This window comes from Salmo salar, chromosome ssa09 (genome assembly GCF_905237065.1).
Source record: "Salmo salar chromosome ssa09, Ssal_v3.1, whole genome shotgun sequence".
NCBI classification, from domain to species: domain Eukaryota; kingdom Metazoa; phylum Chordata; class Actinopteri; order Salmoniformes; family Salmonidae; genus Salmo; species Salmo salar.
In genome coordinates this window covers 66944209-67015223 of record NC_059450.1, presented here as the reverse complement: position 1 = coordinate 67015223, position 71015 = coordinate 66944209, and the positions used below count along the sequence as shown (strand labels likewise).

Sequence of the window (71015 nt, the reverse complement as noted above, 5' to 3'; positions counted from 1 at the left end):
GGGGGTAGGGGATGTGTTCTTACCCATAGGTGTAGCCCTCAGGGAGGGGGTAGGGGATGTGTTCTTACCCATAGGTGTAGCCCTCAGGGAGGGGGTAGGGGATGTGTTCTTACCCATAGGTGTAGCCCTCAGGGAGGGGGTAGGGGATGTGTTCTTACCCATAGGTGTAGCCCTCAGGGAGGGGGTAGGGGATGTGTTCTTACCCATAGGTGTAGCCCTCAGGGAGGGGTAGGGGATGTGTTCTTACCTGTAGGTGTAGCCCTCAGGGAGGGGGTAGGGGATGTGTTCTTACCCGTAGGTGTAGCCCTCAGGGAGGGGGTAGGGGATGTGTTCTTACCCATAGGTGTAGCCCTCAGGGAGGGGGTAGGGGATGTGTTCTTACCCGTAGGTGTAGCCCTCAGGGAGGGGGTAGGGGATGTGTTCTTACCCGTAGGTGTAGCCCTCAGGGAGGGGGTAGGGGATGTGTGTTCTGGGTAGCAGGAGGAAGGTCCTGACCAGGTGGATGACGCCACACGCAGCCAGGAAGAGGAAAGAGGCACGTAGAGAGATCCCAGCCTCAAATAGCAGCTAGAGAGAGACACGAGGGATGGAATCACCATCATCTTAATTAACTCATGGACAGCTACCAACTGATAGTCTGTGGACGGGTGTGTTTAACAATGTTACCTTGATGATGAGGAAGAGGGCGGAGGAGGAGTCGAAGGCACCATTGTAAAGGGTGATGACGGTGGAGCGAGTGGAACCAAACAGGTTGCCTATCTACAGGGGGTCACAGAGAGGGGAAACATAACTCGCTGGGCCTGAGTGTCTGAGTGTCTGATTTTTCTCATCAGTACACACCACAGACTGACAAAACCCCCAGGTCAAATGGAAGCAAATGTATGGCCCAAGGCAAGGTTGTCCATGGTTACATCAAGGGTATGTTCTCAGTCACGGTCCTCTTTGTTTACTGAGAGAACCCTGAGGACTGCTGTGTACATGACTGATGTTTATTCAGGAGGTCATAAATATGAGAGGATGGACCTGCGTGTTGGTGACCAGAAACAAGATGCCTCCCACAGCGATGAAGGAAAGCGCCGGGAAGAGGAGAGAGGACAGAGCTGAGAGAAGAAAAAAACAACAGACTTATCCCTCTTGAGATCTTGCGAATTGCTGATGAAAGTGTAACGATCTTTTCAACTGTTGATAAAAAATATATCAAACTCCATGGTGTTGGAGTAAGCTGTGCCATCAAACCTGTTTTTCTCAAATAGTATTACACTATAGAAAAGTCAAGGATTTTACCTGAACTTGAAAAGGCCACAAACAAGGCACCAGTGGTGTACAGTGATCTGGAGAATAAGAATAAGTGACCACAACCATCATGTGAATTCAACCAGGCGTGCGTGCACACACACACACACACACACACACACACAGAGGCAGGGGTTAATGATAAAACAGACTCAGGTTTAACTCTAATTCTTTCCCCTGGTTCTCCCTCCTACTGTCCTAGCCCTGTTCTGAGAGCCTTTAGCCTATTCTACTGTGTGTTTCCTGGCCCTTACTAGGAGGTGCAGTTCCCATCTTCACCTCTCTCTCCAGTCTCCTCTCTCTATTCTACTTTGTTTTCCTGGCCCTCGCTAGGAGGTGCAGTTCCCATCTCTACCTCTCTCTCTAGTCTCCACTCTATTTGCATTGCTTCTCTTTTCATTTCCCCTCTACCCATAGCAAAAACATCTGGAATGGCTTCTGATTGGCTCAGCCAATGTTGTTGCGGATTTGTAATCTGTGGCTATGAAATGTTGTTCAGTAACTGGGTCTGTGCCACATTAACCCTGGTTGGCCCATTCCAACCCCATCAGCCCCAAGCTCAACCACACTCTGAACAATCACAGTCAACATAACTCCCAGCCCTCGCTCCTTTCAACTATAGCTCTAAATCTCTTCCACCCTATAACTCTTCCACCTTGTCCAACTTCATTCATCTTTCTTAGTTACTACACAACTTCTCCATTTATTTCACATTCCCTCTTTCTGTCTCTGTTTGGCACCTCCACTCTCTGTCCATTCCTAACCTCTGGCACTCGTTCTCTGGCTGTCACATAGACACCACCCCCTGGCTCTGTCTTGCACCGTCTCTTGGCACTAAGCGCTGAGTCCGATCTACTCAAACAAGAAACTAGAAGCTAGAAGCCCAGACAACTCACCCCCTGTCCCACCACTTTCCCTTGGGCTCGCTTTTCAGTCACTATATCTCTCATGTCCTTCTGCCTACTCTCTCTCTCTCTCTTTCACTAACACACACACACACACACACACACACACACACACACACACACACACACACACTTTGCCTTTCCCTTGCTCTTCCCAGAGCTCACTCCACATAATGTGAACAGACACCAAGGGAAATAACAGGATGTGACAGCCAGAGAACGAGTGACTTAGCACTGGAGAGTACACACACATGCTTTATACAGTCACTTAGATACCAAAACTAGGGAGAACGATAGACAGGGACAGAGAGAGAAATTGTTGGAGAGAGTGGTAAAGAGAGAGACAGACAGAGGGTTCTCTGTCATGGCTAAGGCAATAACAGCAGATGGGGTGCTTCATAGATCTGTGTCTTTCTTTGACGGTCTCTGTCTAACAGCCATGAAATCAGCCACATTAGGTAACACAGACGAGACACAAAGAAGTCTCAACTTCCATGAGATTAGGCACTTATTAAAGCCTCATTAACTTTGAACAGATTCCTTAACATTTAACAAGACTTCATTGTATACCGTCTTCACGTAAGGCCAAATCCTTGAGGGCAACTCAAGGCTGAGCGCAAATTAGTGGCTGAGATCAACGGAAGACTTGCGTGAAAGGTCAAGTTACAGTCCCAAGTTAAGATAAGACAAGAGTCATGTAGCTGGATTCAGTACCTTGTTTTAGTGACAACACTGCATTTGACTGTTTTACATTCTCTCTGCCAATTGTCTCCTGCCAGATTGTTATCGTTACTACAATTGACATCTAACCATCAATCATGGTTGAATATAGGTTATGAACCCTGTGCAGCTTAGTGATGCTTTATAATATGTTTATTTTAAAAAATACTTACATTCCCAGCAGCCTGGCTACCATGGTGCCGAAACGGTCGAACAGGAAGCCATTGGGCAGAAGTAGAAAGTTGGTCATGAAGGAAGCGATGGTGAAGATGAGGGAGAACTGTTCATCCTGACCACTGCAGTCTGAAACACACGCGCACACACACACACAGGCAGTCAGAAAGCTGTCAGTATGGACAGGTTTGTGTGTGTGCGCATGAGATATGTATTTGTATTGTAAGCTCTACTGTGAATTCCCCCCAAAAAATGCTACATTTGAGAATGTGCTCCAAACCGAACGTTGAGGCATCTCAGACACTGACCTAGGAATTGCATTCCATTGACCCCGGGGATGTTGACACACAGGTAGCTGAAGTAGCCTTCTGTCTTCAGGACGAACACCAGGGAGGCCCAGCCGAACACGACCCCTGCAAAACAAAGGCACTCCAGCAGCCCTGTGACCAGGGTCAGCCACCTCCGCAGCCCTGCCCCTCCCTCACACCCGAGCATGGTCTCGTAACGCGCACACACACACACACACAGCACCCGCTATTTCACCCTCTCTCTTTTTAAGCTTCCCTGGTGGTCACTTCACTGAAGAGAGAAAACAAGAAAAAGAGAAAATCAGGACTGAGAAAATAAAAAATAAAAAGACCCTCTCTCTCCTCTGAAAGTGCTTTCAAATGTCAATGACTCTCTTGAATGCCTTTTTTGAATAGAATATAACCTAAATAATGCTTTCCTGTGTCGTTGTGACGCCTGGCCATTGCATTTTGCTGCAGTCGTATTGAATGCAAACATAGTAATACTCCAACACCGCCAAAGAAACAAGACACATAAAAAAAACTGCCCCACTGCAGCATTCATTATTTCATTTATGTGGAAAAATGAACCCTCACTACATTACTCACGGTTCAGAACAATTCCCCCAGCCACTCATATGAACTCCTTCTCTCTCTTCTCTTAACTCTCTTTTTCATACTTTATTATAAGCCTTCCTTCCACCCAGTCTCCCCTCCCTTCAGTTCAACCCCTCCTCTCCCACAAATCCCTCGCGCTCTCTTCACAGGAAGTAATATTGTCAGGGTCTTGTCTGAATGCGTACACATTAAATGTGAACCCTGGTGTACCGGATAGCCCCGCGGATGCCGTGGTCAAGGCTAGGATGGCTCCAGTGTAATGAGTGGCGCTTACTCAGGTGTTAAGAAGTGCGTATCAGAGCGAGAGCCTAATGTTTCTCAGGTACTTCTTTCGGAATTTTAGTTTAATCTCTCCGCAGAAGCGAGTTACAGGGATGGTAAAAACAGCTTGATTGCCATAGCAACATCAGGGAAACTTGGTAGAAGGGAGATGTATAGCAGTTCTGCAGCATCTTTAATTGAGCCTCTCATTCTCCTGAATTGCCAGGTTAACTGTACAGGAAGCTCTGGGGACAGGTCGTCTGGATACCGGAAAGCCAATCATTTAGCAGACAACAGTTCTTGAGGGCTTGAACAAAAAAAGCGGTTTGCGATTTCATTCATATTGTGAACCGCCGTTTGAGTTGTATGGTTGTAATATCAACAGTCCCTTATCTCTGATATATTTAAGCAATAAGGCACCTCGGGGTTTGTGGTATATGGCCAATATACCACGGCTAAGGGTTGTTCTTATGCACGATCCATCGCGGAGTGCCTGGATACAGTCATTAGCCGTGGTATATTGGCCATATACCACAAACCCCCGAGGTGCCTTATTGCTATTATAAACTGGTTAAGAAAGTAATTAGAGCAGTAAAAATAGATGTTTTGTTATAGCCATGGCATAGTCTCATAATCCACGGCTGTCAGCCAATCAGCATTCAGGGCTGAAACCACCCAGTTTATATTTAAGCAGTAAGGGGGTGGTATATGGCCAATACACCACGGCTAAGGGCTGTTCTTATGCACAACGCAACACAAGAGTCCCTGGATACAGCCCTTAGTCGTGGTATATTGGCCATATATCACAAACCCCCGAGGTGCCTAATTACTATTATAAACTGGTTACCAATGTAATTAGAATAGTAAAAACAATATTTTCTGGGGTCATAACAGTGGTATACGGTCTGATATACCACAGCTTTCAGCCGAACAGCATTCAGGGCTCAAACCACCGGTCTACGTTTAAATTGTGTGTAGCACAATGGACATATAATGCCCAATGTCTCAGGAAAGACTGTCTGGGCTGGTAATACTCACTATAGAAAACAGTCAGGCCCCCAACCTGGACCTACAGGCCGTGGTGAAAACATTTGTACACAAAAAAGGAGGACTTCAGGACACCAGGGGAGTCTCTTAAGTTGGATTCCATTTAATTTACCTTGAATATTGCAGCCCATTTGTGTAGGCTACTAGCCAGACAAAATCTGCTGAGTTCAACAAAAAAATTGTGGCTGAATTTATCCTCAAGCCCACTATTTTTTCCTCATTGTTAGGCTATTTGATGTGTAATTTGTATTTTTAAAACATTTATAAAAAGTTACTAAATAGCAGGTATATACATTAGCTATAGATCGTACACTGCATAAAACAGTCCCTAGTAAGCTCGTGTTTTGAGGGTGGACTGACTGTATTATTTGGCATTAATAGACTGGTTTTACGCACAACTTTAGACCTTGCGGGGTGTCCAGAGAAACTACGTTACACTAGTGAATGTGAAGGAAACTACACAACAAAAGAAAGATAATATGTGCCATATAAGCAATTAAGTGTCATATGGGAGAGATACTTCCAATATTGCCAATCTGTAATAAAGACTGTTATTTTGGCTGTACTGTTTTGCCTGTCTCAGCTGTTGCTATTTACATTGCTAGTTAATTACTGTAACAGTGTCGTGCAATCTGTATCAAGGGCACTAGTCTTTGACATCCATATGCTCCTTCTTTCACTCATTCAACCCCTACCAGTAAAGTCAAAGGAGGAAGGGCTGGACAACTACAAATAGGCAAGTAAACAATGAACAACAAGCACAAGATCTCAAAATCATAATCAAGTTTTTACACCTCGGATCACAAGATCTCGTTGCCAGAACTCAGCGCAACTTCCTCAAATCCGTGACCGCACACGTCAAAGGCTGGCATCATACGCACACCCAGAGAGACAGAGAGAATGTATGATACTTTTTTTTTTACGTCACATTAGCACTCGCATAAAGAAACAGTTTTGAAACATATATTACTGTCAGGTGCGTCGTAAAAGGTGGACCAAGGCGCAGCGGGTCTCGTGCTCATCTTCCTTTTTTATTTGGATAAACGTGAACACTTAAAAATAACAAACAACGACAAAAACCAGTCCTGTAAGGCTACACAGCTATACATGGAACAACCACCCACAAAACACAAGACAAAAACCCCTACTTAAATATGGCCTCTAATCAGAGGCAACGAGATACAGCTGCCTCCAATTAGAAACCAATCCCAAACAATACCACATAGAAATAGAAATACTAGAAAATCAAACATAGAAATACATAACATAGAACTAACCCAAAAAACACAACAACACAAAACAAACACACCCCTGCCACGTCCTGACCAACTACAATAACAAAATGACCCCTTTAATGGTCAGGACGTGACAATTACCGAGTCAGAGAAATCATACAAAATAATCCGATCCATGACTTCTCATATGTGATCGGATATGTCTTATGCATAAATGCCAGATATGTATTGGGACTTGAAAAATATATACAGTACCAGTCAAAAGTTTGGAAAATGCCAAGAGTGTGCAAAGCTGTCATCAAGGCAAAGGCTGGCTAATTTGAAGAATCTCAAATATAAAATATATTGTGATTTGTTTAATACTTTTTTGGTTGCTACATGATTCCATGTGTTATTTCATAGTTTTGATGTCTTCACTATTATTCTACAATGCATAGAAAATAGTAAAAATAAAGAAAAACCCTTGAATGAGTAGGTGTGTCCAAACTTTTGACTTGTACTGTATAAATATATATACAGTTGAAGTCGGAAGTTTACATACACCTTAGCCAAATACATTTAAACTCAGTTTTTCACAATTCCTGACATTTAATCCTAGTAAAAATTCCCTGTCTTAGGTCAGTTAGGATCACCACTTTATTTTAAGAATGTGAAATGTCAGAATAATATTTGAGAGAATGATTTATTTCAGCTTTTATTTATTTCGTCACATTCCCAATGAGTCAGAAGTTTACATTCACTCAATTAGTATTTGGTAGCATTGCCTTTAAATTGTTTAATTTGGGTCAAACGTTCCGGGTAGCCTTCCACAAGCTTCCCACAATAAATTGGTTGAATTTTGGCCCATTCCTCCTGACAGAGCTGGTGTAACTGAGTCAGGTTTGTAGGCCTCCTTGCTCGCACACGCTTTTTCAGTTCTGCCCACAAATGTTCTATAGAATTGAGGTCAGGGCTTTGTGATGGCCACTCCAATACCTTGACTTTGTTGTCCTTAAGCCATTTTGCCATAACTTTGGAAATATGCTTGGGGTCATTGTTCATTTGGAAGACCCATTTGTGACCAAGCTTTAACTTCCTGACTGATGTCTTGAGATTTTGTTTCAATATATCCACATAATTTTCCATCTTCATGATACCATACATTTTGTGAAGTGCACCAGTGTTATGAGAATTATGTTCTCAATGTTACTTCAATTAAAATACTCAGTCTACCACCCAGAATGTGAAAGATTCTGGTTGAATTAAACAGACGGAGGCCCAGTTTACAAGAATCAGAAGTGTTTATTCACGAGAACGTTCTGAAGTCCATTGTAAGTCGAAGTCCATTGTAAGTCCATTGTAATAAGGAGTGATTATATACCACTCCTTATTTACGCACACACATACACACAAACAAACATTAAGGCCCCAGATCTCTTAACACTGTAGATCATTACCCAGCCGACAATTTCATTCCTCTGAGATTAGGGAAACCTTGAGGGGGACTCCCTCTCATATCTTAAACCCTCAGTTCAAGCTAGGGCAGGTCAACCAGTTTAACAGTTCTTGGTGTTTACTTAAACACACAGACACACATTCTTCTCTTATCCTAGTCCAACCTCGTTAGACTTAGGCTTAACCCTTTAGTTACTCATTCTACATGCTATATAGACCATATCCCTAATAGTTAAGTCTCAGGGTAGAATTATTTAATTGGAGGTGTACCTGTGGATGTATTTCAAGGCCTACCGTCAAACTCAGTGCCTCGTTGCTTGACATCATGGGAAAATCAAAAGAAATCAGCCAAGACCTCAGAAAAAAATTGTAGACCTCCACAAGTCTGGTTCATCCTTGGTTCATCCAAACATATAAATCCCTTTACAACCAGTCCCTCCTGCAGCAAAGCACCCCGACAACATGATGCTGCCACCCCCATGCTTCACGGTTGGGATGGTGTTCTTCGGCTTGCAAGTCTCCCCCTTTTCCTCCAAACATAACGATGGTCATTATGGCCAAACAGTTCTATTTTTGTTTCATCAGACCAGAGGACATTTCTCCAAAAAGTACGATCTTTGTCCCTGTGTGCAGTTGCAAACCATAGTCTGGCTTTTTAATGGAGGTTTTGGAGCAGTGTCTTCTTTCTTGCTGAGCGGCCTTTCAGGTTAGGTTGATATAGGACTCGTTTTACTGTGGATATAGATACTTTTGTACCTGTTTCCTCCAGCATCTCCACAAGGTCCTTTGCTGTTGTTCTGGGATTGATTTGCACTTTTCGCACCAAAGTACATTCTTCTCTAGGAGACAGAACGCGTATCCTTCCTGAGCGGTATGACGGCTGCGTGGTCCCATGGTGTTTATACATGCGCACTATTATTTGTACAGATGAACATGGTACATTCAGGAATTTGGAAATTGCTCCCAAGGATGAACCAGACTTGTGGAGGTCTACAATTTTTTTCTGAGGTCTTGGCTGATTTCTTTTGATTTTCCCATGATGTCAAGCAACGAGGCACTGAGTTTGACGGTAGGCCTTGAAATACATCCACAGGTACACCTCCAATTGACTCAAATGATGTCAATTAGCCTATCAGAAGCTTCTAAAGCCGTTACATCATTTTCTGGAATTTACCAAGCTGTTTAAAGGCATAGTCAACTTAGTGTATGTAAACTTCTGACCCACTGGAATTGTGATACAGTGAATTTTAAGTGAAATAATCTGTCTGTAAACAATTGTTGGAAAAATTACTTGTGTCATGCACAAAGTAGATGTCCTAACCGACTTGCCAAAACTATAGTTTGTTAACAAGAAATGTGTGGAGTGGTTGAAAAACAAGTTTTAATGACTCCAACCTAAGTGTATGTAAACTTCCGACTTCAACTGTATATATATGTATGTACATGTCTAGCACTATTAGTGTAGCTCCCTGTGCATACAGTAGCCTACATAGCCTATGCCACATCACGGTTGAAGATATGGCTTGCGCCAGCCCAGGCCCTAGCAGCAATGAAAGCACGGAACAACGATTAACAGGACCGTTGTGCAAGCCTTTGCTTTTGTATCTCTTCATCTGTTAAACTTGAGCCAAATCAGTCTGGTAATGCGGTTGTTTAGCAACTGTGTGAAACATGGTACTAACCTTGCGCTCAACGAAAGCACTAACTTTATATTGTCACTTGGGAGACTTGTTACAACAGCGCATTTGGAAAGTATTCAGACCCCTTGACCTTTTCCCACATTTTGTTACGTTACAGCCTTATCCTAAAATTGATGAGGATTTTTTTTATCCATCTACACACAATACCCCATAATAACAAAGCGAAAACAGGTTTTTAGAAATAACATATTTACATAAGTATTCAGACCCTCTACTCAGTACTTTGTTGAAGGACCTTTGGCAGTGATTAAAGCCCCGAGTCTTCTTGGGTATGACGCTACAAGCTTGGCACACCTGTATTTGGGGAGCTTTTCCCATTCTTCTCTGCAGATCCTGTTCTGAGAGTCCTTTAGGTGCCTTTTGGCAAACTCCAAGCGGACTGTCATGTGCCTTTTACTGAGGAGTGGCTTCCGTCTGGCCACTCTACCATAAAGGCCTGATTGTTGGAGTGCTGCAGAGATAGTTGTCCTTCTGGAAGGTTCTCCCATCTCCACAGAGGAACTCTGGAGCTCTGTCAGAGTGACCATCGGGTTCCCTGACCAAGGCCCTCTGGAGCTCTGTCAGAGTGACCATCAGTTTCCCTGACCAAGGCACTTCTCCCCTGATTGCTCAGTTTGGCCAGGCAGCCAGCTTTAGGAAGAGTCTTGGTGGTTCCAAACTTCTTCCATTTAATAATGATGGAGGCCACTGTGTTCTTGGGGACCTTCAATGCTGCAGACATTCTTTGGTACCCTTCACCAGATCTGTGTCTCGACACAATCCTGTCTCGGAGCTGTACGGACAATTCCTTCGACCTCATGGCTTGGTTAAGACAAAAATGTCTAAAAACCTGTTTTCGCTTTGTCATTATGTGGTATTATGTGTAGATTGATGAGGAAAATTAAATTCAAATATAAAACATTTTAGAATAAGTCTGTAATGTAACAAAATGTGGAAAAGGGCAAGGGGTCTGAATACTCTCCCGAATGCACTGTAGCTAGCCCCCCCAAACATATACCAACCAATTGCGACATTATCTGTATTGTTGCCTATGCGCTGTAGTGTTCTTTTAAACCAGCTAACGTTACAAAAGTGTTGCCTGCTAGGGTACCAGTCTGTTTGTGCCATCATGCCACTCCTTGTAATGCCAAACAATTATTGTGCAAGGAGAGGAGTTGGAATGATAGCACACAGATATGGGACCAGGCTAACAGAAGTAATCCTTCCTACCATGTTCATTGTAAATGTTTCACCATGCGTTTTTACTAGCAAAAACTAGGTTGTTGTCTGTTGATATTATCAGCATTGGTCTGTTATTGTTAAAGGGGAGAAAAATAGGCCTCACCCAATCCGAGGGGTACATTACAAACTTCTGTGGCTTGCACAATTAAATATGCAACTGGAGTGGCTTGACAGATAAGATCATAAAGGACGAAGACTAACAAACGTTAATGAGCCTAGAAACATATTTCAATAAACACCAAAAAATATTGAGAACGTTAATTATTACTAGCTACCCAGCTAGCCAACGTTAGTTCATAATAACATTTGCGTGTTGCATGCTGGTTAGACACCAGTCAGACCCTATACATCTTTCTTGCCTCTTGGCAAGCTTTTTCACTCATCATGTAATTTAGCTAGTTATGGACTTTTAGCTAAAGTTGACTCGCTGCCAATAACGACAATTATGAGTGATATCTAAATTTTTTCATAAAGGTTCACAACTGGTTCTATTCCTAAACATGTCAAACATAATTTGTGGAAATAGACCTGGGTTGCTAGCTACTGGGCTAATTTACCTAGCTACCACAACTCACCTGATTTTATTTTTAAATTAACGTCTCAGATTTTAGCTAGCTAGTGGAACATTCTAGCTCAGGCATTCCATTGGTTTTGCGGGATTTTTGACATGTGGGTAGATAGATGTTCAAAATGTGTTTGGCCAGAGATATTTTAGAAATACCGCCTTTGGTTTTAACTTTGATGTTGGATATACAGTTTAAACTTTTTGAGGTGAACCGTTTAGGCAGGGAAAGACCAAAGACGTTCCTCCATAACCTAAGGCATGACATTTGGTTGTGAGAGAAACAGTCAACGGCAGTCTCCAAATCTGACAGCGCCCTCCAGTGGTCTTTCACTCCTGGTTTTATGGAGATGTGAGATTATTATCTGATTATGATTGATTATTCCTGGATGTAAACTGGCTATATAATGTGGTGGTCAACAAGGATACTATATTCACTTATGTTACTTAGGAGGCAATATGGCAATGTGCATTGAGATAAACAAAGGGCAACTACTGAATATGTGGACAATGACTAGTGGTCTAAAGTACTCAAGTAAAAATACTTTAAAGTACTACTTAAGTTGTTTTTTGGGGTATCTGTACTTTACTTTATTATTTATATTTTTGACAACTTTTACTTTTACTTCACTACATTAATAAAGAAAATATTGTACTTTTTACTCCATACATTTTCCCTGACAACCCAAACTACGTGTTACATTTTGAATGCTTAGCAGGACAGGAACATTGTGAAATTCACGCACTTATCAAGAGAACACGTGGTCATCCCTACTGCCTATGGTCTGGTGGACTCACTAAACACAATTGCATATTTTGTAAATAATTGGAGTGTTGGAGTTTGCCCCTGGCTATACATACATTTTAAAAACAAGAAAATGGTGCCGTCTGCTTTGCTTAATATGAGGAATTTGAAATGATTTATACTTTTACTTTTAATACTTAAGTATATTTTAAACCAAATACTTTTAGGCTTTTACTCAAGTAGTATTTTACTGGGTGACTTTCACTTTTACTTGAGTCATTTTCTATTTACGTATCTATACTTTTACTCAAGTATGACGATTGGGTACTTTTTCCACCACTGACAATGACCACCGTCACTGAAGACAAACCTCTCAATCCTGTTCAGATGAGGAGGTGATGAAAACATGACACTCAAAATCAGGTGCAGAGTGTGTGTAATAATCCCACAACAGTGACAGAGATAACACTGGAGCTCACTAATTTCTCTGTCTCTCTCACGCACATTCACACTGACACACACAGACACATACACAAACACACACAAACAAACTCTTAGTTGCTAACACACTCAACATACTTTTTTGAATCAGCTCTGTCAACTGTAAAAAGAAAAATCAAAACAATAATTTCCCTCTTAAGTAAGGTCATTACAGTTTTACTACCACATTCACATTGTATGTTTTTCCATGCGGTAATACAGTCTTTAATTTCAGTGACAGCGGGCTGAACACACTGATAGATGTCCACCAGAGAATGAATCGGAGAGAGGGAGATACTCCAGAAGGTGTTGATTTATTTTTAGCCACTGAAATGTGGAGAAGAGAAGAGAGGGATGGGGAGGCATCAGGGGAAGATAATGACAGGGAGAGTAAAGAGAAGAAAGAAAGATAGAGGTTTATTTTTAAAAGCCAACTGTTTTGCGTTGAATGAAAAGATACACTGTTAAGTGGGCAGGGAGTTGGAGAGTGGAGAAAGGCACAGGGGACGTACATTTGATGGGACATCAGGGGTATATATATATATATATATATATAGAGTCGCTTAGATTGTCATTGGCTGATGTCATAAAACTGAAGAACAGAGTTATGAACATTATGTTTGGTCTTTGGGATTCTGTGTTATTCCATATATTGATGACTGTTTTCCATATTACTGTCAGGTGCACAAAGTTTGAGAGAAATACGCTTTTTGTGCGTGTGGAACATTTCTGGGATCTTTTATTTCAGTTCACAAATCATGGGACTAACACTTTACATGTTGCGTTTATATTTTTGTACAGTATATACAGTTGAAGTCGGAAGTTTACATACACCTTAGTCAAATACATTTAAACTCAGTTTTTCACAATTCCTGACATTTAATCTTAGTACAAATTCCCTGTCTTAGGTCAGTTAGGATCACCACTTTATATTAAGAATGTGAAATGTCAGAATAATAGTAGAGAGAATGATTTATTTCAGCTTTTATTTCTTTCATCACATACCCAGTGGGTCAGAAGTTTACATACACTCAATTAGTATTTGGTAGCATTGCCTTTAAATTGTTTAACTTGGGTCAAACGTTTCGGGTAGCCTTCCACAAGCTTCCCACAATAAGTTGGGTGAATTTGGGCCCATTCCTCCTGACAGAGCTGGTGTAACTGAGTCAGGTTTGTATGCCTCCTTGCTCGCACACACTTTTTCAGTTCTGCCCACAAATTTTCGATGGGATTGAGGTCAGGGCTTTGTGATGACCACTCCAATACCTTGACTTTGTTGTCCTTATGCCATTTTGCCTCAACTTTGGAAGTATGTTTGGTCATTGTCCATATGGAAGACCCATTTGCGACCAAGCTTTAACTTCCTGACTGATGTCTTAAGATGTTGCTTCAATATATCCACATAACTTCCTCATGGTGCCATCTATTTTGTGAAGTGCACCAGTCCCTCCTGCATCAAGCACCCCCACAACATGATGCTGCCACCCCCGTGCTTCACGGTTGGGATGGTGTTCTTCGGCTTGCAAATCTCCCCCTTTTTCTCCAAACATAATGATGGTCATTATGGCCAAACAGTTCTATTTTTGTTTCATCAGACCAGAGGACATTTCTCCAAAAAATATGATCTTTGTCCCCATGTGCAGTTGCAAACCGTAGTCTGGCTTTTTTATGGCGGTTTTGGAGCAGTGGCTTCTTTCTTGCTGAGCGGCCTTTCAGGTTATGTCAATATAGGACTCATTTTACTGTGGATATATATACTTTTGTACCTGTTTCCTCCAGCATCTCCACAAGGTCCTTTGCTGTTGTTCTGGGATTGATTTGCACTTTTCGCACCAAAGTACGTTCATCTCTAGGAGACAGAATGCGTCTCCTTCGTGAGCGGTATGACGGCTGCGTCATCCCGTGGTGTTTATACTTGCGTACCATTATTTGTACAGATGAACGTGGTTCCTTCAGGAATTTGGAAATTGCTCCCAAGGATGAACCAGACTTGTGGAGGTCAACAATTATTTTTCTGAGTCCTTGGCTGATTTCTTTTGATTTTCCCATGATGTCAAGCAAAGAGGCACTGAGTTTGAAGGTAGGCCTTGAAATACATCCACAGGTACACCTCCAATTGACTCAAATGATGTCAATTAGCCTATCAGAAGCTTCTAAAGCCATTACATAATTTTCTGGAATTTTCTAAGCTGTTTAAAGGCATAGTCAACTTAGTGTATGTAAACTTCTGGCCCACTGGAATTGTGATACAGTGAATTATAAGTGAAATAATCTGTCTGTAAACAATTGTTGAAAAATTCCTTGTGTCATGCACAAAGTAGATATCCTAACCGACTTGCCAAAACTATAGTTTGTTAACAAGACATTTTTGGAGTGGTTGAAAAAAGAGTTTTAATGACTCCAACCTAAATATAGTGAACATTTTATATATAGTGAGCCTTTGTCAAGATAATCCATCCACCTGACAGGTGTGGCATATCAAGAAGCTGATTAAACAACATGATCATTACACAGGTGCAGCTTGTGCTGGGGACAATAAAAGGCCACTCTAAAATGTACAATTTTGTCACAGAACACAATGCCACAAATGTCTCAAGTTTTGAGGAAGCATGCAATTGTCAAGATGACTGCAGGAATGTCCATCAGAGCTGTTGCCAGAGAATTCAATGTTCATTTCTCTACCATAAGTCATTTTAGAGAATTTGGAAGTACGTCCAACTGGCCTCACAACCGCAGACCACGCATAACCACGCCAGCCCAGGACCTCCACATCCGGCTTCTTCTCCCGCGGGATCGTCTGAGGGTAGGGTGCTGATGAGTATTTATGTATGTAATGAAGCCCTCTTGTTGGGAAAAACTCTTTCTGATTGGCTGGGGACCGTTGAGTGGGCCTGACTCCCAAGTGGGTGGGCCTATGCCCTTCCAGGCCGACCCATGGCTGCACACCTGCCCAGTCATTTAGAATCCATAGATTAGGGCTTAATGAATTTATTTTAATTGACTGATTTCCTTATATGAACTGTAACTCAGCAAAATCTTTGAAATTGTTGCATGTTGCGTTGATATTGTTGTTCAGTATATATATTTTGCAGGACTTAACGGAAAGGGAAAGGGGGATACCTAGTCAGTTGTACAACTGAATGCATTCAACTGAAATGTGTCTTCTGCATTTAACCCAACCCCTCTGAACACTGCTGTGATAAAAAGAAACCTTTCTCTCGCTTTCTAAAACTTTTTGAGTGCATTGGTTACTGTTAAATTCAAATTGTTTTTTGTTGATGTTGTTTTGTGTCTTCTCATTTTTGTTTACTGTGTATTTCACTTGTTTTGGCAATGTTAACATGCTTCCCATGCCAATAAAGCCCCTTTGAATGGAGATGAGAGAGAGAGAAAGAGAGACTAACGGAGGAAAGACAGACAGATTCACACCAACTGACTCACTGGTCACTTCAGTTTCGAAACAGAAAGAGAGAGAGAGAGAGACCGAGAGAGAGAGAGAGAGAGAGAGAGAGAGAGAGAGAGAGAGAGAGAGAGAAAGCAGGACACGGTGACCACAGTGAACCCAGAGGGCTACATGTACCACACAAGGTAAGGGCTGCACCTCTCCTACCACACAACTCACACTCTTTTGGCAGCATCAAAGAGTATCCGCATGAGTACATGGAAGTGTTGTCTCTGTATGTCTTGGACTCCATGTATATGCTTGTTGAAAGAGTGTCGGTTGGTGTGTGTGAAGCGCATTGATTGTTACTATGTCTGTTAAAGATGGAATCCGCAGCAAGGGAAACAGCGCCACTCTCCACTTCGCGGCTGTTGTTATTGTTTTTTGTTTTGTTGTTTTTTATTACATATGCTCTTTTTCTATCATGCGTGCATTGATGTCAGAGGGGGAAAAACAGAGTTTGTTGTTTGCAGTAACTTCGTTGCAGTTGTAATATCGAAAACAGACATGGCAGTTCCACCATTAAGGATTCCAGCTTGAACTCTTATGTCTGAATGAGTGTATTTACTTAGAGATTGAGTAGGTCACTGGGGTCATCGGGGTCAGGGTAAGAATTCAATTGAATTTGAGTACTGAGTCCTGACTATGCAAATCTGTTTGCTAGGGCTTGACTTGAGAGTGTGTGTGTGTGTGCCTGTCTGTCTATCTATCTGTCTGTCTATGTAGGTGTGTATTCATGTGTGTATGTATGCATATGTGCGTTTATGTGTGTGTGTATATGTCTGTGTACCCATGGTTTCCAGAGCAGATGCAGCTGTCCTGGCTGTTGGACTGTGCCGATGTCACTAGCTCTATTTCTGGAACCTGTGTTGTTCTGAAGGTCAGATAAAGTGGCTCGGAATCCTCACAAGGCAGGAGGGTGGCAAGGGGCACTTACTAAACAACACACACCAGACAGCACTTTCAGAGAGAGAGGTAGAAAGAGAGAGAGAGAGCAAAAGAGAAATCTGCCTACATTTTACATTTACATTTTAGTCATTTAGCAGACGCTCTTATCCAGAGCGACTTACAGTAGTGAATGCATACATTTCACACATTTAATTTAATTTCATGCATTTTTTTTTTATTTGGTAATTTTTTATTTTTTTGTTGTTGCCTAGAACAGAACGTTGGGTCTAAACTGATTGTATGAAAGTTGGACATTTAATGAACATAGATATTGAGTGATCAGAGGCAATCCAATAACCTTGGAGAGGAAGAGTCTGATTTTACTTTATGTTTCAGAGGAAGTTGGACTAACAAACACAGAAGGTCCACGGAACCATGGACGATGTATCACTCCACCAGGAGGATTCTGGGAACGACGCAACAGCCAACCAGACGGAGGACAACAAAAACAATCAGGTATGTGTGTGTTGATGATGAAAGAAATACAGCCATAAACAGATACAGACAACCCCAAGACGAAATGCATACAGAGACAAACCTCAACCACCTACAGACAAACCAATACACACTTTTTTTGTATTGAGACAAAGTCATGTAGCCTTACAATGAGGTGACAGGCTTGTTAGATGTATTTGCGCTGTAGTCAGATGTAGTATATGGAGTGAAGATAGTGGGAGGGCTTAGTGGGGGTTGTGGCTGCCTGGGTATAACCTAAGTGCTGGGCTACACCTGTTTCTGTGGCAAACTCTGGCAAAGGAATGTTTCTCTCTTTCTCTCTCTCAACACACAGACACACACGGACACACAAACACATGTGCGTCTATCTTATTTCCACTGATGAGTCACCACTCTGAGTCACGACCTGGTGTGATACCTGGGACAGTTTACTTACCTAACATAATTCCAACATACTGTACTATGTGCAACTTTATACATCTTAATGCATAACATAAAAACAACATAAACATGTAATATGTTTGAATCGTAATTAAAGCCATAAAACATTATAAAAATGTGTGTGTAATATTACAGCCATAAACAACTCTACAGCCGGAGGTGTGTTTTGAGTACCAACCTAACTATGGGGATTCCCTGGAGTGAAGCAGAGACATTTTCTAATTTAGTTTTGAACTCATTATAATGTCACTTTACATCGTCTCTCCCCTAAACAACTGATATAGAATCAGGTCTATGACAACAGTTCTGTCCTTTACCCTTTTGGTTTGTCCCTAACCATAACCAAAACTACCTCAACTGCTCAGAATAACCGATTGTAATCTTATCTGGTTTGTCTCTCAGACAGAGAGAGAGGCTTCAGTGCAGGAGTGTGACCCCCCTAAGAGAGACCACCTGGCGGAGGACACAGTGGAAGGTCATGTGGTTAAGTCTGGGGCTAATATGGAGAAAGCTCTGGAACAGACACCAGGGGCTAGCATTGGAAATGTAGAGGAGTCTCAGCCAGTAACCGACGCCATTGAGGTTAATAGTGAAGAGGCTTGTAAGGGTGAGGGAACAGAAGACTCCAAAGTGGTGAACGGAGAGAAGAAGGGGGAGGGAGAGAAGGAGGATGAGGAGGACAAGAATAGAAAGGGTCAAGAGGTAGTCAAGAATGGAGAGATTGAGAAAGAGGATATGAAAGAGGACAACGAGAAGGGGGGAGAAAATATTGCCAGGAAAAAGGGGAAGGGGGAAAAGATAGGAGAGGGAAAAACAGAAGAGAAGATAAAAGGAGATAAAGAGAAAGGGAAAGACAGAAAAGTGAAGGCAGGGAATGGAGCGGGAGAGAAGGGAGAGGCAGGGAAGGGAGAGGAAGAGAAGGGAGAGGCAGGGAAGGGAGAGGGAGAGAAGGGAGAGGAAGAGAAGGGAGAGGCAGGGAAGGGAGAGGAAGAGAAGGGAGAGGCAGGGAAGGGAGAGGGAGAGAAGGGAGAGGCAGGGAAGGGAGAGGAAGAGAAGGGAGAGGCAGGGAAGGGAGAGGGAGAGAAGGGAGAGGCAGGGAAGGGAGAGGGAGAGAAGGGAGAGGCAGGGAACGGAGAGGGGAGGAAGGGAGAGGGAGAGGGAGAGGGAGATGGAGGGAAGGCACCAGAGAACAAGAGCAAACCAGTAAAAGAAAAGGAAGGGGCAGGAGGAGGAAAGGTTAAAGAGAAAAGCAAGGAGGTGGAGAAGCAAGGAAAGACCAAAAGAAAGAGTGGCGTGAATCACACCGCCTCTACCCCATCCTCTGTGGCCCGACCCCGGAGCTCTGCCCGCTCTGCCCGGCCGTCCACTAAAAAGGACATCATAGCAAAGTTCCAGAAAAATGACTCTGAGTAAGTTCTGACATGTCCAATATGACAAACTGCAACATGCTCATGTTTATTATGGCAATAATTGTATTGTCTTTTCACTTATTTCCAGGACACCGGTTGTCCGCAACTTCAAACTTCAGAGATCATCTATGGCTGTGGCAAACGGGGCGTCAATCAAACAGAAAGTGCTTTCATGGTGTCAAAACAAAACACGCAAATACGAGGTGAGGGGATGTTGATGATCATGTGCACCAGAGGTACTGACATTGGAGCACCATAACCCTACCTGACACCATGCCCTCTCTTTCCCAGGGTGTTTCCATAGAGAACTTCTCATCATCATGGTGTGATGGGCTGGCGTTCTGTGCACTCATCCATCGCTTCTTCCCGGACGCTTTCGACTTCTCAGCCCTGAGCTCATCTGAGAGAGAGAAGAATTTCACGCTGGCCTTCAACACAGCAGAGTACAAAGCTGTGTGTGTGTGTGTATGTATGTATTTGTGTCTGAGTGTGTGTGTTGTAAATTATTAATCATCCTTTCTCTCCCTCCATATCTCTTTTTCTCTCTTCTCTCTCTCTCTCTCTCTCTCTCTCTCTCTCTCTCTCTCTCTCTCTCTCTCTCTCTCTCTCAAAGGACCATGGCTGACTGCTGCCCCCTGTTGGAGGTTGGTGATATGATCCTGATGGGGAACAGCCCGGACCCTATGTGTGTGTTCACCTATGTCCAGGCACTCTGTCATCACCTCTCCAAAATAGAGAAGGAGAGGAAGGACAAGGAAGAAGAGGAGAAGAAGATTGAAAAGATGAAAGACGAAGAGGTAGAAACCACTACAGAGAAGAAAGAGGAGGAGAGTGAGGAAACTGGGGAGATAGATGGTCAACAAGAGGAGGGGGATGAGGGAAGAGAGAACAAAGTAAAAGACGAGAAAGAGAGTGAGGAGAGCTCAGCGGTAGAGAAAGAGCAAGAGGAAAGAGAAGTTAGAGGGTTAATTGAAGCACAGGCTTAAGCTAATGCTAAAAAAAGACATGGAAAAGAGATTCATATAAGTCACATGATGAAGTATAGTTTTACAGTTTGGAACACGACAAGTGTTTAGCGTGTCAGGGGCGAAAATCTGATATCAACTTTGGAGGGGACAATTACATGACATTTTCTCAAGAGCAATTCCTGAGAGGGACACCAAAAGTAGTGCTGTAACACATAGCCTACATTGTAATATGTTAAATGTATATTGCGGAACCAAAGAAATAAGGTGTTTGCCGTACTCCTAACTACCGGTACCCAAAACTACAAAACTAATCACAACAGCAATACCATTGCCTTTAACATATTTTAGTTCAGTCACCAGTTTAAGTTGAGAGACTCTGCCAGTCTGTCCCTGCATATCTGTCCCCAACTCTGCTGTCTGTGTGCCATCTGTTGCCTGCTCTGCCTAATGACATCATTGTGAAACATTTCCATTAGAATTTCATTTCTTTCTTATGAACATTTTATCAACTAGTCTTTGAGATATTAGGCTACTAGGATTCTTACTATGCATTTTGGTGTATTGAAAAATACTCTGATGTCCGTCTTTTATTTTTCTGCCATTTTTCTACCTGGCTGGCTGGCTACACACACACACAGTGTGTAGGTTATTTACAGTAGGAGATGGGCTTCTATCATTCTATTTGGGCTTCGATCTAAAAGGTAGCTAGCAAATGTGAAACGGATTAAAATGACAAGAGTTGACAGCTGTATGAGTTCACCATTTACACAACATATGCTGCAACCTTTTGTAATTTTAATAGTTTGTTTCATATTGGCTGGCTTCCAACAATAGCTGAATTTGCAAAGCTAGCGAGCACCAATTCAGTTTCAGTGGTGTTTGCTATAATCTTTGCTACCCGGGTTAAATAAAGGTGAAATAAAATAAAGAAATAAAAGTTCCCTTGCGACAATTTAGCTTTTGCAACGAGACCATTAAATATATGACAATGGTAGAAGAGAGTGTAGTTCTGTTCAGTTTGGATTTCAGTTTATCGCTAACCTTATCACATGGACTTTGAAGCACTAACTTACATAATCTGCATGCTGATCTTGGAATAAATTGACGATAGCAAAGATTCCATCTTTGACGACGCCACATAAATGGAATAGGTACTAGCTAGCTTAATAGTTAATATTTGCGCGCTAGCTCTGCATATTCAGCTAGTGTGTGTGCGCGATTGACTGGATGAACCTCACGTCAGTTACGTTCATTGAGTGCCTTTCAGACAGTAGATACGACCCCTCTGTTACCTTGCCAACTAAGGAACTGGCAGTGGATGAAACCATTGTGAGGCAAAGGGTGGGGGGGGGGTCGCAATATTTTGAAACTTAAAAACGCGCTATTAAGTGTCTATAATCAGCACAATTGCTTTCATTGCGTATTATTAATATTATTTAAATTACATAATTATGTTTCAGTGATATATTGGGGGGGACAAATCATATTTTTCCCAGGATGGGGGGGTCGTGTCCCCCCCGGGATTTCCGCCCCTGTAGCGTGTATGAGCATAATTTCTTAAAGAGTGACACATTACTACTGTATATTCAAAAGCTGGCTTCGTGAAGGTTTGGAACTATACTCAGATTCCAACAATGTGTGTAAATTGTAACCTGTTGTGACTTTTTAAACAATATTTAACACATGTTGTGTTCTTTCCAATTTCATTATCATGTCTGTTGTGGAAGTTTGTGCACAGAAAAATAAAATGTCAATGTATGTTATAATGAGTTATTTCGATTTATTTTTCAGAAAGACAAGCTATGTATGTTTTTATTATGGGTAAAGTTATTAAGTACGTCTGCACTGCAGCCCTATTAAGGATTCAAAAGGCCCTTGGGTTCATGATGATCTATGTTGAATAAAACATATTTTTAAAAACGATTTATGACAATTGTGATGATATTCATTAACAGATAGTCTTGGAATATAACAATTACACTCTTATTCCATTCACTGAGCTTTATTGTGAGTTATGAGACTTGCCATCAAGGCATGACATTCCAACATCACATAAATCAGATATTCCCTTTGCTTGTCAGAGGAGGGCTATATTAACTTTCCATGACAGAATGCTTGCAATAACAAAAAGCAAGAGATTGAAGAGGGGCCTGTCCATACAAATTCCACTAGTTGACTGATTACATTTTGCTGTTATAGTTAGTTAATGATCATGAATTCCAATTTCCAGTCATAAGCAAAGATGAGTCTGAAGACACAGTGCCTTCAGAAAGTATTTACACCCCTTCACTTTTTCCACATTTTGTAGTTTTACAAAGTGGGATAAAAAAAATATCTAATTGTCATTTTTGATTCAATAATTTTCACAAAATACTCTGTAACGTCAAAGTGGAATAAAAATTTTAACATTTGTCAAAAATGTATTACAAAATAAAAGACTAACATACACTTTACATACAAAAGTATGTGGACACCCCATAAAATGTGTGGATTCGGTTATTTCAGCCACACCGGTTGCTGACAGGTGTATAAAATCGAGCACACAGCCATGCAATCTCCTAGACAAACATTGGCAGTAGAATGGCCTTACTGAAGAGCTCAATGACATTCAACGTGGCACCATCATAGAATGCCACCTTTCCAACAAGTCAGTTCATCAAATTTCTGCCCTGCTAGAGCTGCCCTGGTCAACTGTAAGTGCTATTATTGTGAAATGGAAACGCCTAGGAGCAACAACGGTTCAGCCGCGAAGTGGTAGGCCCCACAAACTCACAGAATGGGACTGCCAAGTGCTGAAGCACGTCTGTCTTCGGTTGCAACACTCATGACTGAGTTCCAAACTGCTTCCGGAAGCAATGTCAGCACAAGAACTGTTCGTCGGGAGCTTCATGAAATGGGTTTCCATGGCCGAGCAGCTGCACACAAACCTAAGATCAACCATGCGCCAGCTGGAGTGGTGTAAAGCTCGCCGCCAATGGACTCTGGAGCAGTGGAAACACGTTCTCTGGAGTGATGAATCCCGCTTCACCATCTGGCAGTCCGACAGACGAATCTGGGTTTGGGGGATGCCAGGAGTGCTACCTGTCCGAATGCATAGTGCCAACTGTATAGTTTAGTGGAGGAGGAATAATGGTCTGGGGCTGTTTTTCATGGTTCGGGCTAGGCCCCTTAGTTCCAGTGAAGGGAAATCTTAACGCTACAGCATACAATGACATTCTAGACGATTCTGTGCTTTCAACTTTGTGGCATCCACCACCATGGAGAGTATATGAAGAGTTATACTTAGTGATGTGGTGGGTTGTTTTGGATTTCCTCAAACATAACGCTTTGTAGTTACAACAGTTCATTTTTTTGCCACATTGTTTGCAATTTTACTTTAGTACCTCATTTCAAACAGGATTCATTTAAAAAATATATATTTTTATTCTGCACAGGCTTCCTTTTCACTCTGTAATTTATGTTAGTATTGTGAAGTAACTACATTGTTGTTGATCTATCCTCAGTTTTCTCCTATCACAGACATTAAACTGTTTTAAAGTCACCATTGGCCAGATGGTGAAATCCCTGAGCGGTTTCCTTCCTCTCCAGCAAATGAGTTAGGAACGACGCATGTATGTTTGTAGTGACTGATGCACCATCCAAAGTGTAATTAAGAACTTCACCACGCTCAAATGTATATTCAATGACTGCTTTTTTAAATTTGTTATTTACCCATCTACCATTAGGTGCCCTTCTTTGTGAGTCGCCTTCATCGGAAAACCTCCCTGGTCTTTGTGGTTGAATCTGTTGTTGAAATTCACAGCTCACTTTGACATTATGGGGTATTGTGTGTAGGCCAGTGGGAAGAAAAAAAATCTAAATTTAATCAATGTTAAATTCAGGCTGTAACAGAAAAAAATGTGGAAAAAGTAAAGGGGTGTGAATTCTTTCTGAAAGCACTGTACGCATTCATATGTGGCGCTAGTCCTCCCCCAAAAAAGTTGCGTAGGTCTTCTTAGAATTACGGTCAGCACTGCTTTTATTCACCGGAAGTAGTTTTGTGTACACTGACAAAAGCGTCACAGCTTGTCTGATCAATGATCTGATTTTTTTTCTCCAATTTCTCCCTCTGTCTTTTATCTCGCCAATGGAATCGATGTCAACAAAAATGCAGGCTCATTTGTCTTTACAGACCCAACTCGCTTCCATAATGGACGTGCTTGCGAGAGCGGCCGTTGTCGAGATCAGTCAACTCTTTTCCGAGAGCTCGGCTGATTTACACTTGGAGATTTCTCGCAGCTACAAAGACAACGAAGCGCTGAAGATGAAGATGAAAGGGATGAAGAGCGAGCTTTTCTCCCTGCGGCTACAACGGGCGAGTACACCGCGGGGCAGTCGTTTTTCTTTCGGCAGAACTTTGTGCAAGCCTCGGGCAAAACTCACAGGTTGGTTCAGGTTCTCGAAATGGTGCTAGCTGGGCGACCAGTCAATTGATCATAGTATGTTGGAAGTGGAACGGGTTTTGACCTATGCTCTTACTCATAGATAAGACACCTGAGCGCCACGCGGCTGTTAACAACAGGGATGACGCTTCTATTACAATAGAGAAAGAGGACAGTCCATCCACAGTCAAAAAAGAGGTGTGGCAATAATAGCTCATCACACATTCCTGACATTAGCTACTACTACTCTAGAAATATGTACATATCTGACTGAATGTGTGTCTGTTTTATGGTTCAGTGTGCAGTTGTGGAGAGTCCAGATGTCATCTTGATAAAGGAGGAGGAGGGAGCTGAGGATGACTTTGGAGGATGTTGGCAGGATGCAGGTGTGTGCAGGAGGAGGAAGAAGAATATGATGGGATGGTATATAGACAATTGACAGCCAGATAACTAACAGATGATTTTATCATTATGTTTCCTGTAGGTCATGACGATATTGATGGTGAGACTATTGCTATGGCGACTCCACAGCTGGAACATGCCACCCAGAGACTAGGTCACGATGAAGGACCTTACAGCATGAGCGCTCATAGTCGAGGTGAAGGAGCTCTGTGCAGCGTGGGCAGTACTGAGAACTACCCTTTCTTCAGAACCCCAGAACAGCCCCAGAGATTGCCCTCACACTCTGGTCTGCTGCCGGACCACACAGTCAATCACCAGATACAGCTGAACACTCATTCTATTGGGGAACCACTGCCAGGCAACCCTCCAATGAGGGGGGTGCAAAGTGACAGAGGGGGTCAGCCGACAGGGGATACAGGGGGACGGGGTCTGAAAATCATCCAGGTGGCTTCCCTAGAAAACACCCCAAAGACCCCAACAACAACCTTGGCAACAGGGGGTGCGACTGTGAGGCGCCCTGGTCTTGTAAACCAGTTCCAGCGCCACCACGTACCCCACGGTACCAAGCCGTTGCTCTGTAGCGACTGTGGGAAGCGCTTCTCTCGCCGGCTTGACTTGATCCGCCACCGGGCGGTCCACACAGGAGAGACGCCTGTCATATGCAACCTGTGCGGGAACTCGTTTGTCAACAAGACAACTCTGAGGGTCCATATGCGCATCCACACAGGGGAGAAACCGTACATGTGTTCCCTGTGTGGGAAGGGCTTCACCCAGAAAGGCAGTCTGACCATCCACCTGAGGACCCACTCTGGGGAGAAACCCTACAGCTGCTCCCACTGTGGCGCCTCGTTCAACAACCACAGCAACCTGCGCAGACACATGGTCACACACCTAGAGCAGGCAGGGACGCTGACACTCTGACACATACACACTAACTCCCCGGTGGAGCTTTAGGTTCTTTCTTCAGCTCTGTCATTCTCTCTCTGACTGTCTTCCTCTTGATGTCTCACTTAGCCCCAGACTCTTCTCTCCCCGTCTCCCATCTTCTTCTTTCTTTCTCTGGTCCACTGTTGCCCCCCTCTCTGTTGTTTATGTCTCTGATCTAGATGCACATACTACTTAAAAGGGCAATCAGCTGTTGAAACAATAACAAAGCGTACTCCCCACTCTTGTTTCATGAAAAAGCTGAGGGATGGGGCTGGAGAAATGGAACCACTCTAAAATTCATAGACCGAGCTATGGATGCAAGGACTGACCATGCATCAAATCAACATTTTACCATGCATTGAGGATGTATAGTGTTAGTTCACATTTACTTTGTTTACAAACATTGGAGTAAAACAAGCTTGTATTTTGTGTTCTTATGGGGTGAACAGTTGAACTAAGCTCATGGGGCATTTGTAAGTTGTATTCTTCAAGAATCAATGGGTACATATCATTCATTTATAAGTCAAAAAATGTATGTAGCAACTGCAGATTTCCCCTTGAAAGTTAATGTATGAATAGTTTCAGTAAGTAGCCTACTCCGGCCCAAACAAATAAAGTGTTTTTAATATGAAGGAATGAACGAACAAATGTTTTTTTCTAACTCACTGGCTGCACCATAGTTCTTTATCATTTTTTTCCTCGAGTGCGGCATTACCTTCTCTTTGTAATCTTGTACAGTGTGGGTTTTTAACCTAGAGATTCTTCACCATCGCGGGGGTCTCTTCAGGAAATTGGCCATTTGACTTAAAGCTTCCACAGTCCTTTTAAGGCAAATAGCAGAGCATGAGGCAGACTTTGCCAGCTGTTTGATCTAAACGCTTGTCTAAAGCATCAGAAGGATATAAAGTATAATTTGGACCACATAATTGCGGCTGATTATCCTACTAGGAGGCAGACAGTGCCAGCACCAGACAGCCTACTGATGCATTCATCCACTTATACAGGGAGACTTAGACAAATACTGTATTGGCAGCATATGATTAAACTCCAGGTTTATGGTTTTCTGTTTGCATGTGTCAGAGCTTACTATGCTAATGCATTCTTGTGGGTTACTGTTCAACGTCTATTTATTTTTCTTAGACAATCAATGGGATGACATCAGAGGTTTGGGTGGGTGGGGGACTGGGGGGAGAAGCCAGGGACATAACCTTCAACATTTATTTTATTTTGTTTAACCATTATTTGACTAGGCAAATCAGTTAAGAACAAATTATTATTTACAATGACGGCCAAACTCGGAAGACGCTGGGTCAATTGTACGCTTCCCTATGGGACTCCGAATCACGGCCGGATGTGAATACCCCTTGAACCAACCCAATTGAAAAAAAAAAAATATATATTATAATTGTTTATGTTCATTCAGTTGGATATTTGTGGAGAAGTTAATTTCTATTGTGCTGTGTGATGCTGAATGTTCATTCTGCAACTGAAGACACACCATTACGGGAATTTGGTTCGGCTAACTCTTATCCGTAATTACGGTAAAATCCATCCGTTATGCCCGCCCTCTCCCCCCGAATATCTATTCATCTTTGCTCCCACCGAGCTTGACCGAGAAACCAGAAAGAAGGAGGAGAAAGGTAGATAAAGTGAAGAAAATAAATACGTTGGGAAGGGACAGGGAATACGAGACATATAGGTAAGTAAAATAAAAGATACAAGCGCATTGATGGGATCATTTGACAATTTTACTTTATTTCGCAAACCGCAGCGTCGGCAAGGAGTGGTCAACTGGGGTACAGATCACGACTTTTCCACTGCCCGTGAGTGAGTGGGGTTAAAACGCCCAAATTTCGCTCAGCACGGATAGCCAGCTTTTAGCCTGTCCAGTAGGCCAGTGTCTCCACCATAAGTGGAGGTGGACGGCCTGTTATCTAGCTACCAAATATTTTAACAAGCGCAGAAGTTTTGTTTAAATTGAAACAAGACTCGTCGCTGTGTTAGCAACTAACATTAGCTAGTTTGTGCTAATCTAGCCACGTCAAGCTAACTGTTAGCGCGGCTACGCGCAAAGAAATGGTTAGCCAAACAAGCTAGCTAACTGGTCAAGTAACCAAAACTATCTCGAGAGTTTTAGAAACATGCTGCACCCTTGCAATTCATAACTGGCTAACTATCTAGCGAACGTTTCCATTGTTTTGTTAGCTAGCTGAACATTTCAGCTAAATTAGCTAGCTAGCCATTGTTTGCTGAATATGCCATGCACCGATTGATCTGTTGTTCGAATTTTTCATTATTCTGGTCTCAATCGACCTCAGTCCACTTACAATTTTAGCAAAATAACATGTTTAGCTAGTATTTTAGCATGATTCGTAAGAATGTGCTTTTTGGTTAATGTTAGGGAGGGTAAAATAAACCTTACTTTTAGAACTACCCAATAATACAACATGCTCCCAGAAGCACTTTGTTTAATATCTGTAGTAGGCCTTACCATTGCTGACATTACAATTTGTGTGTCTGAATTCTGGGTCAGAAGGTCGCGGGACCTTTCCCAAAAATGTCACCAAAATGACAGGTGGACTCATGAATAAACAGAAAGTCAAATATCTCAAGATAGCAATGTCCTATAAACATGACATTTCCCAGGGGTTATACAATAATGGGGATGTTAAAATGAAATATAATTGTGTGTGTATGTATGTATGTATGTATGTAATATGCATATTTCATGTTGTACGCAAGAAATCATTGGAAAATTTATATTTGACGTACTAATGCAATTATCTGTGGTCATGTCGGGAAAATCGGACATTTCCCACTTGCTAAGAGTCGGATCCCGAGTTTACCACTTGCATTAATTTTAACTCTGAGGTCCCGAGTTTCTGACATGGTGGTAATACGTTTAGGGTTTTAGTGTGCTTGTAACATCCAACACTTATGTATTTCGACTTGAGATACTCATTATTATTTTTCTTCTGCCCACTCCTAAAACCTATGAGCTAAAGACACCAAACGAACATTAGACAGCTTCAGACTAAATTACCTGAGAATCCTTTTGACACTTTCTACACCATAGCAATACAATTCAATGCATTCCAATGGCCAAAGACTTTTAATGGGGACATTTCTATTTGCAACTTCTCCCACACCTTATAGGGCTCCCGAGTGGCACAGCGGTCTAAGGCGCTGCATCTCAGTGCTCGAGGCATCACTACAGACACCCTGGTTCTGTACAGACACCCGGACACCCTGGTGATTGTCCGGGTTAGTAAAAAATAATTTGTTCTTAACTGACTTGCCTAGTTAAATAAAGGTTAAATGTTAAAAAAATAAAATGCTACACTCACCAAACTTTTACCCCCCTTAGACTACACAGTGTGTTTGGTGGCACCTAACCATTCTGATAGCTCCTCTGGTAAAGGTGAGATTACGAGTGTTAATAAATGTGTGCACAACAAACCGCTTTCCATTCAGATTCTCGATGGGTCTTTTGCCATTTGTTAGCAGCAACGGCAGATGTCATTACAGTAGGTGCATATCTTAAGTTCCATAGTGAACATGCAAATAATACAGCCCTATTAATGTCAACCAAAAACAGAATGAGCATCTGTACTTTTCACACAACCAAAAAGGTGTGTGTGACATTATATCCAGACTAATTGGTCAGAAGAGGTAGACGAGGCCATCCAGACAAGCTTGGTACGTGTTAAAGGGATATAAAATTAAACGTTTTCAACTTCATATTCAACATCTCCAGCAGAACCTCAACATGTGAAAATGGCAAGTTTCTATGTTTTGTAGTAAAAGACAGAGGAAGATGAGTGTTTCCAATGACATAATTGGTTAAAATCACACAATGCACACCGATGTCATTGTAAACACTTATCTGCCTCTTTTCTTTTTTTTACTACAAAACATAGAAACTCTCACTTTTCACATGTTGATGTTAGGGTGGTTCTAGAGATGAATATGAAGCTGACATTGTTTTGAAATGTCCCTTTTAAACATGGGGAGAATATCAAAACAGAATGACCATCTGTCACACAACCAATAAAGTGTGTGAGAGATGACATTTGATGGTTCCAATGTAGATGCGTTTAACCTCTGAACATAATGATCATGGGCTCACATAACCTTGACATCTGTCCCACTTTTTACCCCTCCCTCACCTAGACCTGGACTACTGCGTGTGTGTACTTACAGTATAACAGATGACTTGGTCAAAAGAGGGGGTAGAAGAGGCCACCCATACGAACAAGATATCTGTAAACATGGGGAGGATAAAGGCCTATTAATATCGAACAACCAGAAACAGAATGAGCGTCTGTCATTTCGTTTGTGTCCACTGCAGGCTGGGGGCATTTATCAGCCAGTGATCCTCTCATTTCTCCCTATCTCCTCATCCTTCCCTGCCTACTACTTTCCCTCTCTCCCCCTACTCTCCCTCTTTACTTTCTCTAGTGTGTGTGTGTTTGAGAGAGACATACACATGAGGGACAGGTGCCAAGCAACATTCCCCTCTCTTCCTCCTTAACTACATAGCTACCTAGAATACTTGCTAAAAGCAGTTAAATCCGCTTCATGTTTTTTTTTTTTACTTGCCACCATACTAATGAGTATTGCGATTCTGGTATCATCCCGGTCCTAGTGCTTGCTCCACAAAACTCTTTCCAGACGTCAAAACTTGTATACCCCTCGAGTTGATAGTCGACTCGTTTATGATTGGGGAAGACAACATCCCAAAATGGAAGAATGTGAAGGCAGTATTTTCAGGAGAGCACTGAAAGTGGTTGTCGTCTTCAGCTCTGCCCCAACCGAGGCCCCACTGTTACGTTGAGAACATTTTTAAGGAAGATATTCATTTTGTTTTTTTCTGGCTCAAAAAGGGGCTTAGGTGGTGGGTCGTGGCAGGGGGTGTGCCAATGAACGTGGTCGGACGTTGGCACAGACTTCAAATTTGTATTTTTTTCCACTGTTTGGACTTAGGCTCCCTGAAAGAAGAAGAGAAAAAAAACATGTAGGCGGTTTGGACTTAGGCGACCCCAAAAAGCACTTGGGCGTGCCGCCTAAGGATTACAATGTCAGAAAAATCCCTGATATTTATACCAACATTTCAATTTAATTCACATCATCAAAATATCATGATTTATAAAGAAAGCACCATTGTCAAACAGTAGAATTCTCACTCAGTGTCCAGATTTTGTCACGTGACCAAACACCTGATTTTAATAGCTAGCTAAGTGTTTTTTTTTGTTGTTTTTTAGTACCGTTTTTTTTGGCTAGTGCTTCCAGGGCAACTCATTCGTTTGACTAGCCACTCTGCAAGACTGAACTGTTTCACTTAGCCAGCTAATTACATGCTTCATTGACACTTTTGCTCATTAACTGGTAGCTTCTGTGTTCGTCTTTAGTACCTGAAGGGTGTTGACAACGGGCCTGTTTCAAACGAGGGGACCAACAAGCATACAGAGCTGACCACACCTGACACACAGGTAAGGGTATTGCTGGTTGAGTTGTCCCAAGTTTTCTCCCCGTGTGAAAGATTAGAAGATGAGTAAGAACAAGTTCTCCCTCTACCATTTTTAGTTAGAGGTGTTGGCTATGGCCTTTTTGTTGTTGCAATAACCAATTAGACAGAGTGCATATATATGGGGGATTGGAATTGATGCAGAGAATTAGATTGTGACTTCCATCAATGTATCTGCATTGTTAAAGCTTTTTCCCTGTCAGCTAACCTGTTGGGTGGGTCCTGGGTGAACTTGTTTTGTTAGGGAAAAGGTTGGGCGGGGTTAAATGTCGACATGTGGCTTGAATAAGAAGGATTCAATCCGCTACTGGACTGCAAATATTGACATTTGTATTTAATATCTAGCCGAGGAAGCCAGTTAAGTCACTGTTTGTTGATTGTTCACGTGATGGGAGGTTGGATGTAATTTGGGTATCTGTCGCCTGTTTGTGGGGTGCAGGTGTTCCTCGGGCTGTACAGTCAGTCAACAAGGGATCTCCTTGAGAGCTTCACTGTGATGCAGTGCAGGTGAAACAGGTGCTGCCTTCTAACCCTGTGATAAACAGGGCTTGTGTTTGTGTGGAGGGCACCTGAGTGGCTGTGTGTACAGTAACAAACTGTTTTGGTTGATGTGACGGTACTGAGATTGTTGATCTGCTACATGCTGTGTTTGTCTGTCCAGATGAGGTGTGTAGCCTGAAGCACAGCTTTTAACAGCTACGTTTGTGTATGTACACTGCACAGTGTTTTTGGGAGGTAAGTGGATTAGCAGTCTAATGCCCCAATCTCATTACCAGCCACACTCAATTAAACCAACGCAAATGACCTTACCCTGACTTATTGGCAAACACAGGTGCATATGACAGACGGGCACAGACATGTGTATTACCTTATGTCCCACCTTCTCAATCACTCTTTGTCCCTGGCCACTTGCTGAAATAGTACAGTAGAGTTTAAAACGTCACATAGGGCTGTGTTGTTTCAGATGGTGTGTACAGCCTAGTGAAAGCTGATGAGGGGACGACGGCTCATAGTAATGGCTGGATTCCGCTCCAGCCATTACCATGAGCCCGTTCTCCCCAATTATGGTGCCACCAACCTCCTGTAGTACAGCGTGCTGATGCTTGAAAGGGAGGCTCTATTCTCCAGACTAGGGTGAGTCACACTGACTGACTGCTGCAGAATCACAGGACGATATGACTTGTGGTGTACGAGCGCACAGATATTCTGTGTCATTGACCCTAAAACTGCGTTCAAAACAACTTGGAACTTGGGGGGGAACGAGCTCCGACTGGGGAAAAATCTGAAGTTCTGTCTTCTAGAGCTCGGACCTGAAGATCACTGGCGTCATGATTTGACCTCGTATTTTTCTGAGGTCCCCGTTGTTTTGAACGCGGCACAAAGCACTCTGCTTTACTGTCTGCTGACCTGGAGATGACATCACAACGTGGTCGGAGTAATGGTTGGCTGTTGCGGTCGCGTTGTATTTTTCTTCGTCTTATGGGATTTATAGATTTAGTCAACTTCCTCAATGAGTGCGAGGCAGGTTAGGGGGTGAAGGTGGAAGCCTCAAAAGCATAAATGGAAGCGAAAGAACAGTGACAGAAAAGTGGCAGTGAGAGAGCAAGGGATAAACCATACCTCATAGAACAAAACAAAATGGGTTCTAGTGGTTTACCATACAGTGTGGTGTTGTAGCCTTGTCCTCACTCATCCCGTAATGGAGTATCCATAACATCCTGTTTTTCAGGAAGGGCCTGTGAAGGGGAAAGGGGGGGTCAGACATGTTTTCATTGTTCACCGAAACTCGCGGCTGACTTCCGATAGGCTTCAAGGCTAAAATATCTGACTCTTTACTTGGAGGGTTGAATGCAGTGGTAGCCATGGTCTGAGTTTTAGTGGGGTTCCCCCACCCAACCAAGGAATGTTAGGATTTAAGCTCATTTACTGCATTTCTATACAATTTTAAAACTGTAAAATGCTAGTTGGAGAAGAGCATAAACCGACATTATCACATTGGTTCCTGTAGCTTCAGTCACCTCAGTCGATCTACAAACGCATAGCCTATTGGATATACAATTAACCACTACACATTAACTCACATTAAAGGAGAACTGATTTTGGCTCTTTTTTTTTTGGCTTGCTCTTCAGGAAATGCTGCTGGCCGTGACAGAAGCCACATGTGAGTTGGCTTGGGGGGGTGGTTTGATGTGGGTGTTTTGTCTGTATCCTTGCCACCAAGACACAGCCGTCTGTCAGAACCTTGCCTGCAGCTGTCTTGTCCCCCCCCCCCAACAGGGGGAGTTGGCAGTTGGGCAATATCTGAAACATGAACTGGTACTTCATATCTAACATCCAATTAGGTTCTATGTTTGAAGTTTAAACAGGTCAGATAAAACCTACCCAATTATGGTCAAATGACTGAAGCTGCCGTCTGCCCACTTCTACAAATGGACTGGAGATGCTTTAGCCGGAGTTCGTCAGTGACACATGGAATGAAAAGGGTGTTGCGATTACTGGACATTTGTGCCGTACTGTATTATTAGTAATAATCTCATTGTGGCTGACTCTTCCGTTCATAGGAATTGAATATACCTTTTAACTTAACACACACTACCTGTTGTAGTTGATCTGTAATCATTGCAGTTACTCGGGTCACTATCAGAGGCCTCATGAAGGCATCAACGGAGGAGGTGTCACAAGTGTACGTGTCTCATGACACTTTTATTCTGAAATCTTGCTGTGGAAAATGGCAAATGGATAAAATGATTTTTGGAGGTCGCTAAACCATTGCGATCACATTGCTGGGCATGTTATGCTCCTTATGGTAGGTCCCGGCATCCGTTCATAACAGGGGATCAGTCTGGTACCCAACTGTGCAGAATGCAGAAAAATAGGGTCAATGATGGTCATCATCCCTCAATTATAAACACAGCTCGAGCAATAGTGTAATGTCGTTTGGAAGCTAACTCTATCCTTTGCAGATGTAGACTGACTGACTAGTTCCAGATTAGATTTGATTCAGTTTGGTGCCCGCCGTTGCACTATGCAACCAGCTGTGACCTGTTTTGCTATGGCCCTGGGTTGGTTTGAGTTTGTTGCTGCTAGTTAGTACACTGTTGTAGTCAGACATGAGTTAGCTAGTACCACCATAGCTGCATCCAATATGTATTTGTGCCCTAGACATGAGTCGCACCTCGAAGGCTAATGTGACTGTTTCTTCTAAATTACACTAAGTTAGTGGCATGGAAATACGTTGACATTGCCAAAGTAGGCAAATAATAAGTAGGAAACAATTTTGCTATATGTCGTAAAATTTACTTTAGAGATGGCAATATTGCCATTACTGTTTCTAGCAAAGTTTGTCAAACACAGGTAGCAATGCTAATGTTAGCTAGCTAAAATATGGAGGTCCCATAAATCGTAGTTAGCTGGCTAAAGTTATACTGCATCTAAAGTCAATCTGGCAACATCACAATCATGACTAAAGGTTTTCCTACAAATTATTTGTCGCCTTTTGAAACGTTACCGTGTTTCCAAGCCAAAGCCTACCTCAATACAACTCGGATAACGTCAGCTATGCTACTGATGATGATTATTATTAAAATACACGTAACCAGCGGTCTGTGGTCTAGCTACCGGCATACTCGCCACCACTGGGGACCAACGATCTCCGACCACCTATTCTGCATGATAGGGTCCGTTGTTGGGAAGGCATCTTGCTGAAAAAATGCATTGCGTGGTCAGTCCGTATAGGGCTTTTCAGTCTCAAACGGCCGTGATCCTTTGAACCCGTTGGGGGGTTGGGGGGGGGGGCGACGAAACAATGGAGCCCCATTTGAATGAAGGGAAGCGACGTGGATGGGGGGGTTTGTATGTGGATCTTGGCAAAAGGAGGCTTGAGTTGGTGACTTAATTGTAATCCAAACCAATCTTTTTTATTTACTCGGGACTCACTCAGTTTTAGACCAGACTGACTTGATGACCAAAACTATCCTATTTACACTCAATTTTGACACTATAATTGGAGTTTCTGACTCATCAATGCCACAGGCCGTTTTTATAGGGATTAGTTGTTTTTAGGGCCAGTTACTCTAACTTGGCACAACGATTTTAAAACTGTAATTTACAGGCCCAATGCAGCCTTTTTGGGGGGTAAAATTGGTTAACAATTAAGTAGTGCTTTTAATTTATATAGAATGATCTCGGTGCATACAATAATAACCAAATAAAAAATGGGCACAACTAGACAGGGTAACTGACAAAGAACCCAGCTGATGCAACACGGTAGGACGCCAAGCAGCACACAGCTATCAACATAAATCCTTCCTAAAGAGAGGTCTTTAGGCCCGTTTCAAAGGAGCCCAGAGTCTGTGGTGCCTTCAGGTGGTCCGGTAGGGTATTCGAGGCAGGGGGCGGTCGAGCTAAAATGCATATATAAATAAAAAATTGGCTTGAAAACCACAATTGTTTTTCTATGCCACCAATTCCATTGGAACAAATTGTTTTACACTTTTTGTGTGACACTTCATCTACTTTTTAAGTAAATGCCTCCAGTAAACTTGTGCAATACGTTAGGAGGTGAAACAGATTGCGTTCTTCATTTCACTTGTCACATTATTTTACATTATGAAGCTTACTATAGTTCCCCAGAACAGTTGAGCCAGTCACGTGTTTAAGTAAATAGCACAACGGGAGAAAGCGGGAGCATGGGTAAGATTACATTTTTTGGGGCTTCAATAGTGATCAGGAACGTGCAACTATAGTTTCCTTTCACATAAAATACATTAGTGCAACACATTTTGGCAGAAAATAGCTTTGTCATCAATGACAAGAAGTGCAACGCTGTTTGGCTGGCAGCCACACAAGTGAGTTTATAATGACAAAGCAAGGTATTTTTTTCAAAACAATACAAGGCCATTTCTGTTTATCATAGAAAAAATGTAGGCAGCTACATTCCCTAATGTTTATTCTTGCATTTTACCGGAGAAGAGTAGGGGGGGGAGTAGCTATATCAGAGTTGTCTGCTGATAGAATGCCTTTTAGTAAGATTCTAATCTGAGTGGAGCAGTGACACTGAAGCACAAAATGTCTGATGCCGAGCAGAAATTACAATAAGAAGCATTTTAGATCTTTGTTTACAAAACGCAGCAAGATATTTCTTACGCGTTTTTATCTTTTCCTGCGTGAAAAATGAAGAATTCTGCGTTTACGTGACAAGTTTAACTTGCTAGTTGTCTAAGTAAGTGGCTGAATTAATAAGGTGACGGGGCATCATATTGTTTTAGCTTTCTGCTGTGTTTGAGAAGTCAAACCCCTTTGGATGAGTTATCTGTACAGCTGCCACTGCCATCTTGATTTCCTTGCGTTCTTTTTCTCCTCTCCGTTCTCGGCCGCCAGCTCCTCCATCTTCTCTGAGCGTGGCAGGCCAGTTGTCCTAATCGACTCGACACAGTGTGTACACATGATGCTCCAGACCCAGTACTGTTCTTCCTTCAGACAAGCATGGTTCAAAACTTTGTTCATTTGCACAATGTCTTTAGTTCACATTCACGTGTAAATGTCCAAACTCACCAAAGATTGCATTCAGAATTTCATATATATATATATATATATAATATAATACCAGTCAAGTTTGGACACACCTACTCATTCAAGGGTTTTTCTTTTCTTTTTACAATTTTCTACATTGTAGAATAATAGTGAAGACAACAAAACTATGAAATAACACATGGAATCATGTAGTAACCAAAAAAAGTGTTAAACAAATCTAAGTATATATTTTTTTAGATTCTTCAAAGTAGTCACCCTTTGCCTTGATGACAGCTTGACACACTCTTGGCATTCTCTCAACCAGCTTCACGAGGAATGCTTTTCCAACAGTCTTGAAGGAGTTCCCATATATGCTGAGCACTTGTTGGCTGCTTTTCTTTCATCACTCTGCGGTCCAACTCATCCCAAACCATCTCAATTGGGTTGAGGTCGGGTGATTGTGGAGGCCAGGTCATCTGTTGCAGCACTCCGTCACTCCTCCTTGGTCAAATAGCCCTTACACAGACTGGAGGTGTGTTTTGGGTCATTGTCCTGTTGAAAAAGAAATGATAGTCCCACAAAGTCCATTGCTTGTGTTTCTTGGCCCAGGCAAGTCTCTTCTTCTTATTGGTCTCCTTTAGTGGAGGATTCTGCAGCAATTTGACCATGAAGGCCTAATTCTCCTCTGAACAGTTGATGTCTGTTACTTGAACTGAAGCATTTATTTGGACTGCAATCTGAGGCTGGTAACTCTAATGAACTTATCCTCTGCAGCAGAGGTAACTCTCTCCATCTTCCTTTCCTGTGACGGTCCTCATGAGAGCCAGTTTCATCATAGCGTTTGGTTTATGCGTCTGCACTTTAAGAACTTTTAACGTTTCTTGAAGTGTTCCGGATTGACTGACCTTCAAATAATGGACTGTCATTCCTCTTTTCTTATTTGAGCTGTTCTTGCCATAATATGGACTTGTCACAACACAACTGATTGGCTCAAACACATTAAGGAAAGAAATTCCACAAATTAATTTAACATGACACACCTGTTAATTGAAATGCATTCCAGGTGACTACCTCATGAAGCTGGTTGAGAGAATGCCAAGAGTGTGCAAAGCTGTTATCAAGGCAAAGGGTGGCTACTTTGAAGAATCTGAAATATAAAATATATTTGGATTTAACTGATTTTTTTGGGGTTACTACATGTAACTGATTCCATATGTGTTATTTCATATTGTGATGTCTTCACTATTCTACAATATAGAAAATAGTCAAAATAAAGAACCCCTGAAATGAGTAGGTGTCCAAACTTATGACTGGTACTGTATGTATGACTTAGCTGGATTGCCTGTCTTGCAATTTTCTTTTTCTTTGTTTGCCCTAGTTTGCATATTTAGCTAGCAGCCTCTATGGAAATTCGCTATTACTTGTGCTAATCTTGTTAGCATTCTGGTTCTGGGCGTTTCTTTTCAGGTTTCTTTGGCGCCCCTTTGTGTACTAAGCCGGTAATAGTGTAAATCCCGGGATGTGTGAAGAACTGAATGAAAATCTAGAGACCACCCAACCCTACTTTGCACCTAGATTGGGCACCGAGGGGGAGAGGGATGTTTTGTTCTGCAATGGTGATGTCTGATGGTGTGCAGTCTAGTTTCCTGGATATTACGAAAGGTGTGCCGCAGGGTCGGTATTGGGACCTGTTCTCTTTTAATATTATGAATAATATTGGACTATCCATTAAAGTATAATATTCATCTGTGTGCAGATGCGGTTACGTATGCCATTACCCCAACTGTAGAGTAGGCATTGTTTGAGCTGCAATCTGACTTTGTTGCCTTATAAAAAGCTCTGGTTGGTTTGAAACTAGTAATTAATGTGGGCAAGATTAAATACGATCTCCAATTCTCACAAAAAAAAATCAGATGGACAACATATAGTCATTGAATGGTTCTCACATCGATCGGGTTCCCGCCTATAAATACCAGGGCATTTGGATTGACAAGGATTTAATGTTTAAAAAACATATTGATGAGCAAGTTAAAAAGCTACGACTTAAAGTGGGCTTCTATTTTAGAAAAATCTTGCCTCTCCTTAACAAATTGTACAGTCAACTTTACTTCCAGTTTTTGACTATGGTGACACCATTTACCAGAATGCAGTAGCCACTACTCTTAAACCTTTGGATGCCGTCTACCTTGGCGCCCTTTGCTTTATCACAGGTGACTGTTTTAATACTCATCACTGCATCCTATATCAAAAGGTTGGCTGGTCATCATTTAAAGTCCACTGTTGTTTGCAAAGCTGTACAACACATGCTTCCAATTGACTTAGCTTCATTGCTGAAGTATAAAACATGAGTTATCAAACTGGTTCAGTGTTGGTTAACTCGAGGTTCCTCAGGTCTCCACCGAATTAGGTAAATCTGCTTTTACTTTTTAATGCAACTCACTGCTGGAACAATTTACTAAACTCCTTACAATTGGATGTTTTGGTGCTGCTCTGGCAGTTTAAGTGAGGACCTAGTAGCTGAGGAATCTAACAGTTTCTCTTCATTTGTGCTGTATTTTCTTTTACTTTATATTGATTTGCTGTTTTGTTTCACATTTGTATTTGATTGTTGTATTACTGCAACCAGGGCACCCTTGAGAATGAGACCCTGTTCAAAATTAAAACCCACTAATTAATTTGTACTTTTGCAGTCAGTGTTAGCGCTAGTAAATATATCTATGACATAGCCAATGACTGTATAGCACCACTTTTGTTTTCACCATGTCTCGCATTCAAATGGTTTAGATCGTTTTGACGGTCTCTAAGTGAGCTTCTCTGCTTCAACCATACGAAAGTGATTGCTGTCCTGTTATACAGGGTAAAGTTGTTAATTTCATATCAAAATTACCATATATACTGATTGTTTCAAGCAAAACTATTGTTGACAGTGAACCTGAACAATCAAAATAAAAATCGAATGTAAGCCCCAATCAGCATGTAACTTACTTATTGCCAGACGGGAGTTGTCTCTGGCGGTAGTTAAACTCCAATTTTCAAACATTTGAATGCTGAAGGTGAGGCCCAGATGTGTCAGATCAGGAATTGGCCTACTTCTGGTTGGTCAGCGTGCGAAGCTGCGTGCAGATTGACTAGGCTACTGATATAACCTGGAGTTGTTCGGCATGCAAAGGGACTTGTAGATCAATGACTGGCAACTTGCCTGAAAACCCAACATTGCATTGAATTCTACGCCGGGCCGAAGTTTCCTCTCACAACCTTTTACAATACAATGTTGAATAAAGATATTTTAACGTACTTTACCAGTTGTCTGTGCGGTTGGTCCTTTTGGCGGTAGGAATGTGAGACAATCTATCCACAGGAAAGGATAATTACAAACTTTTCAAAGTGCTGCTAGTGCGTTCAGATTTCTATCACCTGAAGCATGTGCACAAGATACAAATACATGCCGGACACTCGTGCATACTTGCTGAGCTCGTGTTTACATGGTTCTGCACATGCTTCAGCCGATAGAAACCTGAACACATTACCAGCGCTTTGAAAAGTTGATGTAATTATCCTTTCTTGTGTCTATTGTTAGAGACGCACACATTTCATACCCTCAAGACATGCTAACCTCTCACCGTTACAATAACAGGTTACCGGTTGGGGACAGGGTTATGTGCGTCTAACTTTCTCAGACGTCATTCATGGTTGATTATCCGTAACGGTACATAATTGGTCTAGCCTAGGGCTGTATTGTTATGCATACTGGATGGACTGGTTACCTTGTGCTACTTTCCAAATGTTCTATCCATGAGTCTGGGAGAGAACGTATAGGCCTAGGCCAGGGATTTCCTAACTCGGTCACACATTTAGCAGATGTTTTATTGCGGGTGTAGCGACAGTGCAGTAGTATCTAAAAGAATGGAATTAAGAAATATATAAATATTTGGACAAGCAATGTCGGAGTGGCATTGACTGAATACAGTGTATAAACATATGAAATGAGTAAAGCTGTATGTAAACATTTATTAAAATTGCCAGTGATTCCATGTCTATGTAAATAGGGCAGCAGCCTCTAAGGTGCAGGGATGAGTAGCCGTGTCACAGCCGGCTAGTGATGGCTATTTGTCTGATAGCCTTGAAGTTGTTTTTCTGTTTCTCGGTCCCAGTGTTGACGCACCTGTACTGATCTCTCCTTCTAGATGATAGCGGGTTTAACAGGCTGTGGCTCAGGAGGTTGATGTTGATATTCTTTTTGGCCTTCCTGTGATATCAGGTGCTGTAGGTGTCCTGGAGGGCAGGCAGTGTGCCCCCGGTGATGCGTTGGGCAGACCGTACCACCCTTTGGAAAGCTCTGCAGTTGCGGGTGGCGCAGTTGCCGAACCAGGTGGTGATGCAGCACTACAGGATGCTCTGAATTGTGTATCTGTAAAAGTTTGAGGGTCTTAGCTAGAGGTCGACCGATTAATCAGAATGGCCGATTTTCAAGTTTTCATAACAATCAGTATTTTTGGATACAGATTGTGGCCGATTTTTATTTTTATTTATTTATAGTATATTTTTTTTTTTTGTGTTTTTTATTACCTTTGTTTAACTAGGCAAGTCAGTTAAGAACACATTCTTATTTTCAATGACGGCCTAGGAACAGTGTGTTAACTGCCTTGTTCAGGGGCAGAAAGACAGATTTTTACCTTGTCAGCTCGGGGATTCGATCTAGCAACCTTCCGGTTACTAGTCCAACGCTCTAACCACCTGCCTTACATTGCACTCCACGAGGAGCCTGTGTGGCAGGCTGACTACCTGTTACGCGAGTGCAGCAAGAAGCCAAGGTAAGTTGCTAGCTAGCATTAACCTCTCTGGGATCGTTCGGGACGTGAGCGTCCCACCTCGCCAACAGCCAGTGAAATTGCAGGGCGCCAAATTCAAACAGAAATCTCATAATTAAAATTCCTCAAACATACAAGTATTATACACCATTTTTAAAGATAAACTTCTTGTTTATCCAGCCACAGTGTCTGATTTCAAAAAGGCTTTACAGTGAAAGCACACCATGCGATTTATGTTAGGGCAGCGCCTAGCCACAGAAAACCATCCAGCCATTTTCCAACCAAGAAGAGGTGTCACAAAAGTCAGAAATAGCATTAAAATAAATCACTTACCTTTGATCTTCATCTGATGGCACTCCCAGGTCTCCATGTTAGAAAATAAATGTTCGATAAAGTTAATCTTGGTCCAAATACCTCCTTTTTGTTCGCATTTAGTCCAGTAATCCAAATGCACAAAGCACGGGCACGAAGTCCAAAGTTAGTAGAAACATGTCAAACGATGTATATAATCAATCTTTAGGATGTTTTTATCATAAATCTTCAATAATATTCCAACCGGACAATTCCGTTGTCGTTAGAAAGGAAAGAGAATGAGCGTCGCGCTGACGGCCACTGGCAAGACTAAACTAATGTCTTTCAGCTTGACCACTTGTTGAAACGGCTCTTATTCGATCCCCTTTCACAATACAAGCCTGAAACGACTTCTAAAGACTGACATCTACTGGAAGCCTTAGGAAGTGCAATCTGACCCCACAGACACAGGATATTGGATAGGCAATCACTTAAACTACAGACCTCAGATTTCCCACTTCCTGGTTGTATTTTTCTCAGGTTTTTGCCTGCCATATGAGTTCTGTTATGCTCACAGACATTATTTTAACTGTTTTGGAAACTTTAGAGTTTTCTATCCAAATCTACCAATTATATGCATATCCCAGCTTCTGGGCCTGAGTAGCAGGCAGTTTAGTTTGGGCACGCTTTTCATCCAAAATTCCAAATGCTGCACCCTATCCTAGTGAAGTTAAACTTACCTTTGTTTTTTATAAGCTTAATATAATCACTAGTTAACTACACATGGTTGATATTACTAGTTTATCCAGCATGTCCTGCGTTGCTTATAATCGATGCGGTGCCTGTTAATTTCTCATCGAATCACAGCCTACTTCACCAAACGGGTGATGATTTAACAAGCGCATTTGCGAAAAAAGCACTGTCGTTGCACCAATTTGTACCTAAACATAAACATCAATGCCTTTCTTAATCAATACACGAGTGTATATATTTTTAAACCTGCATATTTAGATAATATTGCCTGCTAACATGAATTTCTTTTAACTAGGGAAATTGTGTCACTTCTCTTGCGTTCCGTGCAAGCAGTCAAGGTATATGAAGCAGTTTGGGCCGCCTGACTCGTTGCTAACTGTGTGAAGACCATTTATTCTTAACAAAGACCGTAATTAATTTGCCATAATTGTACATAATTATGACATCACATTGAAGGTTGTACAATGTAGCAGCAATATTTAGACTTAGGGATGCCACCTGTTAGATAAAATACGGAACGGTTCCGTATTTCACTGAAAGAATAAACGTTTTGTTTTCGAAATGATAGTTTCCGGATTTTACCATATTAATGACCAAAGGCTCGTATTTCTGTGTGTTATTATGTTTAAGTCTATGATTTGATAGAGCAGTCTGACTGAGCGGTGGTAGGCAGCAGCAGGCTCGTAAGCATTCATTCAAACAGCACTTTCGTGCGTTTGCCAGCAGCTCTTCGCTGTGCATCAAGCATTGAGCTGTTTGACTTCAAGCATAACTCCCGAGATTAGGCTGGTGTAACCGATGTGAAATGGCTAGCTAGTTAGCGGAGTGTGCGCTATTGGTGTGTTTCAATTGGTGATGTCACTCGCTCTGAGACCTTGAAGTAGTTGTTCCTCTTGCTCTGCAAGGGCCGCGGCTTTTGTGGGGCGATGGGTAACGATGCTTCGAGGGTGGCTGTTGTCGATGTGTTCCTGGTTTGAGCCCAGGTAGGAGCGAGGAGAGGGCCGGAAGCTATACTGTTACACTGGCAATACTAAAGTGCCTATAAGAACATCCAATAGTCAAAGGTATATGAAATACAAATGTTATAGAGAGAAATATTCCTATAATAACTACAACCTAAAACTTCTTACCTGGGAATATTGAAGACTCATGTTAAAAGGAACCACCAGCTTTCATATGTTCTGAGCAAGGAACTTAAACGTTAGCTTTTTTACATGGCACATATTGCACTTTTACTTCTCCAACACTTTGTTTTTGTATTATTTAAACCAAATTGAACATATTTCATTATTTGAGGCTAAATTGATTTTATTGATGCATTAAGTTAAAATAAGTGTTCAGTATTGTTGTAATTGTCATTATTACAAATATATTTTTTTCTTCTCAAATCAGTTGATTTTAATCGGTATCGGCTTTTTTGGGTCCTCCAATAATCGGTATCGGCGTTGAAAAACCATAATCGGTCGACCTCTAGTCTTAGCAGCCAAGCCAAATTTCTTCAGCCTCCTGAGGTTGAAGAGACACTGTTGCGCCTTCTTCACCGCACTATTTGTGTGGACTATTTCCAGTTGATGCTTTCCACCTTCTCTACTGCGGTCCTGTCGATGTGGATTGGGGGCGTGCTCCCTCAGAGAGAGTGAGACACACCCCTCACCACCTCCCTGTAGGCTGTCTTGTCATTGTTGGTAATCAGGCCTACTACTGTTGTCGTGGGTGTGGCCATGCAGTCATGGGAGTACAATAGGGGGCTGAGCACCCACCCTTGTGGGGCCCCTGTGTTGAGGATCAGTGAAGTGGTGTTTCCTACCTTCACCACATGGGGGTGGCCCGTCAGGAAGTCCTGGACCCAGTTGCACAAGGCGGGGTTCATACCCAGGCCCCCGAGCTTGGAAGGCACTATAGTGTTGATTGCTGAGCTATAGTCAATGACTAGCATTCTGACGTAGGTATTCCTATTGACCAGTTGGATAGGGCAGTGCAATGGCGATTGCATTGTCTGTGTGTAAGGTACAGGTGATATGATCCTTAACTAGCCTCTCAAAGCACTTTATGATGACAGAAGTGAGTGCCAAGGGGTGATATTAATTTAGTTCAGTTACCTTTTGCTTTCTTGGGTACAGGAACAATGGTGGCCATCTTGAAGCAAGTGGGGACAACAGACTGGGCTAGGGTGAGATTGAATTTCTGTGTAAACATTCCAGCCAGCTGTTCTGCGCAGGGATGCTGTCTGGGCCGCAGCCTTGCGACGGTTTTACTCACGTCGGCCATGGAGAATGAGGGCTATAGTCCTTGGGAGTGGGCTGCGTCGGTGGCACTGTTATCCTCAAAGCAGGCGAAGGTGTTTAGCTTGCCTGGGAGCAAGACGTGGCTGGTTTTCCCTTTGTAATCTGATTGTCTGTAGACCCTGCAACATACGCCTTGTCTGAGCCGTTGAATTGCGACCACTTTGTCTCTGTACTGATGTTTTGCCTGTTTGATTGCCTTAGAGGGAATAACTACACTGTTTGTATTCAACCATATTCCCAGTCACCTTGTCATGGTTAAATACAGTGGTTTGCTCTTTCAGTTTTACATGAATGCTGCCATCTATCCACGGTTTCTGGTTTGGATAGGTTTTAAGTCACTGTGGGAACAACGTCCCCTATACACTTCCTGATGAACTCCGTCACTGTGTCTATGTAAGCGCCAATGTCATTCTCCGAGGCTACCTGGAAAACATATCCCAGTCCGCGTGATCAAAACAATATTGAAGCATGAATTCTGATTGGTCAGACCAGCATTGAATAGACCTTATTACGGGTACTTCCTTTTTGAGTTTCTGCCTATAGGAAGGGAGGAGCAAAATGGAGTCGTGATCTGATTTGTCAGGGGAGGGCCTTGTAGGCACCTCCAAGGCAAGTAGCAGTGATCTAGTGTTTTCCCTAAGCGAGTACTACAGTCAGTGTGTTGATAGAACTTCGGTAGTGTTTCCCTAATTTGCTTTAAAATTCCCAGCTACAATAAATGCGGCCTCAGGATATGTCGTTTGCATAAAGTCCAGTGTAGTTCCTTGAGGGCTCTCGTGGTATCGGCTTGAGGGGGAATATACATGGCTGTGATTATAACCGAAGCGAATCCTCTTTGGAGGTAATACGGTCGGCATTTGATTTTGAAGTATTCTTGGTCGGGTGACCGAAAGGACAAGTTTCTGTATGTTACATTCACACCTTGTAGTTAATCATGAAGCATACACCTGCGCCTTCTTCCCGCAGAGTTCTTTATTCCTGTCTTTGCGATGTACTGAGATCCCAGCTGGCTGTATGGATGGGGACAGTATATCCCGAGAGAGCCATGATTTTGTGAAACAGTGTATTACAGTTCCTGATGTCAATCTGGAAGGAGATCCTCGCCCTGAGCTTGTCTACTATATTGTCCAGAGACTGAACATGAGCGAGTAATATACTCTGAAGCGGTGGCTGGTGTGTACGCCTCCTGAGTTGCACTGGAAGTCCACTCCGAATACCTCTTCTCCGCCGGCGGCGTTTTGGACCAGCTTCTGATAAGTTAAATTGCCCTGGGGGTACGAACAAAGGATCCGATTTGGGAAAGTCATATTCCTGGTGGTGATGCTGGTGAGTTACCGCTGCTCTGATATCCAAAAGTTATTTTCGGCTGTATGTAATAACACAAACTTTCTGGGCTAATAATGTAAGAAATAACAAAGTTGCTTAGGAGCTAGAAGCAGAGCTGCCATGTCTGTCGGTGGCATCTTACTCATTGCGTAACTCCCAAGTTTACTTTGATATGATGGTTATATAAATATTTCCTCATTAAAGCATTTCCACCACAATTTCTCGCATAAGTAATTGTACCGACACAAAAAGATCCCACCCTGTCTAATGTAATTTAGGTTTGTGGACATTTCTAAAGTTTACTGACATTTGCTCTTTCCGTCAGGCCTGTCGTGACTTTTTTTTTCTTTTGCCATTTTTTTCCTGACATATTTGACTCACATAAAAGGAAAGATAGAAACCTGTTTACTGAGTGACATATAACAAGAGGGAAAACTTATGATGCACAACCAAGTTCTGAAATTGCACCTTGTGTATCCTACTATTCTGTCATCAGTAAGTTGACACCCCGACTGAGTTCCTAAAATATTTGTTTTCATTTTTGTATAATTCATTTTTTCAAATTTGAAGAAACTACCGCGGTCCGGACCTCTTGTGTCCTCATATGTAGCTTCGGCCCTGACAGTAGGTCGACTAGGAAGCTGCTTAAAGCGCCTCAATCACTCCAACTCTTTCACGCTTGCTTTTGCGCACACAAACTTCTCATTGTTCCGATGGCCCCCCAAACTGACGGCTGCGAATTCCACACACACTCTGTGGTTAACATTCTTTGTGGTTAACGCACAAACTAATAACAAAAAATGTGCTCATTCATGTTTTTGGAATCATACGCAGATTCCTTATTTCTTTGTAAATTATTACACAATCGTGTGAGTGATTTGGAGTTGTGTAGTAGTGATGGGTTTCACTAAATTAATGTGACTTGTTTGTAGTGTGTGTGGAATGGGTCACTGTGAACCAGAGGCTTGCCCTGAGATGTTACTGTCTGTATACAGAACCCATAGAACCAAGACGGGAACAAATTAATAATTTATACATCCAGTGAATTATCGGCTCATTTTTCTATCTGTGATATTACTCTACCACCATGTGTTGTCTCTACTTTTGTAGAGTGAGAGTTTAGTCCCCTCAAACTTCGCTCTGGACCTCGAAGCCAGTTCCACTGCATACATCTTTTTTTGTTGGGGGGGGACACCAGGTGTTTTCAATTTATCAGGTAGCTCAGAGAACCAGCAGGCTCCAGACTTCAGAGAGTAAGAGTTGAATACCGCTGGTGTAGGGTGTATCCAATTGACCCAACACAATGTGAGCAATGTAAGCTATGCTTGTAGTCATCTTTCTCTCTACTCCTCCCCCCTCTTTTACCCTCCTCAGTCCGCCCATATAAGGGCATGTGTTACTGGACAGGTGTTTGTGCAGGTGGGCAGTGGCCACCTGCACAAGGTGGGTGGGTGTGTGTGTTTAAATGTCATCAGTCTTCATCACTTCCTCTTCACGTTCATCTGTTTCCTGACCACTTCTATTCCGAAATCTTTGTCAGCCAGTCATCTTTCCTACCTCTTTTTTTTTTCCCCTTCTTCTCACACCCACATACATCGCGGAGCAGAAGGGGGGAAAACCGACTTGTACTAGACGACAGAACGTGGTTGGAGGAGGTGCGTGTGAGTCACCAGACAAACGGGAGCAGATGAGGCAGCTAGAGGTCCTATTTCTACAGTTTTAAAGGGCAGTCCTACTCATCACCTTCCAGTCTGTCCTCAGCTCTGCCTCGCTCTGTCTTTTTTCTTTCTTTCTCTCACTCATTCACACACACACACACACACACTCTCCCACAGGTGAAACTGTGAGTCAGCCCCCTCCCCCGTGCTTCCCATGTCACAATACACCTCTGTTCCTCCCTTCACCTTATTACCCCTAGTCAACACCTCCCCATCGCGGTACAGATCTTATCTTTATCACATACCTGCTGCACAAAGTGTATATGCGGGTCCTTGTTGCCTGAACCACTGCTCTTGAGAGAGGTGATTGGGGGGAGAGAGAAATAGTTACTATGTATAGGGGTGTAACAGTTCACTAAACCCAAGGTTCGGTACTATTTGCGGTTTTCGGGTCACGGTTCGGTTTCAGTACAGCTGTAAAATAAAATGGCAACAGTAACTGTAGTTAATTTTTGTTTAGGTATTCCTCATTGTGAAAACACACGATTACTCATCAAAAACAACACTAAAAGTGCAATATGCGTGTGAAATCGATATATAATCCCGGCTCAGACATTGTTTAGGTCTATACTATGTTTTTTTTTTTTTCAAAGAGAAAAATATGCACACGTGTGACTCTTATAAACGGGGCATGTCTGTAGCGTGGTACATCTCATCTCCCACTCCGGGGTAATGTGATGGTCTGTCACTGTTAAGTAGCTCTCTGTAGCCCTGGAGGTCCATCCATCTGGAGTGAGCGCAACACAGGGTGTATTGGCCAACTCATTGCCGACTTTGGCTTGCTTGTATAGAGCAGGCACTACCTGTTTGCTGGAATGGGTGCGAGAGAAGTTCGTAACGTGGCTCAAGCACTTTTACTCAACCACGGGAGAATGGGGCATATCCGCGGCTATAAACACCTATTGTAATTTCTTTGCGCTGTCAGAATCGGCTGCGAAGGAAAGTCTGAGGAGACTACGTTTCTTTGCTCTTCCGTCTTGCTCCTGTGTTAGCAATACTGGGGTGATTTCGGTGTAAATGGGTCAACGTATTTGAGGTGTTGGCAACTGCGTAGGCTACTCTAGTTGAGCAATGGCGACGTACTGTTTTAACGTTCTAGCCACAACTCTGTCCATCGCCATTGCAATCTACTGGGAAGCCAAAATATTCCCAAACTGGAGATTTAAACGATGATTGAGGATCCTCCTGGGTTATCGACCCCCAACACTCGCCATCGTACTGAACTAGGCCCCGGCTGCGCCTCACAAAAGGACCGTTTGAAATGCGGCAGTTAAGATTCACATTTTTATTACAATGTGCGGATAGGCATAGCCTATATTTACTTTATTATTTTTATGTATTAATTTGGGTTCATAGTGTGGACCGAACAAAGGTCCCCGTACCGAACGGTTCGGTACGAATATGTGGACCGTTACACCCCTTGTTACATATCACTTTGACTCCAAGTAACATTTTGTAAAAAAAAAAATACAAATATATGTTGTTGGTAGGTAGCATTAGCTAGTGGTAGGCGGCTTTACCAGCGCCAAAACGCTGATATGTTTCATATATTGATGTTACTGTGCTGTTGGAGCTAGGAACACAAGCATTTTGCTACACCTGCAATAACATCTGCTAAATATGTGTATGTGACCAATAACAACATTTGATTTGATTATAGCTTGTTCTCCATCTTTTTAAATAGAGCCAACATGTTTTCAGCACTTATTTCCATGACTGATCAAAAGTCATATCACATACTCTTGTCTCTCTGCAGCAAACTTATAGTGAGCAATATGTTTGGAACATCATCACAATAAAATCACACTATCAAATCGCAATACATATCATCATTAAGGATCGTGATGATATTGTATTGTGAGGTCCCTGGCAATTCCCAGCTCTAGCAGTGATGTGGCAAGAGTTGTCTGTGTGTCAAGATGGTGAAATTTGCCCCTCCTTACCCGAACCAGTTTGACAGGTGTCTGTCTGTGCTTGTTTGTGTGTGGCGCCTTTTGAATTCAATCACTTTTTGACTGCATCCCTTTTGATTTAAACAAAACTTTCCATATATGTTTGCCAATGGAAGAAGTTGTCAGAAAGTAAGGGGCTTTCTGGACCTGAATGCCAAAACAATTGTGAGATAAAGGTGCTCTAAGTTGGCCCATTTTGCATACCCCAACTTACCAGGTCTTCATCACTGGAGTTTGCTATCATTTCAAAGTTTACAAGCAGGGTTGTCAAACATAATTTTATTTTAAATTACGTTTTGTAACCTCTGATCTAAAACCCTATTTGACATAATCTGAGATTTTATTTGTTTTGCCCGCCATCGGTTGAGACAAGATTCTCCTGAATGCAGCGTGGGTGTCATGTTTTGGCCAATAGTCACTTTCTGACAACTTAAAAGAATTATGAATGGAAGGTTTTGTTCACATCAAATGGGGTGCTGTCAAAAAGTGACTGAATTCAAATGGATTTGCCCAATAGTCACTTTTTTAAACCACGAACCTGGGGGTGCTTGAGCTGTTTTGTCAGCAGATGAGAGGAATTACTACTGCCTGTCTGAGCCTGTGCCTGTCTGCCTCTGATTATACTTTATGACATCTAGTCCATTCTATTGTATGCTCTGAACAGAGGCTGGCAATAGAACGGAATGGACACGGAGATGGAGAGGGGACATTTCCAGAGGGGGGGAGAAAGAAAGATAGATGGTGAGAGATTAGAGAGAAAAAGGCTGATGGGGAGTTTTGGAGAGTGAGTGAGTGAGAAATAGGTTGGGGGAGAGACGGAGGAGCAGTACTGGAGGGCATCAAACAAAGGAGAGGAGGCTCCTGGGAGTTGGTGTTCTCGCCTCTCTGCTGACTGTTTCATCTGGCCCAGAAAAGCGCTGCAGTCTCAGCTGAGCCACAGCTACTGTGCAATATAGGTGTGTCCGTTGCTTTGTGTCTGGAGGGATAGCCAATACACACCATACGTAGTATTCGCATAACTGCTTTTTTAGGAGTGCGTTTTCTTTTCGCAGCGTGTAACTCTCCATACTCAAGTGTTGTTTAGCGATCCTCTTACTGCCATATTAAACTGTAAATATTAGATTTTCACTCTCTTTCTCTCCATCTCTGTCCCTCTCTGCAGTTTATTTATCCCTGTCCACCCTCTTCTTTCTGGGCCTTGTGGTTTGGTGACCTACATCTACACTACCCATGAGCCCCTGCAACTAGGGCTCAACTGTTTGACCTTGGCCTGACCTCTCACCTCTTCTCCAAAGCCACGCCCCCCTGGTGAAGGTCTGTATCTCTGCTCTTCTATCTTTGACAGCTGGCCAAACCTCTCAGGGATTTGATGAGATTTGAGGCGTCCTGCTCGTTGCTTTAGAGCTGTATGCTATGGAGGAGCCTGTCGTTTTGTCTTTGTAGTGTATGACGTATCCCTGTAGTGGGTGCGTCTGTGTAACGCCGTTCTCTCTGTAGTGTATGGAGCAGTGTGAGAGCGCTGCTGCTCTCCTGGAGTCAGTGAGGGAGCAGGAGGTGCAGTTTGAGCAGCTGACCAGAGCCCTGGAGGAGGAGAGGAGGAGAGTACGCCTCACCAGCCCTCCGTCCCACACCCTCCCCCACACACAGGTAACACCCCAGCCCATCTCCCCAGGGGAAGTCTCCCCCCCCCAACTACACTTTGTTAGTGGCCTGCGCCTTTCCTAAGCCTCTTTCTAGATTCAGGCGAAAGACCAGTCATCCTTCTGTTCATATATCCCTCATCTGTCCTTCTATCCCATCCCTCCATCATCCAGTGATTACTGCTATGACCCTCCTCCCCCCATTGCATCCAACCCCCTAATCCATCGCTCCGCTCCTCCACCTCAACCAGCACTCTGGATTGTGTTTGGTTTAACTGTCTGTTGCAATTCAATCTTTATCCTTTAACGCACTACCCTGTCTAACTATCTCTACAGCTTTAACATTACCACGCGTTATACATCTCGCAACTCTGCCTAACTCCAACATCACTTGCCGTACCCGCAACCCAAAACCTTCATACCACCCTTACATACCATAGAATTCAAGCTAATCTCATCTTCGCTCCAGCATGTTGTCCAAACTGTACCTGGAAGGATGCTGCCAGTTGTCATGCATGCAGTCTCGTTCTACCACCTGAAATGTTGTGGAAGATGCCGTCATTTTAAGCCAGTACACAGTATCAACTCGATGTGGTGCCTCCTAATGTGATTCTCATAGGTGACTATGTTATCATATGTTTGTATGCTTTACCACGCAATTAGAGCCCTGAAGAGACATGGAGAATTCCTCTGTTTTTACAGAGTACACATCAGCTGATAGGGAAGATGAATGTGGTTGCCTTTTGCTTTTATAATCCTAGCCGGGCTAATTGGCTTGTTTTAGGTTGTCAGTCTCCTCTCCTGTGTTTAGTCTCGCAGCGTGCTAAGCAATGTCTCATGACTACCGCAGGGTGGGTGTTGGGTCTCTCGGTGTAGGTGTCCCTGGTTTATAACAATGTATCGTTCCAAGTTTAGACCCCAACACACGCGTACACAGCTATCTCGACACTTAACACATTTGCTGTTAACTTGTTACAGTAACGGCTTTAGAATGTGAAGGGAAATATACCTTTACTCCCCGTCTCCTATATAGTGGTGGAACTGGCTTGACCCCTTGTGGACAGATTAGGCATTACACCCAGCTAAAGTGTGCAGCGCATGCCCAGCATTTTTGCCTGTATCCTCCTTCCGTCCTGCCTTCATTAAAGTGATCTAACATAAAATGAGTGGTGAAAGGCAATGGTTGGGTCATTGATTACCTCGAAGAAGGGAGAAGGAAAGGAATGATGCATTGTCAAAGTATTCAGATGTGGCCCATGATGCTGAGGTACTGAGAGAACGGGGTCAGTTGTCATGTCAGCAGTGTTTGGGTGGTTGTAAGGCGACGTAGCCTAGGCTGTAGCCCAGTTGGATCCTCTCTAACGTCTCTAAAGACGCCTGTGAATATGAGTGTGTTCTCTTGGTTGACTGTTGCTCTCTCCTACTTAGAACGGGCGCCTGGGGGAGGCAGACATCGAACGACTGAAACTGAGTGAGGGATACATCAACGGGACACAGGTGAGTGTATGTGTGTGCTGGTTGGGTGTGAGATGTTCTGTGTGTAACTGTGTGTGTGTAACATTGTGTGTGTTAATTACAGTACAGGATGGTGGACCCAGTGCATGGCGTTTTAGACGAGAGCTGCACACCGGAAGATGATTCACAGGAAGTACAGTCTGTCTTCTCAGACGATGGAACCAATGGACGGCGGGCAGGGAACGCGGTACGGACAAACACACTTTGTACTGTAACTAATATGTAACAAACATACAACAAAATATTATCCACAACTTCCTGTCTCATCGTGATGTACTTCCTCTTCTTCAGATGAAGAAGGTGATCACCTCGCGTACCGTCCTGCCCTCTGAGTCGATGTCCATCGACGGAGGACTGTCCGTCTCGGGTATGGGTGGTTACAGTGCCACTCTGGACCGTCCCTACAGGCAGGCTGGAGGGGGGGACCACCCCACAGCCACGGTCCCCAGGAACTACCACTACGGCCCCGCGGGGGGGTACGACGACTACAGGAGCGCCCCGCCCTCCGAGGCCTACGCCAGCCTGAGCAGAGGCACACGCATGGACGACCGCTACAGGTCAGACAGACTGTAACGTTTGTAGAAGTGCTAAAGAGCACCTGTAAAGAAATGCTTCTCGAGAAGTATTCCTTTGTGAAGATGACCTTATCTTTGGCATAAATTGATCTTCTCCCTCTGTCTTCTCTAGACCTGCGGATGGGTACAGGACCCTGGACTCTGGCTACCGCGCCCCCAGCAGACAACAGCTGGACCCCTACGCAGCCCAGCCCCAGGTGGGGCGAGGGGTGAGGGGTGTGGGCAGTGCCCTGGAGCTGGGGTGCATTCGCTACGCCCACCAGGCCCACTTTGGCGTGGAGGATGACCAGAGGAGTCTGGGATATGATGACATGGAATACAGTATGGCTCCTCCTCCCATGCACCCAGGGTACGGCACCATGCCACGACTAGGACCAGGCCCTGGAGGACTGGACAGACGCAGGCTCCGGTACACACACACACACACACACACACACACACACACACACACACACACACACACACGATCCCTGGGTAACCGCACATACCCAAGTCACTCCGATATCAGTGTGCATGTACGCAATACTCGGATACCGACACACACACTCCTACTAAACCACTATACACACACACACACCAATTCATGCGTACAACACGCGCACACTCCCGTCTGATCTTCCATTGGTCCCTTAGGAGTTGCGAGGACACTTTGGACGGGGACATGGGAGGAGTCGACCCCTACACCTGGGGTGTCAACATGGCGATGGAGAGGGGAAGCATGGCGTCATTGGACAGCACCCTGAGGAAGGGCCCGCCCGCTTCCTGGAGACAACCAGAACTTCCGGAGGTCATCGCCATGTTGAACTACCGACTGGACCCGGTCAAAACCAACGCCGCTGCCTTCCTCCAGCACCTCACCTTCAAGAACGACAAGGTGAAACACAATGCTTTGTATATCCGCAGACACTGATTTGTTTTGAAATGACGAATATTGCGAGTGTTAAAGCACTGCTGTCAGCATGTTTTTAAAATGGGTTTGGTGTGTGACCATGCCGGTGGCGTGTGTCTGTAGGTGAAGTCGGAGGTGCGTCGTTTAAAGGGGATCCCCGCTCTGGTCTCGTTGCTGGACAACCCCAAGAAGGACGTGCACCACTCGGCCTGCGGGGCACTCAAGAACATCTCATACGGACGAGACCACGACAACAAGATCGCCATCAAGAACTGTGACGGCATCCCAGCCCTAGTCAGGCTACTGAGGAAGGCCAGAGAGCAGGACCTCACAGACACCATTACAGGTAATTCTACCGTTTATGTTTACCCTCTATCACTTGCTCTACATTATTTATTTTTTCTTCTAACAAGGTGGTGCTTATGAGTAAAGCAGTGGGAAGGCCTGGGGGGGGGCTTGGGGGGATGCTCTCCTGGGGGGGGGCTTGCGTTTTTGAACATGTGTAACTGCCATTTCCTGCAATCTAGAGCCTTAAATGAAAACAAATGGTGTTTTTAAAATCAATTTTTACATAGTGGCGCAGCCTGTCCACAAGGTGGCGCAGCGCCCAGTTTACATTTCAGGGAGAATCCTGCCTTTCTATTACTGTACTACTTGTGGGACAGAGACACCAGTACGATCGTGTAGCATTCCTAATTTACTTCAACTCTATACCCTACATTAAGAACACATTCCTAATATACTTCAGCTCTATACCCTACATTAAGAACACATTCCTAATTTACTTCAGCTCTATACCCTACATTAAGAACACATTCCTAATTTACTTCAGCTCTATACCCTACATTAAGAACACATTCCTAATTTACTTCAACTCTATAACCTACATTAACCTCTTGGGGCTAGGTGGGACGCTAGCGTGCCACCCGTGGTGCACTCCATCAACAGCAGGTGCATTTCAAGAGCGGCAAATTTGAATCCAAATAAATGTCAAAATTCAAATTTTTCAAAAATACAACTATGTTACACCATTTGAAAGATAAACATCTCCTTAATCTAACCACGTTTTACGATTTCAAAAAGGTTTTACGGCGAAAGCATAAATTTAGAGTATGTTAGGACAGTACATTTACAAGAGTTGTGTGTAATGTTTTGTCAAGTCAAAGACAGGGTCACCAAAACCATAAAACCAGCTAAAATGATACACTAACCTTTTACAATCTCCATCAGATGACACTCCTAGGACATTATGTTAGACAATGCATGCATTTTTAGTTCTATCAAGTTCATATTTATATACAAAAACAGCGTTTTACTATGGCATTGATGTTGAGGAAATCGTTTCCCTCCAATAACCGGCAGTCAAGTCAGCGTCACAAATTAAATAATTAAAATTAGAAAACATTGGTAAAATATTATATTGTCATTTAAAGAATTATAGATTTACATCTTTTGAACGCAATCAACTTGCCAGATTTAAAAATAACCTTACTGGGAAATCACACTTTGCAATAATCTGAGCACTGTGCCCAGAAAAATACGCGTTGCGATACAGACTAGACGTCATGTTGGGGAGATCTAAAATCGAAAATACTATGTAAATAATCCATTACCTTTGATTCTCTTCATCAGATGTCACTTCCAGGTATCACAGGTCCATAACGAATGTAGTTTTGTTCAAAAAAGCTCATAATTTATGTCCAAAAATCTCCGTCTCGTTAGCACATGATGTAAGCCAGCCGGACTTCTCGTCATGAACGAGGGGAAAAAATATATTTCCGTTCGTTCAAACATGTCAAACGTTGTATAGCATAAATCATTAGGGCCTTTTTTAACCAGAACATGAATAATATTCAAGGTGGACGAATGCATAGCCTTTTATAACGTATTGGAACGAGGGTACCCAACATGAAGTAGCGCCAGGTGTCTAATGGGACATCACCGTTCCATGGCTCTTGTTCGGTCAGATCTCCCTCCAGAAGACTCAAAACACTTTGTAAAGGCTGGTGACATCTAGTGGAAGCAATAGGAAGTGCCAAAATATTCCTAAACCCCTGTGTTTTTCAATGGGATAGGTTTAAACTCAATACAACACATCAGGTATCCACTTCCTGTCAGAAAATGTCTCAGGGTTTTGCCTGCCAAATGAGTTCTGTTATACTCACAGACACCATTCAAACAGTTTTAGAAACTTTAGAGTGTTTTCTATCCATATATAATAAGTATATGCATATTCTAGTTACTGGGTAGGATTAGTAACCAGATTAAATCGGGTACATTTTTTTTATCCAGACGTGCAAATGCTGCCCCCTAGACCCAACAGGTTAAGAACACATTCCTAATTTACTTCAGCTCTATACCCTACATTAAGAACACATTCCTAATATACTTCAGCTCTATACCCTACATTAAGAACACATTCCTAATATACTTCAGCTCTATACCCTACATTAAGAACACATTCCTAATTTACTTCAACTCTATACCCTACATTAAGAACACATTCCTAATATACTTCAACTCTATACCCTACATTAAGAACACATTCCTAATTTACTTCAACTCTATAACCTACACTGAGTATACCAAACATTAAGAACACATTCCTAATATTGAGCCTCAATTCGTTGGGGGCATGGACTCTACCAGGTGTCGAAAGCGTTCCACAGGGATGCTGGCCCATGTTGACTCCAATGCTTCCCACAGTTGTGTCAAGTTGGCTGGATGCCCTTTGGGCACAGGAAACGGTTGATCTTTAACACAGCAGCATTGCAGTTCTTGACACCTTCAAACCGGTGCTCCTGGGTCCTACTACCCTACCCGGTTCAAAGGCACTTAAATCTTTTGTCTTGCCCATTTACCCTCTGAATGGCACAGATATACAATGCATGTCTCAATTGTCTCGAGTTAACCTGTCTCCTCCCCTTCATCTACCCCGATTTTGAAGTGGATTTAACAAGTGACATCAGTAAGGGATCATAGCTTTCACCTGGATTCACCTGGTCAGTATATGTCATGGAAAGAGCAGGTGTGCATAATGTTTTCTATATACAAGTAACTGCCAAGTGGTGTTTCCATTAGATTCTACATGTGTCTGGAACTCTATTGGAGGGATGCGACATCATTTTCCCACGAGAAATTCCCATATTTGGTGTTTTGTTGATGGTGGAATATTCTGTTTTAGGCGCCGCTCCAGAATTGGGTTGAGATCTGGTGACTGAGACGACCATGGCATATGGTTTACGTCATTGTCATGCTCCTCAAACCATTGTGACCATCCCTGTGGATGGGGGCATTATCATCCTATGGGGGCATTGCCATGGTGGCCAAAATAATGGCCTGCCCAATATTTTTATTCATGACCCTAAGCATGCTGGCCTTGTTGACATTGTTTTGGCAGTTACCTGTACTTTGTGATTGGACTCCGAGACCAGAGAGTCATGAAAAATGCTGAAGAATGTGTTCTCTTCTTCCTCAGGCACATTGTGGAACCTATCGTCTCACGACTCGGTGAAGATGGAGATCGTGGACCACGCGTTACACGCCCTCTCTGACGAGGTGATGGTGCCGCACTCTGGCTGGGAGAGAGGGCGTGACGGAGGAGAGGAGAGCCTCAAACCACGCCACCTGGAGTGGGAGACGGCCCTCACCAACACAGCTGGCTGTCTGAGGCACGTTAATGGAGAGGGGCTGGAGATCAGTGGAGGAGATGAAGGCATAGCTATTGGATCTGAGGGAAATATAAACCATTTTAACGTTTTTTTTTTTTTTTCTTGTTCAGGAACGTGAGCTCAGAACGTAGCGAGGCCAGGCGGAAGCTGAGAGAGTGCACGGGATTGGTGGACTCGCTCATGTACATTGTCCAATCACAGATCAACCGCAAAGATGTGGACAACAAGGTAATTGATTGCTTAAATCTGATCACGCAATTTTTGTGGGGGTACATTTTTTTTCTTTCTTTTGCAATTACATGATTGAATAAACATCCTTTAAAACCTCCACTCTCCATCTCTCTCTGTGTGTAGTTGGTGGAGAACAGTGTGTGTCTGCTGAGAAATCTGTCCTATCAGGTTCACCGGGAGGTTCCTGGTTGCGAGCGCTACCTGGAGGCCGTGCCCCTAAACCAGGGCCCTGTCCCCGGATCCAACAAGGCCAGCTGCTTCGGCTCACGGAAGGGCAAAGGTCAGTAACCAGCCTGTTTTTTAAGGTCATAGTATATACACAGTGTGTTCTGTGGCTAGAGGTAGAATCAGATTACCCTCTCCCCAGTCCTGACTCATTAACAGGGGATGAATCTGTAGATCTGTGGTTAGTGGCAACGTAATCCTACTCGGTGTGTGTGCTTTTTTTTTGGTGCCCTGGGCTGAGTTATTTTATTTTTTGCTTTTGTGGATCTGACTGGTTTTGTTTGTGCTTGTTGGTGGCTGGGATTCTGTTTTTCACACTCCGTCCCTCCCTCTCCCTCTGTCCTCCTCCTTTTTGTTCCCGTCCTGTTTTAGATGAGTGGTTTTCCACAGGTAAGATTCTCATCTTAGTGTCCTATTGCGCTATGGCTGAACAAGGGCTTTTCCTAACGCTGGCTGGCCTTAACATTGCCTTTCCTTTAGTCAGTAGGTTTTGTAGGTGGGACTTGTCATACTGAGTGCATGCGGTTCAACTAGGGGCCACGTTTGCATGATACCGTGATGTCATTGAGGGGAATTTGCATCTATTAAAAATGTTTGAGGTGGAACTGACTCAAATGCACCTAAAATGTATTTTCCAATCAGAATGATCTCTAGATGGTTGGTTTTCTCTCCAGGTAAGAAAGATGCGGATGACGGGAGTGCGGACCAGGTTGATATCCCAAAGAGGACGACGCCTGCCAAAGGTGAGTCAAAACGCCATATGAAAGCACAGCGTATGTGCGACACACACAATCAGTTCCTAAAATCCCTCTTCCTACCAGGCTATGAGCTGCTGTTCCAGCCTGAGGTGGTGCGTGTCTACACTTCCCTGCTGAGAGAGAGCAAGAACCCCTCTGTCCTGGAGGCAGCAGCCGGGGCCATACAGAACCTGTGTGCCGGACGCTGGACAGTGAGTGGACAGCCTCTGATCTCTCTCGCTCACCTTTCCCTGAAATCTCCACCACCTTTCGCGTCTCATTGTCTGATTTCATAGCATTATCCAATGGTTTTGGTTCCTGCTTTCTCCTCAGGATGACTTCTGTGTTCAGAATGGTAATGGTTCTAACCACCTCTCTATCTCTCAATCAGTATGGCCGGTATATCCGGGCCACGGTACGTCTGGAGAAGGGCCTACCTATGATGGCAGAGTTACTGGCTCATGGTAACGACCGTGTGGTCAGAGCCATGTCTGGGGCCCTGAGGAACCTGGCCATCGACAACCGCAACCGCGAGCTGCTCGGTAAGTTGGCGTGTGCGTCAGTCGCCTGTTAGTCATCACAAGTTCACATGAGGAAAGACTGCTTCATTAGCATATAGAAAGGTCTATCCTTCCTGGATTGCTTCAGAGCCACTCTTTCGTCTGTGTTGCTCATCTGAGCCGTCCTGTCCTCCCACAGGGAAGCACGCTGTGCCCCACCTGGTGGCAGACCTGCCGGGTGGCCAGAGCCAGTCTGCACGACCTCTATCTGAGGAGACGGTGGTGTCTGTACTGAGCACGCTCACTGAGGTGCTGGGCAACAGCCTGGAGGCTGCCAAGACCCTCAGGGCTTCCCAAGGCATCGAGAGACTTGTGCTCATCAATAAGGATGGGTAAGAGTGTGTGTGTGTTGAACTGAAGCTCATTAACAAGCATGTTCTGTGTGTGTGTGTACGTTTGTTTGAGACGGATAGGTCAAAGTGTGTCCATACAGCACGTCTAACCGAGTGCATGTCTATTGGTCCTGCAGTAAACGGTCCGAGCGGGAGGTGCGCGGGGCAGGCCAGGTGTTACAGCTGGTGTGGGGGCACAAGGATCTGCGGCGCCCCCTGGAGAAGGACGGCTGGAAGAAGACTGACTTCATGGTGAACCTCAACACATCCGCCAACGGCCCCGCCACACGCACCAACGGGACCTACGAGAAAACTACCATGCCAATGCTAGACAAAGGTGAGAATGGGAATTGTTTTATTTTATTTTTTAATGGGTCATACTTGCTCCTTTGACAGTAAGTTGAAGTTAGACATAAAATATACAGTATATGGGGAAGCAAGCGGAATGTAATGGCTTTTATTTCCACAGGGGCGAAGAGAGACATGATTCCACTGAATGACTTAGGCCCTGGTGAGTATCTGTGGAAACACTGTCAAAGCTGAGCTGAAGATTAGATTTTTGTAATAAAGAAAAATGTTTATCAATGTTGAATTCATGCTCTTCCACTTTAGAAGCCTACTCTACACTGGACCAGCGGGAGAGGAGACACTCTCTGGACAACTCCCTCGACGCCACAGACACTTTACAGGTAACCCCCCCCCCACCCTTAACTTAAACACACTTACCTTTATTAACCTTCTCCTTCACACCTTTTTCAAAACGTCTCTCTATTTTGCCTTTTGGGTTGACGACGTCACCTCTACTCACGGTATCTCTTCCACCATCTCTTTCTCTCTCTCTCTCTCTCTCTCTCTCTCTCTCTCTCTCTCTCTCTCATGCCGTCTCAGCGTGGGGTGTATGGGGGCAGAAAGGGTTCCCTGCCTCTGTTGGACTCCTACGATGGTTAGCCCCCCCCCTCCCTTCTCCCCCCCCTGCATGTAACAGCATGGTACGTTTCACCTCTTGTCCTGCATGGACTCTAAATCGCCATCCTTTCTCTTATAACTTATAACCTTTCTCTTGTAACTCTGTCTATATTGTATTATTCCAGCACCTTGGTTTTGTACCCAGTATAATGTGCAGTGAAAAGTGATTGAAGGCTTTCACACCGGTATAGTATGCTGTGTGGACTTGTACTTGTGCGTTGGGGTGTATCATAAACCCTAAAACTAACAGTATTCCCTAGGCACTTGCATTTTGGCATATTGTGTATAGACTGACATACTTGTACCACAAAATTGGCTTGTGTGCGGTTTGTTTTACTCTTAAATATTACCACATGCACTGATGATAATATATAATTGATCATCTTCTTCTTCCTCCAGAAGAACTGATGGTGTGCATTACCCAGGGTGCCCCAGCCCTGCCACTGCTGAGCAGAGAACACTAGAGGTCCACACACTCGCTCTCTCTCGCTCTCTCATCCCCCTCTTTCTCTCCTTCCATCGCAAGGCTATGTGGTTATGAAGAATGAGGGTTGGCATCCAAAGAAAGCAGTTGTGTTGCAATCAGAGTGATATTTAGCACTCAAACTGAACACACACACACACACACACACCCATAGTAGCGTCAGAAATATATTCCCTGTTATTTAAATTATATTGATATTCCCTTTCTCAAGGCAATCGTCTTTGTTTGACAATCATTGTTTATTTCTGTTTTATGGTTACTTACATCCAACATTTGTCTCAATGAGTGTTTCCTGTCGTTTGTTAGAATCCTCATACTCATCCAAGTGTTTTGTTATTTTCATCGTCGTGAATCAGATTACTGCCATCTGCATCCTGAGATGAATGTATTTTTAATATCTGTAGGGTATGTGTATATAAAAAGAGGGAATGTTTTGATTGGGGAGGAAGGTGTCTATGCCTTTTTTAAGGTTGATTTTAATTTAAGTGGTGCCCAGATTGGGATTGGTGAGTGGAAAGGTCATGTGTGGCTGCTGGACCAATGGGGCTCGGTCCTCATAGGTTCAGGATGTTTGTATAGGAGTTATTTTCACCTTTTCTAGGTATATTACAGGCTGGTTGGTTTTGGGGCAGTTGGGAGAGCGTGTGAGGCCGGTGTGTAAGTGAGTGTCATACAGGAGACTGTGTGTGTGTGTGGTTTTGTTTAACAAACAACCCATATGAGCCTGTTTTTATTTTTAAGGACTTCATATTGTGTGCTTTCATGTTTTTTCTACTCCTTTTGAAAAATATATTTTTGTTGTTGTTGTCTCGGTTCTTTTAGATGTACCAACTGCCTCTTTCTTTTGTTGTGATACCTTTTTATTTCATATTTTTTTGGAACCCTCCTGAGTCTGTATGTGGTTAACAATAGCTGTGAGAGTGCGATCTCATACACCTATTGGAGTGTGGGTTTTGCTGCTGCTGTGCCGGTAGCTGGAATACTACTGTTCACACACTGTTAACAAGCACCACAGCTCTTAGTCCTACATTTGCTCATACGCTCGGTAACATTCCAACACTAAACTATAACACTAGGGATGCATTCCCCACACTATTATACAGAAACCCACTACAGACCTGGGGCCTGTTCCCTAGGATGGATTGTTTGGAATGCTTCCATTATCAATCTTTTGCTTAGAGCTGGCAGATTCTTGATTCCGCATGTTAAACATTAATCGTCTGTTCTATCAGCAATGCTCTGAACCTCCTACACCACTAATGATGACACTAGTTCAGTCAGTACTTGCTGTTACACTAGCCAGAACAATGTGCTGTACGTATGGACCCAAAAGGCATTGGTTGAGAAAGGGGTTGGTTTTCTGTAGAAATTACACTTATGTTTTGGGAGAATTGGATTCTTCAGAGGTGACTAAAGTATAAACAGACGGTAGGACCAGACTTGAGCATAGACTAGGGGGAAAAATGAAAAGCACATTTTGGGAGCTTTTGTTTTTTTATACTTTGACTTTTCATTTTGTGTCCGTGTTTTGCGTTTTTAATATTGGTTTCTGATTTGGGAATGGTTGGGAGTGGTGGGTGAAGCATTATGCAATCTCTATTATACTTTTTTTTTATTCTGCTTTTGCAACTTTTCTTTAATGGCAAAGGAGACTACTCATCTTTTTTGTTTATTTTTTATATTGTTACCATGTGTCATTTCTCTGTAGCATTGCCTATTCATGTACAATTATGATGAACTTGCCTTGGCTCTGAAAAGTTTCATTTTCTTCAGTAAGAGTATGTAACTGACAATGCTGTTTTTATAAAATAAAGATCTTTTCTCAGACCAGATTTGATGGTAAAGGGATACTTCGGGATTTTTGGCAATATGGCCCTTAATCTACTTCCCCACAGTCAGAGGAACTTGTGGATACCATTTATATGTCTCTGTGTCCAGTATGAAGGAAGTTTGAGGTAGTTTCGTGAGCCAATGCTAACTAGCGTTAGCACAATGACGAGGTCTATCAGTATCAAGTAACATGTTTTGTGTGCGTGTGTGACAGCTGGAGATGTGCGCTTGGATAAACACATCTAATTAAAGGGGTACAGCTTAGTCTGCTTTCCCAGACAGACTCCCTCTCTTCAAACACACATTCACACCTTAATATTCATGAAAGCTTTTAAGCTTTGTGTGGTCTGCTCAGTCTTGTGCCTCCCCAAAGTATGCTTCTACTTCATTTGAGATGCCTAAAATTGTTTCTTTAGTCCTCCGAATTTGCTTTTGAGTCTATACCTTGGCCAATATTATAGGCCAAACCGTTAGCCGTTAGCCATTGCTATTGTGCTGTCGCTAAAGCCAGGATAAGCTTTCTAAAAGGCTAACATGACCCTGGGGAACATTTGACCACAGATTAATGTTTAGTGTTGATGTGCTCAGCTGCCTTTTTGTCTCATGTCTCACGCTGTGAGAAGATTACCAGGGTGGGTGTGTGTGTGTGGGGGGTACATTGGGTATTGTGTGTTGGTGATTTGGATGAATATAAGGGCTGTAAAGGCCCACTGTAGTCAAAAATGTGAGGTTGGAAAAATATTGTGAAAGATGTTAATGCCTTTTTAGTGTAAAAGCTGTTTGGAAAGCGCCTGAAATTTCAGTCTGTTTTGGTAGGATGGAGTTTTGGCCTGCCTGGTGACAACACCAGGCGGTAAATGAGTTAATAGACCAATAAGAAAGGGTTCCAAACCCCTCTGCCAATAACAGCTCATTTTCAGTTTTCCCCTACCCACTTCGACAGTCCTAGCAAAATTCTTGCTTGAAATTGTTCTTTGCTAAGAAGCTATTTTTAATATGAAACAAAATCACTAAGGTACTTAATTGTTACCCAGAAATGATTTGATATCCAGATTGTAAAAAAATGGCTCCATTGGACCTTTTTTAAAGTGCCTCAATGTCTGCTTGTAAACCCTTTATTTGAGGCATCTCTTCATCTTATAGACTATGCCAGTGTTTCCTAACGCCAGTCCTCCAGTACCCCCAACAGCACACATTCTCAATGTTGTGATTCAACTTGTCAAGGGCTTGATGATTAGAGACACGTAGAATGTGCTGGTCCGGGGCCACAACAAAAATATGTACTGTTGGGGGTACTTGAGGACCGGAGTTGGGGAAACACTGGCCTATGCAATTAAACTACAGCTGTTGGATGGATCATGATGACTCTTGGGGGTGTGAGAGAGAATAGTGTGTGTAAGAGAGAATGGGTGTTTTAATAGAATGCATGCAAGAGTGTGTACGTTATGCATGCGGCCTGTGTCCCTCTCCCCAGCAGATTCTTTCTCCTGGCTCCCTTGTTACTGGTACTACATCTATTTAAAGAATCCACTCTCATTTGCTCTCTCAATCATGCGCAGTGTCATGTTCCTCCAGAATCAACACAGCAGGGCAGGAGAAGGACAATTTTAAAGAACAGATTGAGACCGAGACAATGGCATTTTAGTGAGGATTTAATCCCGTTGACCTGTGATGATTCAACTCTTCAGGTCAAACTCTGACCATTAAGAGCCATGGACTATTCACAAGCCCTGGGGGTAACTAGTGTTTGTGTGTGACTGTCTGAGCGAGAGCAACATTGTACCCAGGCTATTGCGCACAGGAATTGTCTGGTCCACGCGATTAGAGTGCCAAGACACTGGAACTACAGAATTAGAGAATGTTCTTTGCATATTTTTTCCCCCATGGATTGTTAGCCTAATCGAAGACATCCGGCTGTAAAATAACTGAACTATTCAGACAGTTTTTCAGTACTGTTCATTCTACTACTCCAGTATGGATTACCTCTCTCCCCCGCCTTCCACCACGCGGGGTGCGCGGGATGCGTCTCCCACCATGTTCCCAGGCTCGTCTCGCCACACTTCTCACACTGGTAACCAAGGTGGTTTTGGATCGCTGTCATATGAGGTGGGGGTCGTGTGGGCTTACCTGCGACCGCTCATACCATTCTTTCTGATCAGTGCAATGGTCGTGGCAATCATGTACCTGATCCAGCACATAATCTACTCCGGGCCATTCACCGATCCACTCTTCTTTGAGAAATTCGAGGAACGTTGGCCAAGACCCAAACCGCACAAGGATGCGGCACCCTCAAACCCAGTCCTTTACCCTGATCCTTTTGAACACACAGGGAATGGAACCCTTTGAACTTGAGTCGTGGAATTCGGATGCTTCTACCTGTGCCATTAGATTCCATTTGAAGGTGGATCAAAGGTTTTTAGAATCTCCCTGTGGAATTTACGATGAAATTCCTAATCAGATCATGATTAGATCAGCACGCCGACTCCCTGAGGGTTCTTTCTGTCTTTGATTGCCTCAGTTGTGTCCCTACGTCTGTTCAACAGCCCCTTGGGCTATGTATAATGTGCAGATTAGGAGTCTGGACCATAGCTAAGCAATAATTAGACTACAATGCTCTGTCTTAAACTAGATTTATTAGCCATGTATAACTGTCTGTGTGACTGTGATTTAAATTCCGGTAGGCCTTTATCTACACAGTTTGTTTAAGATGAATCCAATTAATGAAAGAAGAATAATCGTTTTTATTTTGGGAGAAAAATGCAAATTGATGGTGAATAAAGTTTGGGTTTGAACAAATTTACTTGTCTGTACATTTCACAGTCCATGCTACACAAATAGCCAGCTTTTTGCATGATTTTCACATTTATTACAGGTGCACACACATGGCAACCCATTTAGTGTTCAGTAACCAGTCAATCACCTCAATAAATTGAGCGTGTCAGCGAGGGGAAACCGAGCCAGCGAGGACAAGTCCAGAAGTAGAGCTAGTCCCGCCGGCCCATACGCTCACAGGCCCAGAACCCCCAGCCTGTTGAGTAGGTACACCCCGAGGACAGAGAGGAGTCTGGGAAGGAAGTGACCACAGAGGAGGAGGATGTCGATGTCACTCAGGTAACTGCCTCCTCAGCCTAACAGAAAAACAGGGTGGTCCTGCAGACACAGAGCTGAGTGAAAGATGGAGAGGAGAAACGAGAGGGACAAGGAGTGGAAACAGGATGGACTGAGCTCAAACCACGAAAGACCGATCAGACAGAAGAGAGGGAGAAACATACGTATGGATGGAGAAAAGGGAAGAAGAAATGGATGTGGAGGACATCGGAGCGATTGAAGAGCATCTAGAAGAATGGATGACAGACAGAGCAGAAAAACAGACAACAGAACTCCACAACCCAGCAATCCAAATAGCAGAGTGGAAGGTCCCAGTTCAGATGCATTCTGGGATAGTAAAGCCTCCAGTCTCCCATCCTTTGATGTCGAAGGGTCAACAGGAAGCTGGGAGCAAGAGGAAGTGGATGTGTTTGGGGACTTTAGCCCCTCCCCTGTCTCCTATCATACTGTCTGGCTACTGGGGGGAGGGGCTTTAGTTCAGAGGAAGATATCAATGTCATTGGAGGAGAGTTGGACCCCTGCTATCGGATCTCTGTCGTCTCTGCTCTGACTGAGGGGAATGCATACACACGGTAGACTTCATAATCAAGACTGAGCAGTCAGATTATCACACTCAACTCTAATCAGAGTTTTGTTTTTTACTTCTACACTAACTACAGTATAAACATGCCGTCCTATCCCTGCTTCCCTACAGAGTGACCAACCTGCCTCCCCCTCCCTGCTAGGAGACAGGAGGTATGGACAAATCTCCAAGTACAAGCTCAGAGGGCTACCACATAGAAGGCCATCGCAAAACAACGAGGAATGTTCAGATTTCTGCTTGATGGCAATGCAGGAATGTTTACGTAAAAGAGGATTTGGGGGTTTGTGAAAGTTGGGTGATTTGAGTTCGTCCAAGTTACCAATTGTTAAACAGAAGAGGACGAATGGTGGTTAAAAAAAAGAGGAAAAAAAGAGAAAGTATTTGATGCATTGTTGTACCTATTTCTACCTCACTCCGCTTATAGGGCTCTGCTTGAGTTCTAGTTTTCAGCACATAGATTGTCAGTTTTGAATGTGTGTTTTATACTCTGTGTGTCAGTTGTTCTGTTTCTTTGTCTACATCTCACTGCCCAGACCTTTTAACACATCATTGTGTTTAGGTTTTCAATGTGTGTAGAAAAACACAAGCTTTACTTGCCTCTTGTAGAGACCAGTTTGGGTTCATATAGCAAATGTTTTTTTGGGTGAGTTGCCACCAAATCAGGTTTTACACTGCTGTTAGTTTAGTTTCACAGGAATTGAGGGCTCTGGTTGGTTGAGTGTCAATCATCACAGGCCTACCATCATCCGGTTCTGCTTCTGACTGTTCTAGAATGAAATCACATCACGTCATGGTTCTTGTTGTTGTTCCTCATTATTACTGTTCTCCCCAGCAGTTTGACTGTTTTCAGTTTTATAACCAGGTTACGAGATTAAAGACTTTCTTAATACCTGTGTGTCCTTGTGTGAATCTATTGTAAGTGCAGCCTAAATAGCTCGGTTGTCTTTCACGGCGTTGTAGTGTCTTTAAGTGGTCAGCAGGTGGTGAGTGATCTCTATGACTGATACAAGGGTATTCATTTTTTGTAAAACGCAACCGGTTCATTTGTGGAGTCGTTTTTCAGTTATTCCCATGTTTATTAGAGGGTTTGACATGCAGTATGCAAGCCCTTGGTTTATTAGGTTAGAACCAAATATCACATCTTAAGATGCTTATTATGCTGATCATTGCAAAGTTGGCTCCCGTATGGCATGTATTATACATTTCCTACACCAGAGGTCCCCAATAGGTCGATCGCGAGTTACCAGTAGCTCGCACCTGAAACTACATGCACTTTACACGTGTTCCACCGCAAACTGTCATAAACAAATCGAACAAGTATCAGACACCGCAAGCTCCCATCTAATCAACATAGCATTGACATTATTCCAGCCCTGGTTAGCCACTATTGGATTAAAAAGCCAAACCTAACACACTATCTGCCAGTTAATTTCCAGCAATATTGCCCCTGTCTATCACTCAGTACTTTCCCCCGAAACCTTCTCAATTAAATGTTTACTACAAAGTAGGCTTACCTGGCAAAAGTATATCATATGTAAGTACATCATTTGTATCTGTTATTTGCAAACTTTGCCATGAAATGAGCAGCAGCCGTACAGAACCATGGATATACCAGCACATTCGCAATTATAGGGCCAGATGCACAGTTAAAGGGGAATTACACAAAAACATCTACATTTATTTTCTTCCAGATGTGATTGAAGCATGGACTCAACATCCAATTTTGTTGTCATGAACAATTGTAATTGTGAGAGTGAAAAAAAACCTAAATTCTAAAAAAATGTTTTATGTAATCACAGATTTTATAGGGCCCCCCTCAGAGTTGTTTATGAACCATTATTTTTACCAGGTATGTTGACAGAAAACAGTGCACTACTTTCTCTTGTACACCAAGGACCCGGGGAAGAGAAGAATATGCCTATTCGAAAGCTAGAAAAAAGGGAATAGCTTGCGACATGTTTAATTTTTTCAAAGTAGCTCTCATGCTTGGTAAGGTTGGAGACCCCTGTCCTACACTCACAACACACAATGATAGGACAGGCCCGAGCGACTGAAGTGAACATGAGTTTATTAGGTAACCTGTGGTTCAACCTCCTACACACAACATCACATCAGAGCTGCACTACAGAGGCAGCCATCTTGAAACTGTTTTCTGAGGAAACGTTGACCTCTCCTCTGGTTCGAGCACGGTGTGTGGCTTGGCTCCCCGCTCAGCCCAGGTGACCTGGACAGAGGGGTTGGGGGGTTCAGGTAGAACAGCGCAAGTGTGTGTGTCTGTGTGCGGGTGCTTTAACCTGGTAAAAGACATGGTGTGTGTTATATCAGTATAGGTACGTCTGTGAGTGTCAGTCATGTCAGTATGTGTGTGTGTGCGTGTTCCTGTGCGTTTACAGTGCGATATAGTCTGCTATCGTACCTCGGCGCGGCTGTGAGTGTCAGTGGTACGTGGTGAGTCGGTAGTTAGGGGCGACTGCTCTTCCTGTCAGGGTAAGGCAGGGGGGGATATGGGGTAGAGCAGCGCCTGGGCATGGGGTTGCTGTCCGTGGGCCTCTCAGCCACTACTAGCCCCTCTTAATGCTGGACACGGCGGATAGACTGGATCTGGGGGGTCTGGCAGTGGGAGCCCCAGTTCTTCCAGTGCTGGTAGTCTCCACTGTGTCTCTCACACTCCATGATGTACTGCTGGCCCCTGTAGCCGGGGTACTGGTAGCACACAAAGCTGAGGGAAAAGAGGGGATATTAAGTAACACTGTGTTTTGGTGTCTCTGGCATGTGTATCAATGGTGTGCGCAAAGTATGAAACCACAGCTTCCACAGCTGTTTGCTCACACGTTGCATGTGTGTGTGTGTGTGTGTGTGTGTGTGTGTGTGTGTGTGTGTGTGTGTGTGTGTGTGTGTGTGTGTGTGTGTGTGTTTGCGGTGAATAATAGAGGCTAACTTACGCGCCACACTGCACGTGCATGGAGCCGACCTCGGGCATGGACCAGCCCATGGCCTGCAGGGAGGGGTAGTCGTCACACAGCTCAACACTGCGGCCCATGAAGTTCTCTCTCTCAAAGATCATCATACGACTGCTCATGTGGGACTGAGAGAGAGAGAGGGCTGTTACATACACACACGAAGATGATCATATTCCAATATTATTTTTTTGGGGGGGTTCTCAAGGAGAAGGCGCTAATAGAATGTATCTGTTTGGACCAAAAAATGCATTGATACTTTCACATCTTCCCTCTCTCTCTCTCTCACACACACTTTACTCACAGCACAGTAGATGGGACGCAGGGACATGAGGCGCTCCACGTGGTAGGACAGGGAGCCGCTGTAGGCGTCCCAGTGGGGGTACTCTCCTCTCTCCAGGATGAACTGCTGGCCCTGGAAATCATGGTGCTCAAAGCCCACCCA

The 71015-nt window shown here is 43.3% G+C and overlaps 5 protein-coding genes across 7 annotated transcripts in view; 3 read left to right on the top strand and 2 right to left on the bottom strand.

Annotated features, from left to right (window-relative positions):
• Positions 1-4322, bottom strand: part of LOC106611660 (solute carrier family 43 member 3) — a 12502-nt gene extending 8180 nt beyond the window's left edge. The window contains exons 1-7 of one of the 3 annotated variants that reach the window (XM_045723890.1): positions 3989-4320; positions 3401-3671; positions 3092-3221; positions 1285-1331; positions 1024-1100; positions 667-759; positions 428-567 (exon numbers count right to left, since the gene is read on the bottom strand). In XM_045723890.1, the coding sequence (XP_045579846.1) occupies positions 428-567; positions 667-759; positions 1024-1100; positions 1285-1331; positions 3092-3221; positions 3401-3587 (674 nt within the window). In that variant the 5' untranslated portion in view covers positions 3588-3671; positions 3989-4320. Of the gene's footprint in view, positions 1-427; positions 568-666; positions 760-1023; positions 1101-1284; positions 1332-3091; positions 3222-3400 lie in introns of all 3 variants that reach the window. The other 2 variants (XM_045723891.1, XM_045723889.1) reach the window with 2 other exon arrangements.
• A 13125-nt stretch (positions 4323-17447) lies between these two features.
• Positions 17448-20576, top strand: LOC106611611 (smoothelin-like protein 2). The gene is made up of 6 exons (XM_045724973.1): positions 17448-17528; positions 18372-18457; positions 19073-19378; positions 19467-19581; positions 19670-19821; positions 19992-20576. Exons 1-6 carry the CDS (start codon positions 17448-17450, stop codon positions 20362-20364), a joined length of 1113 nt encoding a protein of 370 aa, XP_045580929.1. The 3' UTR covers positions 20365-20576.
• Positions 20577-24378: 3802 nt separating this feature from the next.
• On the top strand, positions 24379-26728 carry LOC106611658 (zinc finger protein 316). Its single transcript, XM_014212097.2, has 4 exons — positions 24379-24770; positions 24871-24965; positions 25066-25153; positions 25252-26728. The coding sequence occupies exons 1-4, from the start codon at positions 24473-24475 to the stop codon at positions 26088-26090; spliced, it is 1320 nt and encodes a 439-aa protein (XP_014067572.1). The 5' UTR covers positions 24379-24472; the 3' UTR covers positions 26091-26728.
• A 2524-nt stretch (positions 26729-29252) lies between these two features.
• On the top strand, positions 29253-63924 carry LOC106611655 (catenin delta-1). The gene is made up of 23 exons (XM_014212094.2): positions 29253-29360; positions 29464-29517; positions 31508-31588; positions 51765-51914; positions 53336-53404; positions 53487-53609; positions 53714-53979; positions 54110-54406; positions 54631-54871; positions 55010-55232; positions 58365-58557; positions 58668-58785; positions 58912-59068; positions 59386-59403; positions 59688-59756; positions 59835-59962; positions 60142-60292; positions 60450-60642; positions 60780-60979; positions 61112-61153; positions 61255-61331; positions 61531-61585; positions 62008-63924. The coding sequence occupies exons 4-23, from the start codon at positions 51768-51770 to the stop codon at positions 62070-62072; spliced, it is 2832 nt and encodes a 943-aa protein (XP_014067569.2). The 5' UTR covers positions 29253-29360; positions 29464-29517; positions 31508-31588; positions 51765-51767; the 3' UTR covers positions 62073-63924.
• Positions 63925-69664: 5740 nt separating this feature from the next.
• LOC106611657 (beta-crystallin A1-2) overlaps positions 69665-71015 on the bottom strand; it is a 3510-nt gene continuing 2159 nt past the window's right edge. The window contains exons 4-6 of the mRNA XM_014212096.2: positions 70875-71015; positions 70556-70698; positions 69665-70332 (exon numbers count right to left, since the gene is read on the bottom strand). The exon at positions 70875-71015 is cut by the window's right edge and continues 1 nt beyond it. Of these exons, the coding sequence (XP_014067571.1) occupies positions 70185-70332; positions 70556-70698; positions 70875-71015 (432 nt within the window). The 3' untranslated portion in view covers positions 69665-70184. The remainder of the gene's footprint in view (positions 70333-70555; positions 70699-70874) is intronic.

Bases quoted from the DNA above. Each gene is read 5' to 3' on its own strand.
- LOC106611611 (XM_045724973.1), top strand. From the start codon at position 17,448: ATGGACGATGTATCACTCCACCAGGAGGATTCTGGGAACGACGCAACA. The intron at 17,529-18,371 runs GTATGTGTGTGT...TTTGTCTCTCAG, and splicing joins AGGACAACAAAAACAATCAG to ACAGAGAGAGAGGCTTCAGT. The intron at 18,458-19,072 runs GTCTGGGGCTAA...GGCAGGGAAGGG, and splicing joins GTGGAAGGTCATGTGGTTAA to AGAGGGAGAGAAGGGAGAGG.
- LOC106611658 (XM_014212097.2), top strand. From the start codon at position 24,473: ATGGAATCGATGTCAACAAAAATGCAGGCTCATTTGTCTTTACAGACC. The intron at 24,966-25,065 runs GTGTGGCAATAA...TTTATGGTTCAG, and splicing joins CATCCACAGTCAAAAAAGAG to TGTGCAGTTGTGGAGAGTCC. The intron at 25,154-25,251 runs GTGTGTGCAGGA...TGTTTCCTGTAG, and splicing joins AGGATGTTGGCAGGATGCAG to GTCATGACGATATTGATGGT.
- LOC106611655 (XM_014212094.2), top strand. From the start codon at position 51,768: ATGGAGCAGTGTGAGAGCGCTGCTGCTCTCCTGGAGTCAGTGAGGGAG. The intron at 51,915-53,335 runs GTAACACCCCAG...TCTCCTACTTAG, and splicing joins ACACCCTCCCCCACACACAG to AACGGGCGCCTGGGGGAGGC. The intron at 53,610-53,713 runs GTACGGACAAAC...CCTCTTCTTCAG, and splicing joins GACGGCGGGCAGGGAACGCG to ATGAAGAAGGTGATCACCTC.